Below are 56,165 nucleotides of genomic sequence, written 5' to 3' on the forward strand. Positions count from 1 at the left end.
TAGAAACGAACCACACCTCTTGAGAAAGACGTCGTAGTCGCACAGTGACAAGATTAAACGACGGTCCAACTCGATCTCACGTTCAAGGCGATGGATCGATATTACTGTACCAGGCGGTAACAATTTGTACGATAAATGGCCCTGTGATGACGTAATCTTGAGGGATTTGTCGTCCCGCCAGATCAAACGTTGACGTCCGCTCAAGGCGTATTGCACGAATATACGATTAAACAAACTGCCTAATTTGCTTTGAGAAAAATCGTTTAGGCGAATACAATGAGTCTTTGAGTGCATATCTTTGCCTACTTGAAGCCACATTTCCGCCGTATCCAATGTCCGCGTCATGGAACCTATCGTCGTCGTTACAATCGTCGTTTTCATCGCGTTGTTTCGTCGCGTTGCTTTCGCTGTCGCCGCGACTCGAGATAGGCGCACCATTTTGTAGAACCGGCCATTAGTTCGTGATGCAGATCTAGAGTTTCAAATGACACTCGTCGCGCAAATAGCTCGCATGTCAGAAAACGTACGAACGGTAATAAGACGTTCGTCGTCGCGCGGGAAAAGCGACACCGCGAGTAAACAAGTCTGATAGCGCCGAATTTGACAAGATTATCAGAGTCACGATGCGATTGTTCAGATCGACGCGAATCAGGCACTGGCGAATCTCATTGTCTTGCCTTGGAGGGTCACGTGTGTAAAACCAGTCGAGTGCAATGAATCGTGCTTCGCATCCACGTAATAATATCTTGGCGATATTCTTCAGTGCGGTGCAATCATCATGGCACAGCGCACCATTGTTACGACTCTTAAAGCGCACATTCGTTACCTCGGCTAGCCATTTTCCACCAGGGCCGAATATGAACAGACCGCTTTGTAGCACAGAGTCGTATGAGTAATACGCTACATGTTTCGCGACGCTATTCAAATTTCGACAACGGTATCGCGCGCATAATGATTCGAACATGTAGAGCCAACGATTATCTCTGTTAACCCATGGAGTCTCCACGGACGAGGACGACGAAAAAGACGACATTGCTGCGCGATTGTGTGTGTGTGTGTGTGTGTCAAATGACTGACCAACGATGGACTGATTCAGTATGCTGTCACTCGAGAGTTTCTTACTTTTATAGCCATGGAGAGGCCGGGGGGGGGGGAAGACGGGAAAAAGCATAGGAGAGACGCAAGCGTGCGAAGGATAGTTGGGGTTTCAGGATGGGAGACTCATTAAATTTTGTCGCGCGTCATTTGAGATGTCCACGGGTACATGCGAGTTCTTAACGAATATCAAAATCTGTCGATTGTACACGACATGCGACAGACAACACTACGATCAACATATGATCAACTCGCTCCACCGGGGCGGGTAAAACCATAGACATAGTATACCTAGACTACGTCCGAGGAGTGGGAGTATAGCTCACGTAGAAAAGGATATACTCTGCTTTTACTGTGCTCTCTCTCTCCCCCCTCTCTCTCCCTCTCTCTCTCGCTCTCTCTCTCTCTCTCCCTCTCTCCCTCTCCCTTTCGCTCTCCCTCTCTCTCTCTCTCTCTCTCTCTCTCTCTCTCTCTCTCTCTCTCTTGATGGACGGCTGACTGTTCGGTGAATTATTCTGATAATTGCGGGTTGCACTCGGTTATTAGAGAAGTTACATCGTCAACACCGTCTATAGTTGCATGATGATGATCATCGTCACACTTCTGATAATCAGCATAACAGGATCGGTCTTGACAGAAACGTCTCATGTTTATACCGTTCGAATACCACAATGTATACGCGTACACCACTAAACCGGTGTTTACAAACAGTACACACGAAGTCGGATTGTTTTGGCGGCAATTGAACTCCGGTCGCAAAATGCAATATTCTGATATCGATCCGTCAGGATGATCCGGCCGAGCGTTCTCGCCGTTATCGAGTTTACGTTTGCAGATAGGCAACATGGCGCGCGCTGTCTCCTCCGCCTCGACTTCGCTGATCTCGCGATCCCCTCCTATTATTCCTACTCGGTCTATTCCGCGCAAATCAGGGCACGTGTATGTATATTGCCGATTGCGACATTCGGCGTGAAGACGTTTCGGGTTCTTTATGTAGAACTTGTACGGTATCCTGATGCTGAAATATGGAAAATCATACCATGCTACAGCCGAGTTGAAACACAGATCGGTAAAGACACCGGCCGTTATACTGCGATTCAATTTCATGCACAAGTCCTCACGCGTCTCGCGCAAAAACTCGCCGTTGTACGTCCACACGACACCATGCGCGTCCAAAGCATCGTTGCGCGCGATCACTAGGTTCCGTGCGAATCTCATGTACCCGGGTGACCACTCGACGTTTCGAGAGAACGTTCGCCTCTGACCCACCGGACGCTCCGCGCTTACGTTTGTCGTTACAACGACTCTTCGATCGTCCGAAGTTAAATGGTCTACGTCGTCGAAGACCTCATTGTGCTCCATCACGCTGTGTCGCAACTCGTCCGGGTCCACGAGAAAGCCGATTTCTTGCGCGAACGCGCTTCCGTCGTTCCACGATTGCGACATGTATTGCACCAGCACACGGTCGTTCACGAGACCTTGCACGGATACATGAAGCGTCATACATGCGTTGGGCAAAGTACCGCCGTTGTTGGCCAGGTAATCGCGATCTCGACGTACGCCGATATGTACGTATTGGAACTCGTGTTTCTGCCGAGGCATCAAGTTCTCCTCGTCCACGGCGTCGCCGCAATAATACGCATAGTTGTCGTCGCTTAGCCTGCCAAGGTCATCGTCACGAATCAAGTGTTGCTTGAGCGGACAAGGGCCGCATGGATTCGGCAACCACACGATAATATGCCTATCGTCCTTCCGCTGATACTGCACAAGATCGCGAAATCTTTTGTCTACTTTGCTTGAACTGAGGACCAAATCGTCATCATTGCGTTTTTCGCCGTACAACAGCGATGGCCATTCGGTAAAGGTCGCCTCGCGGCAATACGGACCTATGCGATGCTCGTCGTATTCGTCGATCCAGCTGTCGTCGCACTCGCACGAGCTGCTCACGAACGGATCAATCAGCGACGCTCGCGAACGTTCGTCCAGTCTACCGTGCCCGTTGCAACCAACGTCTCGCGAACACGATGAAAGCGGTCCGCTCACGTTGGTCATCAGATGCGGATATTTGCACCTGCACGCAAAGTTATATGAACTGTCCATGGGGTTATCGGTCGCGCGTTGTCGCAACAATATCCAGTCTGCGTTGACGGCACGACACTCGCGTCGCGCGCGCCCCAGAGTGCTCTTTTCGTCGCCTGCAGCATCCTGGTCACTGGCCAAGTCATTCTGATCCCGCAAACTCCGAACAAGACTATCAGGCATACAATAACCCAAATGCGTCGCCGTATTCGCCGGCAACACCACATCCTTGCCGCTCGACTCATCACGCACCGTCACCGACTCCGACACGTGCGCACATATTCGCATCGAAAAGCGCGTCTCGATACATTCAAAGCACGCAATGTAGCCGTCGTCTACATTGCATTCCACCGATTGCGAAAAGTCATCGCAGTCTCGAGTGTCGATCGAGCGGTCGGATAGCGTGATGCCTCCTCGGCTAAACCGTAGTAATCGCTTCTCGGCGAACGCGTCGCGCTCGCGCCGCCATTCATCATCATTCGTGTCATTATTCGTCAGCACCGCTGTCATTATCGTGGCTGTTTGCCCGTCATTCTCATAGTCTCGTTGCCGCCGCCGTAGCTCGAGTCGGCGCGGGTTAGCTGTTAACGTGCGGATGCGCCAAACCAAAATCGCCAATGCTATCATGCACAAAGTGCCGAAAATCGCCACAACCGCGATCGTCACGGCCATGCGTCGCAATTTTCCGTCGTGCGTGCCGGATGCAGGCATTCGAGCTCGTTTGACCCCCAAGTAACTGCTATTGTTACAGCAGATAGGTATTAATTAAAAAATATTAATTAATAAATAATGTCTTTTGCATAATTAATTAGCAATTTGGGTTAGAATCCTCCTATTCTATCTACTATCTTAAACAGAAACTCGAATTTTTTATTACACTGTCTTTTTCAACTAATTAATTTGAACAACTTTTGTCTGAAAGATTTTTTTTATTTGTCTAATATTTTTTGAGATATTTGAGAGAAACTTGAAAACTTTTTCTCATATTTAACTTACGATATCTCGCTAACTATTTGTCGGAAGAAAAAGTGGTACTGGATTTTCTAGCTTTATTTAATCTCAGGAATATATTGTTACAATAGCGCCCTGATTTTTTGTTAACTTACTGACTTTTTGGAAATTTCAAAATCATCAAATTAACAAAAATCAGGGCGCTATTGCAACAATATATATTTTTGAAACTAAATAAAGCAAAAAAGTCTAGTACCACTTTTTCCTCCGACAAATAGCTAGCGAGATATCGTAAGTTTAATATGAGAAAAAGTTACCAAGTTTTCCTCAAATATCTGAAAAAATATTAGGTAAATAAAAAAATGTTTTAGACAAAAGTTGTTCAAATTAATTGGTGGAAAAATACGATGTAATAAAAAATTCAAGTTTCCATTTAAGATTTCTATGTCGATCTTGTGTGGGCTTTTCAAGATCATTCCAAGATAAAATTTATAGCATCAGTAAATAGATTCTTTGAAGCCCTATAACTTTTATCTGAAACATTTTTCTCTAAAATGTAGCGTTTACGAAAACATCGGGTGACTCGGATGGTCTCAAACACCCTTATATAAATTTTTTTATTTCTTCGATTGCACAATTTTTAGCTTATGCAAGCTTAGTAAGCAGCCTCAGCTGCTTGACACGACTCATTGGTGGGAAAAATAGCGCTCGCTATAAGTGTCTGAAACAAAAGATTACAAAACATATATATATTATTTATATCAAAACACACCGACTGTACCTATATTTTAGAAATAAATTATTGTTTTTACGAATTATTGTTTTACAAAGTTATAAACTTTTTAAAAAAATATACGATCTTTTTACATCTTAATTTTGCAATAACAATTTTTTTGTTTGACAGGTTGTTGGTTATGTAGGTACAGTCGGTTACAAACATATGCAGAAATATGTGTACACTCAGAGGCAGGTATGGTGTTCCTTGGCGATGTCGTATACGCCTATAATACAATCGAAAGCGATGACAGGCACATATGCATATGCATATTGGCGTACTGTACAGCGCGAGAGAAGCGAAGAGGGAGAAGTGGTGAGAGACGTTCCGATGTTGCATCCTTATCGCACGTCGTACGATCGAGAGAGAAAGCATTACCAGACGTGGTACGGTTAATGGTGTTCCTAATAGCTGTTTCACTCTCTCTCTCTCTCTCTCTCTCTCTCTCTCTCTTTCTCTCTCTCTCTCTTTCTCTCTCTACGCTTGAATGCAAGCAATATGAGTGAGATAGGTATAGAGACACCGCGCTGTCTCTATAGGTGTCTCGCTCGCTCTAACAGCCATATATCGCGCTTTCCTCTTTTTTCCTTAGCAGAAATGCCGTTTAAGGAGGCAATCCTGTCTATAGGCCAGAAAAATAAGCTATTTTCGCGAATTTTTTTTCCGGAAATCTAAGCAGACGATTGATTTCAAACTTGATAGAAATAATAATATACATTTTATTGATAAGAATGAATTTTTATAGCGTTATATGAATAATAATGTAGCAAATATACAAAAAAATAACGTGACGTATTTAGGCGCGCGCCGTTTCACGGTTCCTATAAAATCTCGAAATACGGTAGACTGGGACAAAAACGTAAGTAAAATAATTATTCTACGCAATTAGCTTGCCGCTAACTCGTTTGAATTAAGGAAATAAAAAACGAACTACTTTTTTAATATTTTAAGGTATTTAAAAATTATATTTCAAAAATCGTCATAAACATCGATAATTTTACGTTAAGAATATTTTATTTGCAAGAAAACGATATTTCATGAAATTTACGAAAAAACTTATTTTATGCCGTAAGATATGTCAAATTGTGCAATTCTTTTTAGACGCAACATATCTTTACTTTTGAAAAGACTGCGAGAAGGAGGGGGGAGAGATAAATGCAACATCTTCCTTAAAATGCTACTTAAAATATAGGCTCCGCTCTTGAAAATATAAAAAAATTAGGAGACATTTAATAATAATAAAAATTACAATAATAATAACGAGACGCTATATAGCATCTCCTGAAATCAGAGAAAAACTTTTTTTATATACAAAAGTCGATCGATCGACTTCAGCATCTAATTACATATTCGAAACATGTCTATCTATCGTGTGAACTAGCGAAATAAAAAAATATTAATTTTTTATATGCACCGCGCTATCTCTATAGCTGTCTTATTTGCTGTAATAGCCATGTATCGCGCTTCTCTCTTTTATAACGCCATAAAAATTCATTCTCATCAATAAAATATATATTATTTTTATCAAGTTTGAAATCGATCGTCTGCTTAGTTTCCGAAAAAAAATTCGCGAAAATAGCTTATTTTTCTGGCCTACAGACAGGATTGCCTCCTCAATCGGCATTTCTGCTAAGGAAAAAAGAGGAAAGCGCGATACATGGCTATTAGAGCGAGCGAGACACCTATAGAGACAGCGCAGTGTTTCTATAGCCGTCTCACTCATATTGCCTGCATTCAAGCGTAGAGTGAGTGAGACAGCTATTGGGGACACTATTAACCGTACCACATCTGGTAATGCTTTCTCTCTCGATCGTGCGACGTGTGATAAGGATGCAACATCGAAACGTCTCCCACCACTTCTCCCTCTTCGCTTCTCTCGCGCTGTACAGTACGCCAATATGCATATGCGTATATGCCTATCATCGCTTTCGATTGTTTTACAGGCGTATCATCGCCGAGGGACACCATACCTGCCTCTGAGTGTACGCGGAAAAACTGAGATTGACTGTCTAGTTTTTAAATTGTTTGTATCGCTAGTTCAAAAAACGTAGTTTTGAAAAAAATGCGTTTAAAGTTTCCGTTAAAGAAAAATCTAACTTTTTCAACATTTATAGCTGCTTGTAGTCAATCTGCTATGCCAGGACCAGGGTAATTAGCCTGCGCCTCCTCGAACAGCTGCTGCTGTCCAGCCTGCTCCATTCTACGAGTCGTCCGAGCCTTTTTGCTGCTGTCAAAGCTGGCTCACTTAGCGCTTGATACGCGCGGCGTCATACGAGTCAGCATATTGCTTCGCTTGTTAACCGATTACGAGTTGTAGTACATCTATTATTTTTGAAATTGCGAAGTATCTTTCGTTAAATACGCCAGGAACAATGAGTGCAAAGATTTCAATAGTTTTTTAATGCCGCAGTGTAGATGCTTTGGAGCCAAACGCCAAATCGTTGAATTAAAGCTTTCATTCGCGTTTTGCGTGTGGCCACCTAAACATCTTTGCAGTAAGTCTCTATTTGACAAATCTTAATAAATAGGCAAAAGATGCCCTGCTATGCGCGCGCCGAGCAGCTACCTGCGCCGTTCCGTCCAACGCGCGCTGCATTTATTCGACTATACTATATATATAGACGCATTTCTAAGTTAGGTTCACACCATGATTCATAATTATATTCGAACAAATATTCATTTAATTTCAATACAATTTTTTCTCAGTGTAGAAGCATGTCCCTCTTAGCACTTTTCTCTTTCTGCGTCAAGTAGACGTGCGAGGTATTCGATGACATATTTCGCCTGCTGCGAATCTGCTAACCTAAATAAACACACCGCTGACAAGAAATATGAAACAAACCGCCGAATGCGCGGCAACTCATAGGTCAAAGCAAACAATAAAGACCATTATTAGGGTCTTGAGTGAATTCTCACGTTCGGACCATTCCAATCGCCTGGTCCGCGCGTTATTATCCCGCGTTTGTTCATCCTCCCCCCTTTCCCCTCGTCATCCATACACGGGCACATAAACCTCGTCGCATTCCACAATATCTTACTCTTTTTCGAAATAATCGGTAAATAGCCAATATTTGAGCTAACCTAACCAATATATCGCTGTTTGATTCAACGGCGTGATATTTCCATTCGTAATTTCTATCGCCGTTCGGTGCGTTCCAGCGGTAGATGCAATAAAAATATCGGACATTTAGCGACGAAATAATCAAACATTGTCACGAGCTTATTTATGTTTCACAATTTTTTTGCTATTTTTTTTCGCAATCGTCGCTACATCTCTGACAATTTTGTCGCGTCTGTCATTCTCGTGTAACTCTTCCATGCTATCGCTATCGATAACAAAAAAATATTCACATTCTGTTGCATAAGAGGCACACGCCTATATATATATATATATATATATATATATATATATTGTTTATTATAATTGCGAAACAATATATATATATATATATATATATTGTTTCGCAATTTTTTGCCGCATTTTCTTCGCAGTTCTTCGCTCAATAGCCGATATTTTCGTTGCATCTGTCGTTGCAATAGCATCTTGTTGAAAAAATGAATATATTTCCGATTACATTCTAGGCTATCCACCGATGAAAGAAGCGAAGAAGCCGGGCGGGGGAGGGACGTTTCGCCCGGCGATGCATGATTCTTCCGGCAACCGTAGTGAGTATAGCACATACATCTATTTGTATTCCGTAATTTGTCAATATTTCTTCGAGATCATCAATCAAATCGACGATATTTCCGTTGCCTCTGTGAATAATTTGTAATATTTTCTATATTTGTTATAATGTATATGATGTCAAGGTAATGTCACGTTCAACCGGGTGTTTCAGACCATCCCGGGTATCGGGGACCACCCCGGATTTTTTTCGTTAACGCGGCATTTTAGAGAAAAATATTTCAGACAAAAGTTGTAGGTCTTCAAAGGATCTATTTACTGATGCTATAAATTTGACCTTGGGATAACCTGGGAAAAGCCCAGTCAAGACGAAGAAATTACAAAAACGCCCTGATTTTTTGTCAATTTGACGAAATAGAAATTTCCAAAGGTCGACAAGTTAATAAAAAAAATGATGGCACTATTGTAGCAATATATTCTTGAGACTAAATAAAGCAAGAAAGTCTAGTACCACTTTTTCTTCTGACAAATAATTAGCGAGATATCGTGAGTTAAATATTGAAAAAATTAACAAGTTATCCTCGAAATATTTCAAAAAATATGAGGTAAATAGAAAAATGTTTCAGACAAAAGTTGTTCAAATTAATTGGTGGGGAAAGATGATGTAATAAAAAATTCAAGTTTCCATTTAAGATTTTCATGTTGATCTTGTTTGGGTTTTTCAAGGTTATCCCAAGATAAAATTTATAGCATCAATAAATAGATTCTTCCCTACAACTTTTGTCTGAAACATTTTTTTCTCTAAAATGTAACGTTTACGAAAAAATCCGAGGTAACCCGGGTGGTCTGAAACATTTGGTATACAATTGCTGGGCTACGTCAGTTTCAAAGAGAGAAGGTTGGACGCACGTTATCGTTGGTGTTTCGACAAATATTATCTTCATAACTTGTGGCGGGAGAATATCGATTATTTTCCCTTTGATATATGTAATCTAAATAATTTGTTTTATGTAGAGGACGAGCATGAGAAAAAAACAATCGCTCTCTACGAACCTATTTGTACTATTTTGGAGCGCATTAAACGAAAAAAAGAAAACAGATAGACAGATTGTATCCTTGACATTTGTTATTTGCAATATGACGCGACCTGAATGATTTTAGGAAAGAGCGATTACGATAACGATGCGGAACGTCGTCTTTCGCTTTTCGCGCATGCGCGATAATGCCGCGGTAAATGCGAGAATAGCACATACGCTTCTTTATGTTCCGCAATTTTTTAACTTTGTCTTCGCCATCATCATTAAATCTCCGATATTTTTTGTCGCGTCTGTCATTCTCATAGGTCCAATGTGCCGATTGTCTGTGTGTGTGTGTGTGTGTGTGTGTGTGTGTGTGTGTGCGCGCGTGTATGTGTGTGTCCTGCTCTAGCTGAAAATAAAAATTTTATATTGAAAAAATAGGTAAGGGGAGAGAGAGAGAGAGAGAGAGAGAGAGGTTTGTCGAAATGTCCTTCGCCCCCTCCTCCCCCCTTCCCCTTACTTCTATGCTATCGTGCGATCCGATCACCGGAAACCGACCTTGCGCGGACGTAAAGAAACGGCGCTATCATGCGCGGACGCGAACTCGCACGGACGCGAATTTACACGCACACAAACATAAACGCATGTGCTCAACTGAAGACACATGTGAGTATATTCGTGTTTCGCAATTAGTAATTTTTTTCCTTGTTCAATTATCGCCGACCCAGTATCGATATTTTCGTAATGTGTCTATCGCTCTTAAGACGTCACGACGACAGCGTACATGACGGCCATGAGCAGCCCCTGCGCCTCGAGCGGATTCTCACGCTTGGGCCATTTAAAGCAACGAGTTCGCAAGGCAGGCTTGCGTTCATCGGCACATAGTTGCTCAGCGATTTGCTGCTTGATGACCGCGCTGTTGCGAACGATCGAGTCTTCGAGGGCGAACGACTCATAGGGCAACTGAGCGAAATCCTCCCCGTCGCAGGATCGTTTCAGAAGACGTTGAGGAGTGACGGGGCCGCGTCGTCGTCGGTCCTCGTTCTCACTGCCGCTACTGGAATCATCATATACGCCGTTGTCGTACAGATCTTTAGATTTTCGCGCACTATAATGATCGATCGCCCATTTACGATGATTCCGGCGAACTGCGCGCCGATCAGAGGCGTTTCGCAGAGTCTCGTTGAGCAAAGCGAATCTCGCAGTGACCAGCGCTCTTTCACAGCGCTCCAGTAGTACATGACGCACAAATGACACCAGAGTTTTGCGCAACTGATCATCTACGTCGCGCAGAGGGCTGGTAGTACGATCTTTCGGCGGAATCGCACCGTACCAACAGTACAACTCGTTAGGCCTCGCTATTTCGCATCTGAAACGCTTGCCGTTGTTTTCCAACAATATAGCGGGCAGCCACACGTGGCCGACAGCGTCATTCATTACGCACTCTCGCCATTTGATCCACCGATACGCCAGTTTGGCGAATCGTTCGTACGGAGCATTATTTTTTCGAATCGTAACTTCTAGCCGTTCGGCGCGCTCCTGCTCGACCGCATACTCGCGAAACGCTCGGTCAAATGTGTCCGTGTGCACGGCTCGCAGAGCGTCACAGCTGGAAATGACGCTGTGTAATTCCTCCGCGCTATCGGTAGCGAGCAAAAGCGCGCCGCCGCTCTCACAGTGAGACGCCACACCAGCCAGATAGTCTTTGCGCGACATGATAAATTCTAAATTACACGATGTGCGCGACGGCCATCTTCCTGCTGATTCAATCTTTCCAGCGAACGCAGCATCCGACAGATCGCACTGTCAGACCGCAAAAATTTTTCTATCTCAAGCAGCAGAATGTCGCGGCGAGCTTCCAGCTCGGAGATCACCTTGGTCCGTTCTATTTCAGCTCGATTAGCCATATCTCGAAGCCGCTCTTCCATCCGCTCGATGCCGATCTGAGCCAGGTTGGCCAGAGACTCACGCAGACCGGCTATCTCCGACTGTGCATTCTGATAGCGTGATTGAGTGGCGGTATACACCGTGCTCTCGAATCGCAGAGCTTGCTGCAACGCAGCAACGCGTTTCTCTAGTTGAAAATTGAACGCTCGATGACCACGCAACATCTTCTCCAAGCATTTCAAATCACTGTCGTAACGCAAGCGAAACGACACGCGATATGAATCTGCAAATTCGCGCACGACCGCGAGAACTGTACAGGCGTCCGCATCATATTCACACGTTACGGTGTGAGCATGGGTGCAAATTGGACGTTTTCGTACGCATTCATGACAGGGCGGCGACGTCCTACTGATCTCGTAATCGTCGTCCAATTCGTGCGTTCCCACATCGCGAATCAGAGTGTCAACGAGAGTGTCAGTGGATCCGGCGAGTCTCGGTTGCCGTCGTTCCAAAGACGACTCGTACAATTCGGGCGGGCGAAGAGGTAAAACGAGACGCAGCACGTCGTTCAAGCTGCGCGGTGTGTCAGCAAAGCGATCGCCCACGCGAATTCTTGCAAATTCGCAATCGATTCGATGGTTTCCGCCGTATTCGTCGCATTGCTGATCAAACCACTTTTCCATACGAATGCTGTCGACCAGGCGTTCGACGGCGGCGGCGTCGCCAGCGGCAGTCATGACGTTTTCATTCTCCGCGATCAATAGAACAAAATTATCGTACGACATTGAGCGTATTGTATCGTTCACGTTATTATTTTCGTGGCCACCGTGCAAACGTTTTCTTCCCGCTAACGATGACGGCATCGTGATTGAGAGAGAGAGAGAGAGAGAGAGAGAGAGAGAGAGAGAGAGAGTGAAGCAGGGACAACTTATCTCTCTTTCCGACTCTCTCTCTCTCTCTCTCTCCCCTTCTCTCTCTCTCTCTCTCTCTCTCTCTCTCTCTCTCTCTCTCTCTCTCTCTCTCTCTCCGACTTTCTCTCCCTCCCCCTTCCTCCCTCCCTCCCTCCCTCCCTCCCTCCCTCTCTCCCTCTCTCCCTCTCTCTCCCTCTCTCTCCCTCTCTCTCCCTCTCTCTCCCTCTCTCTCCCTCTCTCTCCCTCTCTCTCCCTCTCTCACCATCTCTCTCCCTCTCTCTCTCTCTCTCTCCCTCTCTCTCTCTCCCCCTTCCTCCCTCCCTCTCTCCCTCTCTCCCTCTCTCCCTCCCTCCCTCTCTCTCCCTCTCTCTCCCTCTCTCTCCCTCTCTCTCTCTCTCCGATGTAAAATTGGCACATCATTATTATTGCTTTCCCGGTAGTCTTGTTTATGTATCGATTGCACTGCGCATACCAGCAGATTATTTATTTCGTGACATACAGGATGTCCCATTTTAAAGGATCCACTCAAACATCTCAGAAAATATTAAGCAAATAAAAAATGTTTCAAATAAAAGTTGTATAATTTCAAAGAGGACATGTAACAATTATATCATTGTGTTTACAGATGGTGCTACTTTCGAGATATTCACTGATTATTATTTTTCTTAAATGGAAACCCCAATTTTTTATTGTATCATCTTTTTCTACGAACTAATTTTAACAACTTTCGTCTGAAACATTTTTCTATTTGCCTAATATTTTTAGATATTTAAGAAAAACTTGATAATTTCTTCAGCTTCACACTCCCGTATAAATAGCCGGCCCACGCTGCTATTCGCGTCTCTCTTCCACGTTTTTTTTTGTAGATGCGCTATTTTAGGGAAAAATGTTTCAGACGAAAGTTATATGGATAGTGGTTTGTTTACAGATAGTGTCACTTTCGAGCCAATTCATTAATCATTATTTTTCTTAAATAGAAACCCCAATTTTTTATTATATCATCTTTTTTCTACTAATTAATTTGAACTTTTGTGTGAGACATTTTTTTATTTGCCTAATATTTTTCGAGACATTTAAATGGATTGTTTAAAATGGGGGGCATCCTATAAAAGAAGTCCCCAAACGACGTCACACGATAAACACCGTCCTTTACAATAGACGCACACTGAGAAAAATATCCGAAATATCCGATTGTTAATTTCGTTATCCGATCAAAAATCCAATTAAATACACCGAATATTTGATCGAATAACGAAATTAACAATCGGATATTTCTGATACTTTTCTCCGTGCACTTTCCGCAGTGTCTTTATACAATTCGTTAAGAGAAACTAGGGTAATATTTCATAGCTATAGGTAGCGAGACGATTCGGCGAGACGGTCAGCGGACTATTTTATTTTATGACCTGAAGAAGGTCTCGTAATCTAGTGTATTACGCTCCGGGCAAAAACAAGACCCTTTTCTTTCTCTCTCGAAATTCTATTCTCTTAATACGGGGTATCTTAAGAATACCGAAACCTTCGGATAACTTTGTAAGATCAAATTTTCATGAAGAATTTTAAATACAAAAGTTGTAGAAAATCGAGTAACGGACTTGATGACGATGCTATAAATTTGAGGCTATAAACTTTTGCTATTACGAATTGCTATAAACTCGAGATGACTTCGGGAAAAACCCAGTCAAGATCAATATAAAAATCTTAAATGAAAACTCGAATTTTTTATTACATCATCTTTTTCCACCAATTAATTTGAACAACTTTTGTCTACTAAAACATTTTTTTATTTGCCTAATATTTTTTCGGATATTTGAGGAAAACTTGATAACTTTTTCTCATATTTAACTTACGATATCTCGCTAACTATTTGTCGGAAGAAAAAGTGGTACTAGACTTTTTTGCTCTGTTTAGTCTCAAGAATATGTTCTTACAACAGTGCCCTGACTTTTGTTATCTTTCTGACTTTTGGAAATTTCAAAGTCATCAAATTAACAAAAATCAGGGCGTTATTGTAACAATATATATTCTTGAGACTAAATAAAGCAAGAAAGTCTAGTACCACTTTTTCTTCCGACAAATAGTCAGCGAAATATCGTAAGTTAAATATGAGAAAAAGTTATCAAGTTTTCCTTCAATATCTAAAAAAATATTAGGCAAATAAAAAAATGTTTTAGACAAAAGTTGTTCAAATTAATTGATAGAAAAAAGCAGTGTAATAAAAAATATTGGTTACCATTTAAAAAACGCAAGTTGACCTGCAAATGATCTTTAAAGTCATGGCCGAGGTCAAATTCAAGATCACCATCAAGTCCGTTACTCGATTTTCTACCACATTTGTATTTAAAATTTTTCATAAAAACTTAATCCTGCAAAGTTATCCGGGGGAGGTTTCGGTATCTTTAAGACACTTTGTATAACGATGGAAACGGAGAAATCGGCACATCTAACGAACAGCCGTCGCGCCAGATCAAAGGCGATTCGGAAAACATTTAACAATAGTGCACTAAGTTCTGAAAATCTACACGTCTTTGTTCAAAGTTTATGTATGGGAAAAGTTCGCCAAATGTGTGTCCGTCGTTCTAGTTATAAAATTAGAAACTGCAGTAATAACCCGTTACTATTTTTTTCACCGGTCATAAAATTTTATCTCAACCTATGCTTTCGACATCCTAAATCTTCCGGTTGATAAATAAAACATATTGTTCACATTTATACATATCTCTCTACCTTTTATCTTATTTCACGATTATTAAATTAATATTTCCGAGCACTATGCATTTCAATAGAAAAGTAACAGATGCTGGCCGAAATCTGAAAGTATTCGTTATTCCAAAACGCTTTTGATGTATCTCTGAATACGTTTATGAATATTCTGCAGAGTACCGAGCATTATTATTATTGTGTAACGGATTGAATAATTATATAACATTAATAATGCCCGACATTCTTCACAATATCTTTGAATGTACTATTCATAAATATGGTAAACGTATTTCAAATGCACGAAAACTCGACGATTTCATGCAAAACTCATTTATATACTCATTTATTTATTTACTACTCATACAAGATTCCCATAATTGTCAAGAGAAACCACTGTAATATTCCCAGCAAACACAATATTACATGTAACGTGCATGTTAGTTGTAATTTCCTACTCAACAATATAACTGTTATATAACATATATGTTATATAACAATTATATTGTTGAGTAATTAAAACTAACATGCACGTTACATGTAATATTGTGTGTGTTGCTGGGTTGTTTAGGTTTAGGTTTAGGTACCGGTTTAGATATCGATGGCACACACTGCGTATATCAACTGATTATTTCCTAATCTAAAAAAGGGCGGCACAAATAGTGACACGGAACAATACCTCGTGAACGGTCCATCATAACAGATTCACTCTTCGCAGCATCATTCAAACCGCAACGTTCGTAACATCCACATCATCAAGCCGTGCATCATGAATCATAAAAGTTCCACTAGTGCTATCATCGCTCTGCCCGAAGTGGACAATTTGGAACCCAACAAAAACCAATGGGAGAATTATCATTGCGCCGTGGAGCATCGAATTATAGAGGACCGCCTGGACATTAGGATTTCATATGCCGCAAAATTGGATCTGTTTGCACCATTGTTAATAGAGCAAGAAATCTCCCATTGACTGACTGTCTTCATCAGCTCATCAGGGGGGTATTATCGGACGGTGAAAGACTGTCCCTTCCAAGTAGTGCACTACGTTCGGAAATCATATTATACGTCGGACATTGTGACACATATGATTAGTGTGTTTGTGCTAAACAATTTACATATATTAATAACAAAGTGCCACGGACATATATTAAAATGTGTCTCTCTTGAATAATGCGTTAACAACGAGCGTGCATCACCGACAAGACGGTGCTGCTCATTATACGAGGGTAGTAATTGTGACCACGGATCATATGTGATGAACTATTGCCCTCAACAGAGGCCCTGTGATTTGTGCATACTAGAATTGGAATCGTTTGATTTAAATTATAATTTCGTCACCGATAGCACTGAAATAGTGAATTCTCGAAGGACAACACAACAGCGGGTGCTAGAAATGTGCTGGCTCTCTCATCACGACGTCAAGGAAGTTGCTGCTGTCAAGAATGATGCCCCCGTCGAGATTGCAGTAGGGAAAGAGCCGAGCATCGACAACGACATAAATATAATTCAATGTATTATATTATTTTACACATTACAGAACATGAAAAATAGGAGGGTCGATTGCTCGCAAAGATCCATTTGCGATCCTCCGTGCGGCGCAAGGATTCAATTAAACTGGATCTTATTTTTTTGCCATGCAGCTCTCATTTACGAGCGTATAACCAGGCCGCGCCGCCGTGGACGCCCCGCCACCGCTGCCGCCGCCGCGGCCGCCGCCGCGGCCACCGCCTACGCCCCGTTACCATCGACGTCCCAGCGCCGCCGCCGCCGCGGACGCCCCTCCGTCGCGGACGCCGCCGCTGCCGCTGCTGCTACTGATGCTGCTACTCATGCTGCTACTGACGCTGCTGCTCTTGTTGCTACTAATACTGCTGCTCTTTCATGCAAGTTCTGCTAGTGAATAAAAAAAAGAAATATATCTCTGGTTATATAACATGCTCAGCAAACACGGATATATAACTGTAATATTATCTTAATAAAATGAAATGTAACATGCAATATAACATGTATTAAAAAAATTATATACCATTTTGTAATTTTCTCAATATTTACTCCTTAATTAATGAAAATATATAAGCAAATGAGTACATAGGAAGCGGTAGAATAAGCTCTGTGTAAAAAAAATGGCTTATTTCTTAGCAACGATAAGTAATAGTTGATTTTTCGGTGCGCGACCGTGTTATATACCATTATATACAACCAGTTGAGTTTATTTAATAAGATTTTGGTGACCGAATAAAAACGTCCTTCAGAGATTAACGAGCAATTTATCCATACACGCGTAAAGCCATTAAAATACTTGTAAAAACTCACCCGATTTCTCCTCTTAAATAGTACATACATTCTCTATGTCATTTATCGTGAGAGTTCCTGCGCAATATGTTACAATCGCAATATCACCGTAAATGATCAATCCATTCATTAATATCACATACAAAGGGCTTTCAGAACAGTCTCTTTTGTGAAATGTAAAACACGCAGGCGAGGAAGAACGCGAAGGCCAATGCAAGTAATACTTCATCAGTGACTTCGCATTTACCATATTTTCCTAAGAGCTTTCCCGATTGCACTATCACTTGCTCTTGATGCTCCAGCTCGTTTCTCGTGTTATCAACCTTGTCAGAGGATGTTACTGAAACAACAGCAAAATCGGTAGAATCGTAATAATTATTCTTAAACAGACAATATATAGTGAGACGATAATAATAAATAATAATTTATCTAACAAAGAGAGAAATTACATGGTGCAGAAGTAATCCTTGCGGCGGTAACCCTTTTTTCAGGTGATTCTCAAGATTTGAAGGTCATCTTTGTTTTTTTAATGGAATGCTGTTTCTGAGTTTATTTTTCGATAACAGTTATTAAAAGAAATACAATCATCTATGATAAAGAATAATTCAAAATCAGTTATGATACAAAAAAAAACATTTTAATAAATTTTATTACATTTTTAATTAAAACATTTTATTTAAAAAATAACTTAGGAAAAAATGATAAAGGATTTAGATTTTAAAGCTTAGTTTACTCAGAAAATAAAACTTTACTACTATAAGACAATTGTTTCAGTACCATATATTTTGTTAAATATTTTTCTATTCTCACATCTCATATGTTCAAGATATTCAAGATAGGACAATAGCTGCTTCATTCTGCATGATAGATATCTAATAAATTCAATATTTTTATGAAATAATCCAAAAATATAGTACGTACACAATATGTCCAATATACACTCAAACGCAAAAAACCCGGTACACTAAAAATTTGGGAAAAAATTACAAAATTTCAAATGATCATAACTTGGTAAATAATGAAGATAGAAATATGCGCAGAAATGCAAAATGAAGCTTGAAACGTCCTCTTTAAGAATATCTGAATGGCAATTATGCTCGGCCATTTTTTTCAAAATGGCGGATGATAAAGTGAGAGGATGCAAAATTGATAATCAAAGGTCCGTGTTTGCGATGGCGCATGGTGTGCATCAGGTATCGCAGCGCAATGGGACCAAATGCACATAGTATATGTAGTGAAAGTATAGAGTGTTATCTTTAAAATGCTACTTTACCGAGCTCGATGTGATCATTTTTCACTGAGTTGTTCCAAATTTTGCTAAAAATGCGGTTTTCTTGTTAAATTTGCATAATTCAGTGAATAAGTATCGCATCAAGCTCTATAACGAAGTATTTTAAAGAAAACATTCTATACTTTTAGGTACTTTTCGTCCCATTGAGCTGCGACACTTACTTTGCTCCATGCGCCGTCGCACGCTCGAACCTTTTTTTAGCAACTTTTCATGTTCCCCTTTTATCACCCGCCATTTTGAAAAAATATCGTTGCGCACAATTTCGATAGATCTTTCGAAAAGTACAGTTTCAAAGCTTTCAAACCGTTTTTGAAATTTGCTGCTAGGATATTTAGGTGTCGAGATATTCAATTTCGAATTTGCAACAAATGTCGATTCAGCGAGGCTTAAGGGGCTAAGAGGCTCTGCGGTTCGTTTGGCTCTTTCATAATTTCAATAGCTGTGTTCATGTTTCTCTATATAATAATTTACATAACCAGCACAATATATTCAATGATTTGCATTTATTATTTTGAAAGCCAGGGAAATGAAAGTAAAATTCAATTTAGGTTCTTCATTTTGCGTAATCGATATTACGTAATAAAGATGAATTGCGTTTTAAGATACCGCTGTCATTAGCTCAAATTATGGTTGTAAGTCGTCCCAATATAAACCGCATGGAATTTTACTGGTAGGAAAAGTCCTATTGTATGTAGTGTGTGTGTGTGTTTGTATACCACAAAGATAAGGACCCCGTGGTTCGTCAGCTCCACAGTATTTCAAGATTTCACACCCTCCTTGTGGTGTGTGTGTGTGTGTGTGTGTGTGTGTGTGGTGTTACAGCAGAGATAAGGACCCCGCAGTTCGTCACTCCAGTAATTAATGACTCCAAACCCTCTCTGCTGTGTGTGTAGTGTGTGTGTACTAATAATGGGTATGACTGCCTCGTGCGCGTATTTCCTCATTCATACGATCAGGCATACTCCTTATTAGTCTTTTAATTTCATCCTGCGTAATTGTATTCCATTCGTTTTCGAGAATTATTCACAGTTCTCGCAGTGACTGAGGAGCAGGTACGTGATTTCATACTTTCCTGCCGAGGTTGTCCCATAAGTGTTCGATTGGATTTAAATCTGGACTATTTGCTGGCCAATCGAGTCGATTTATGCCAACTTCATCGAAGAAATCAAGCACTCTTCTCGCAGTGTGTGGTCGAGCATTGTCTTGCATAAACAAGAACTTCTCTCCGATGAAGGGTGCGTACGGAACAACATACGGAATGAGTATGTCTTCCACGCATATCTGCGTTCATATTCTTGTCAAAAAAAGTGCAAATCTGTATGAGCATTAGCTGAAATTCCTGCTCAAATCATTACAGAGCCATTGTAGCTATACCTCTCACTTACCGTACAGACTGCAAATCGTTCTCCACCGCTACGATAAACTCGTTTTCGTCCATCTGGAGAATAGACACAAAAACGAGATTCATCGCTAAAGAGTACTTTACTCCAGTCTGCGTAAGTCCAGTCTCTATGCTCAACTGCAAAATTGAGTCGAGCTACGTGATGGTGACATTTAAGCAAAGGTACAGCTGCTGGCCTGCGCGAAAGCAGATTTCGTTCCTTTAATCTTCTCCGAACGGTGTTAACGGATACATTAATGTTGCGCACATCCCTTAAATTGTTTCTAATTTGAACAGATGTTCGATGTCTGTCTCTTAACGAATTTGAAACAATAAATCGGTCATATTAAATTGATGAAGTTTAAATTGATGAAGTTGCACGAAGCAACGCGCCTCGAAAGGAAAAGATCACGGAAAAAGAAAAGTCGCACGAGGCAGCGCTTATCGGAGTGAACACGTTCGGAAAAGGAAAATTGTTTGTCTTTGTTTATTGTCTTGGCACATACATTTAAGAAAAATCCAGTCAAGCCAGGCGTTAAAGCCCGGCGCACCGACAGAATCTCAGTCAAGCCAGAACGTAAGCCCGGCGTACTGACAAACTCGCGAAGTCCAGCGTACAAGAGATAGTGCCACTATCGGCGGTGGACCGTACGAAGGCCAAAAGCTGTACGAAGGCAATCTCTGATCGTCTCCGCGGGCACTCTTATATGCCCTGGGCAGCTCGAACTCGCGTGCGAACCGAGGGGCTCGCGCGCGCGCGACAACCTAGATCGCCGCGTCGCGGCGGCTCCGTGGACTAGGAGCGCCAGGGAATTTCGACGTTCAGGTGGCGTCCAGCGACTCGGCATCCCGCGCGCCGGGTCACCGCGAACTCAGGCGCGATCCTGAACAGCATATTCAAGCTGTGTACCATAATGGCCAATCGTACGGAGAAGGTAGAGAGCTAGGGACAGCTTCGCGAACTAAAGTGTATACCACAGTGATCATGCGTAACTGAAGGGTAAAGAATGGTAACTTTTGATAAAAATTAAATTTCCAATTCGCAAAATTGTGTAAATTATTGTATAGAGAATAATGAACGCGGCTATTGAAATTATGAAAGACCCAAACGAACCGTAGAGCCTCTTAGCCCCTTAAGCCTCGCTGAATCGACATTTGTTGCAAATTCGAAATTGAATATCTCGACACCTAAATATCCTAGCAGCAAATTTCAAAAACGGTTTGAAAGCTTTGAAACCGTACTTTTCGAAAGATCTATCGAAATTGTGCGCAACGATATTTTTTCAAAATGGCGGGTGATAAAAAGGAGAACATGAAAAGTTGCTAAAAAAAGGTTCGAGCGTGCGACGGCGCATGGAGCAAAGTAAGTGTCGCAGCTCAATGGGACGAAAAGTACCTAAAAGTATAGAATGTTTTTTTTAAAATACTTCGTTATAGAGCTTGATGCGATACCTATTCATTGAATTATGCAAATTTAACAAGAAAACCGCATTTTTAGCAAAATTTGGAACAACTCAGTGAAAAATGATCACATCGAGCTCGGTAAAGTAGCATTTTAAAGATAACACTCTATACTTTCATGTGCATTTGGTCCCATTACGCTGCGATACCTGATGCACACCATGCACCATCGCAAACACGGACCTTTGATTATCAATTTTGCATCCTCTCACTTTATCATCCGCCATTTTGAAAAAATGGCCGAGCATAATTGCCATTCAGATATTCTTAAAGAGGATGTTTCAAGCTTCATTTTGCATTTCTGCGCATATTTCTATCTTCATTATTTACCAAGTTATGATCATTTGAAATTTTGTAATTTTTTCCCAAATTTTTAGTGTACCGGGTTTTTTGCGTTTGAGTGTATATCAGCACTTCTCTGAGTTGTCTCAGCTAGATGCCTTACGATGCTGAATAATTTATCTGTGATTTGGCTAGAAGAATCTATCAAACTTTATTTGTCTCGTCGTTTACGAAGAGCATTTTGCCACTCCTCTGGCAAGAAGAGCAGATTCTCCCTAGCTAATTTATGACACAAGTGCTAACGACATTAGCCTTGCGAAAGACCACCAAGAACATATTTAATTGTTCCTTATAGCTCTCAACGATGGACAACAACTCAGTCTTCTTCTTCTCATTTGGTTCGGTTTCAGCAACAGACGCTAATCGCTCTATGGAGGATTCTAATACCGCAATTTTGGTCGTACCTTCGGTATTGAATTTGTCTAATGCTTTTAACAGCCCAGTGCATTGTTATATGTCCTTAACAGAAAATACATGGTGATTTGTTATTTGGCTTATCAAAATATAATTCCTAACATATTATTTATTATTGTAAATATGATCCTACTATTTATTATTGTAAAACATGATGTTAATTTTCTCTTCTTCTTTCCTTCTTCTTTTTTCAGAATTGATGTTAATCTAAAGTTGAGATTGAGGTTATATCTCATAGTTTATGAGATGGAATCACATATATATATATATACATATATTTACTTGTATTAAAGCGTTCACTTGAAGATGATCCTTCACAATATCCTGACATATCAGTCCCAGACATCAACACTTGATGTCAACTCTTGCGCGGAATTTGTTCGCTCAGGCTTGGCTATCTGGGTATAATGTTACCTGAAAGAATCTGCTGTGGCTAATCTCCACAATGCTGATAAAAATTGTTTATGTGTGGATCAATCATTGGTGTTCCGACTCTTTCTCTATGTAAATTTGGCTCAACGATGGATAAAATGTGGTCAAATGTTGCAGGAGGTATTCTAAATCATGCATTAATTAATTATTATATGTTACATCTTTAAGTAAGTCAACTAATATATTTTATATTACTGTTCATATTGCAATACCTAAAATGTGCCTTAAATTGCTGGTCACTAAAGTGCTGGCACTATTAGCTGAACATAATTCTGCACTCTGGGCACGTTTTTACGTCTTCTTATACACCTTGTAATTAATTCTAATTTTTCATCGCTATCGGAAGACGATGATGTTTCTAATAAACCACGCACTGTATGTGTCAAAATAGCTAACACTGTGTTTTTTATTTTGCTTCATTCTCTTTTCATATTACCGCTAAAATACTACCGACTTATGCCGTGTTCCACAATTCACCGCCAGTACTGAAAGTATATAGTTTGTGTCACGCAAACTATAACTTTTCAGTGCTGGCGGTGAAATTTGGAACACGGCATTATTAGCTCTCTGAACAAAGTTTGTAGTATTTGGTAGCGTTAGCGTTTGCAGTGCGCTCCCCGAACGCACCCTATATGTGACATGCATGCGTGATATCCAATGAGTTTCTTCGACACGCAATGCTCATTGGATATTACGCGTTGCGCCTCGCGTATCGCGTCGTTCGTCTGCCATCTGCGAGAAAGCGAGTTACACGATATTTTGTCGAAAACTAGATGGGAAAATGCTGGTACGAACGAAAACCCCCTGGACAACACAATTTTAATTTCTGCGAATTAATAAAACCAGCGGCACACGGTGCTTGTTTTCGTGCTGGATTGCTTACTGGATGAAAATACTGCGTTCTGATTTGTGCATTTTTATCCATCTTCGGAAATGTACCAATCGTGAACGCAGTATTTTCATCCAGCAAGCAATTCAGCACCGCTATGCCGCTGGCTTAGAGCTTAGGCTGCGTTCCAATATTCACTGCTAGCACTGAAAATCTATAATATACGTGACACAAACCATATATTTTCAGTACTGGCAGTGAATTTTGGAACACAGCCTTAAGCTAAGACTCCATGCATGCGGTGAGCTCCGGCAAACGGCTGCGGTGACCAATCAGGAGACAGACGCATGCCGGAGCTTGCCGCAACCGGACTTGCGCCTCCCTCCTGATTGGTCACCGCAACCGTTTGCCGCAGTTCACCGCATGCATGGAGTCTTAGCTTTACACTCCGTATATGCGGTAGAGCTCCGACAAATGCTGCGATGACCAATCAGGAAACAGGTGTGGGTCCTGCTGCGGCTCCGGCATGCGCCTATCTTCTGATTGATCACTGCAGCATTTGCCGGAGTTCTATCGCATACATGCGTTATACAGAAGTCTGTGCTCTGGCCCTAAAGTGTCGTCTACAATGGCAGAAAATAATAAGACGTAAGAGTAAGCGGTAAGAAATAGGGCCAGAGCACAGTCGATTATGACAAAAATAATTAACTGTGGTTGATCCATTTCTTAAGCGTCGTCTACAATAGCAGTAAGCAGTAAGAAGTAAGCGTGAACAGTAAGAAATGGACCAACCACAGTTGATTATTTTTGTCATAATCGACTGTGATTGGTTTATTTCTTACCGCTTACGCTTACTTCTTACTGCTTACTGCTATTGTAGACGACGCTTTAGGGCTAAAGCACAGACTTCTTACTGCTTATTGTCATTGTAGACGACGCTTAAGTTTTACACTGCTGGAGTAGTAAACTGTGTGACGTGGCAGCCGGAAAAGCGCCCGTCACAGGCCGACCTTTCGGCCCTTAGGCGAGACTCTCGGGGGGGGGGGGGTGTCGCCTTGCGCTCTCCCCCGTAATAATTAGTGTTAGTAGTCGGAGCGCGCAGGTGGAACGGTCCCGCGTCCCCGAGCTCTGTGCCCCTGGACCTCCTGCGCCGCCCATCAGGAGCGGAGGGATCGGTGGAGGAAGGAAGAGGATGACACCCCCTCGGCAAGACCGCCACCCCAGGTGAATGCACTCCTTTAATAATACTAGTATCGGTTTCGTATCGTCGTGAAAGGTTCTCGCTGTCGCTTCCGTTGTCCACAGGCCTGCAAGGATATCGCGCCGAACGGTCGGCGTTCCCGTGCTTGGCGCGTGAACGCCGGCTAAACAAAGCCAGCCTGAACACTGAGATCGGGCGAGTGTGAGCAAGAGAGAGAGAGAGTGAGCAAGAGAGTGAGACCGAGCACCCGTCCCGCGGATCGAAAAACAAAGATCCGCGGAAGGATTCCCGTATAGGGAGATTTACCGAGGAACGGGGAAAGACGGGTAGCACGAGACAACACCAACGGATAAGAAAGTCTGTCAGGGGAGAAGGAGATAAAAAGAGGAGACTCCCATTGTCTCTCTCTAATATCGCCGACCTGCTTCCATATAGTACCGGAGAGAGATCGGCTACCGAAAAAGGGAAATACAAGCGAGGGATTTAGTGAAGTTTTTGGCGTCAGCAAGAGGAGGAGACGTCAGTGGCAGCGTGTGCCAGAGCGAGCGTGAGAGGGAGACGAGAGGAGGACCACGTCGCCGGGAGGTTCCCGATTGTGTAAGACCTTCCACCTGCATTATCGTTTCGGTGTCGTGAGAGTAAAGAGTCTCGTCAAAGTTATCGGCGTAGCGGGCAATCTCGAATTCGCGAGAGCCCAAGCGGAGTGTATCGTATCGAGGGGGTCGGACCGTTCCGATTCCCGAAATAATAAAGCTAAAGATAGTCGAAACGCGCCTCGTTATTTTTGTGTTTTCCCGGTCGTTCCCGACTTCCGACGAACCCTTCCCGTCTACCGACTTAAATATCGAAGGGCTACCGGTCCCGTCGACTTCGCGTGTCTCGGCCCTTTGGTGAGGTGTCGCGTAGCGTTGGTGAACGGTGCAGCCCGCTGCACCTGGCGCCCAACCGATTTTGTGAGAGCTAGGTTGGCCGAGACGCGCGGACCGACGGCAGTTTGCCGACGGCGAGCGATAATCGCGTCGCAAATTTTTGGCGCCCAACGTGGGGCCCGATTTCGGCGAGATAATTTCCGCTATTTGGTCGAGACAAAGGAGGATAATTTAAATTAACCGAAAGTCGCGAAAACGACGACACGTCTCGGCTCGTTTTTTTTGCTCGACTCGTGTTTACGGTTTTTCGGGTTCCGGGTTGCCGACGCTAAGCACGACTTTCCGTGTTTTCGTTTTTTTTCGGTGGGATTTCGGCACGTGCGAGATCGTTTGTCGCGGTGCAAGAATTATCGATTATTTTCGCTCAGGGTTTCTTTGCTATATTTTTTTTCCCGTGATCACGCTCTGCTCGGGATATCGAGGCTGCTCTCGTTGTGGTGGTGTCCCGGTGTTTGTCTTGGTGGCTACCAAATTGTCGGGGTGATTGTTGGTGTTGGGGGACCATTTTTTTTTCTCGTGTACCGTTCTTCGTGTGCCGTAACGGCTAATAGCGCCGTTGAAGAGGCTCCCGTCAGGCTGGTCGCTTCCACACCAAAGTTTAGGCTGCGGGTTTCTCGTAACGCTTAGGATTCCCGTTCCGTTTCGTGCGCGACGAGGAGTATCGAATAATCATGCCGGAAGACTCTGACCGCGAAGCGTGGATCTACGCGCTGCCCTTGGAGCAGCTGCGAGATCAAGCGACGGCGCGCGGGATAAACGCAACGGGCAACGCGGCGACCCTCCGTGCTCGCTTGCTGCGCTACGAGCGAGCGGAGCGGGAGAGAGAGCGAGAGAGGGGGAGGGAGAGAGAGAGAGCGAGAGAGAGGGGGAAGGGAGAGGGAGGGAGGGAGAGGGAGGGAGAGAGAGGGAGGGAGGGAGAGAGATGGAGGGAGGGAGAGGGAGGGAGGGATAGGGGAGAGGGAGGGAGGGAGAGGGAGGGAGGGATAGGGGAGAGGGAGGGAGGAAGGTGGGATGGAAGGGGGGTGGAGGGAGGGATGGAGGGAGGGATGGAGGTAGGGTTGGAGGGAGGGAGAGAGGGAGGGAGGGAGAGGGTGAAAGGGGGAGAGAGAGGGTGAAAGGGGGAGAGAGAGGGAGAAAGGGGGAGAGAGAGGGAGGGATAGAGAGGGGGAGAGAGGGAGGGAGAGGGAGGGAGAGGGAGGGAGAGGGAGGGAAGGAGAGGGAGAGTGAGGGAGAAAGAGGGAGAGAGAGGGAGAGAGAGGGAGAGAGAGGGAGTTATTTATGTCTTAAAGATGCATGAATATGCAATACAAAGTATATATTTTTCCAGGAAGATATTATATAAATGAACAAAAGTGAATTCTCAGTTTTGTCATGCCTAGATAAATATAACTCAATTTGTTGCGGTTTCATTCTTCGAATTGGAATTTGTCATCGCCAACTGGAAAATAAAACCTGTAGGAGACGATGGAAGCACGCAAAGGAGACGATAGAAAGAAGTAAAATGAAGGATGGACAAGTGTCAGATAAGTAGCTAATATTCTAAACCTGTACCAATGTATATTATTTATGTCTTAAAGATGCATGAATATGAAATACAAACATATTATGCTATCTATGCTAGCATTATAATTTTAGATATTGGATCAATTCTTTTCTCCGATTAATGTTTTTGTTTCAGCTTTGGGAGATATGTTTGTTGAAATGTTCCAAAGGATTAATTCATAACAGAAATAATCCAGCCAAAGACGAAAGTGATGATTGATCCAGCCAGCAAAAGCAAATCTGATGATTGATCCGTCCAGCGAAGGCAGAATCTTTGCCAATATCTTAATACCACAACAAATCTGATTGTAAGTACTGTAAGAAAAGGCGAAACAATTATTACAGTTAAGAAAATAAATCAAGGAATCCTACAAGCCTTTGGTGTTATACGAGGGCGGTCCGATAAGTATTTAGCCTCACCGCCCGATGGCGCCACTATCGCAAGAGAAATTTACTATCGTGTAGTACATTCTCGTAGACGGCTACTGTTGAAATTTCAGCCGAATCGGACTCGTAGTTTTACTTTGACCGCGTGTGGAAGCGGGCATGTCCGCGGATTTTAGAAAAATGGAAAAAGAGCAATATCGATCGGTGATTCGATTCTTGTTTTTGGAAGGGAAATCGCGCAACGAAATCAAAGAGCGCTTGGATGCTGTGTACGGTGACTCTTCTCCTTCGATGGCGACCGTCAAAAATTGGTTTAACGAGTTTCAACGTGGTCGCACGTCGGTTTTTGATGAGCCACGCCCAGGTGCCTCGAAAACGGCTACCACGGAGGATAACATGACAAAAATCCACGATCTCGTATTGGCAGACCGCCGATTGAAGGTACGCGAGATAGCTGAGACAGTAGGCATCTCAAAAGACCGCGTGGGTCATATCCTGCATGAAATTTTGGGCATGAGAAAGCTGTCGGCGCGATGGGTGCCGCGTTTGCTCACTCCGGACAACAAGCGCAACCGTGAGACCACTTCAGAGCAGTGTTTGACGCTGTTTAAGCGCAATCCGAAGGAGTTTCTGCGTCGTTTCGTGACCGTCGACGAAACATGGATCCACTGGTACACACCAGAGACCAAGGAATAGTCGAAACAGTGGACTTCACCCGGCGAACGTGCTCCGAAGAAGGCGAAGACTGTCCTATCGGCCGGAAAGGTGATGGCCACCGTTTTCTGGGAATCACAAGGTGTGATCTACATCGACTACCTGGAGAAGGGTAAAACGGTCACAGGGCTGTACTATGCCGAATTATTGGGCCGATTCGACGCCGAATTGCAGAAAAAACGGCCCCATTTGGCGAAGAAAAAAGTGCTTTTCCACCATGACAACGCACCGGCTCACACCTCCGCCCTCGCCACAGTCAAATTGGTCGAATTGGGCTACGAACTGCTGCCCCATCCACCGTATTCTCCAGATTTGGCCCCGTGACTTCTTTTTGTTTCCAAACTTGAAAAAGTCACTCGCCAGGCAGAAATTTGAGTCGAATGAGAAGGTCATCGCCGCCACGGAGGCCTACTTTGCAGACCTCGAGAAAACGTATTTTTCAGACGGGTTAAAGAAGTTGGAGCATCGCTGGGTCAAGTGTATCTAGCTAAAAGGAGACTATGTTGAGAAATAAATCGCCACTTTTCCAAAATTTTCGTTTTTCTTTTATAGGCTAAGTACTTATCGGACCACCCTCGTACATGTTACATGTGCATGCATATTACACTTGTTATATGAGTATTTTATTTCAGATTAGGTTCGATATACGTAAAAGATATATTGCAGATACATAGATGCATATTGGGCCACATCGATCCTATTGAATTATCACTTTTGTAGGACGCAGACTGGGATGTGATTGAACAGCGAACAAGCCATCAGATTGCATCCACCAGTTAAGTGAATACATTTCTTTTTCTTCCGTTCCACTGATATATTTCTCACAAGTACTGATCTCTGAAAATCATTTTTCATAGATATGCAGTTGTCGTACAAACTGGTACATACGAAGGAAAGCTCCCATATAAGCGACTGGTTACGTCAAGTCGCTGACCGCCTGTGAAAATCAAGAAGTGTATGAAGAAGGAACCAGAAAGCTGTGTGTACGATATATTTTGATATATCGTAGATTTATAAACATATCCGCCCGATTCGTTGAAACGTTACTTAAATTAATATCTTGTTATGCTCTTTAAAAATTGTCAATTAATTTTAACGCGAGCCCGTGTAAATACGAATCTTTGATATTGCTCTATATGGTAGACTTTAATTTATAATATTCAATTTATAATTTTTAAGTGTGCATGTATACGCAAAAGCCTTTGATATTATAGAATAACGGAATAATAAAATATTAAAATAAGATTAAAATATATTTATTGATTTCTTTCTTTGTTCCCAACGAACTAACTCAACTTATTTAAAATTAATAACAAATCAACATTTTGCACATTTTTTCTATTTCACGTTAAATAGTCTTTAAAGCAATTTTTTCTCTGACTTTCGTCAATTTGATGATTTTGAGATTTCCGAAAGTCAGTAAGTTAATAAAAGTCAGGGCGCTGTTGTAACAACATATTCTTGAGAGTAAATAGAGCAAAAAAGTCTAGTACCACTTTTTCTTCCGACAAATAGGTAGCGAGATGTCGCAAATAAAATATTGAAAAAGTTGTCAAGTTTTTCTTCAAATGTGTCAAAAAATATTAGGCAAATAAAAAAATGTTTCAGACAAAAGTTGTTCAAATTAATTGGTAGAAAAAGGCGGTGTAATAAAAAATTGGGGTGTCTGTTTAAGAAAAGTATTGATCAGTGAATATTACGAAAGTGGTGCTATTGTAAACAAAATGATATAGCTATTTTACATCTCCCTTGAAATCATATAACTTTTGTTCGACACATTTTTCCTAAAACGCTTGGTTTTCGAGATATTTTACCGGTCCGAAACTTTTTCCTCACCTTGTGTATATATATATATATATATCGGGTGCCTCAGACCATCCGGGTCACCCGTGTTTTTTTAGTAAACGCGACATTTTAGAAAAAAATGTTTCAGATAAAAGTTGTAGCGCTTCAAAGAATCTATTTATCAATGCCATAAATTTGACCTCGGGATGGCTTTGGAAAGCCCAGTCAAGATCAACATCAAAATCTTAAATAGAAACTCTAATTTTTTATTACACCATCTTTTTCCACTAATTAATTTGAACAACTTTTATCTGAAATATTTTTTTATTTGCCTAATATTTTTCGAGATATTCAGGGAAAACTTGATAACTTCTTCAGCTTCACGCTCCCGTATAAGTGGCCGCCCTGTGCTCCCGTATAAATGGCTGCCCTGCGCTCCCGTATAAATGGCCGGCCTACGTTGCTATTCACAACCTCCTTCCACGTTAATAACTTTTTTCAATATTTAACTCACGATATCCCGCTAACTATTTGCCAGAAGAAAAAGTGGTACTAGACTTTCCTGCTCTATTTAGTCTCCAAAATATATTTTTATAATAGCGCCCTGACTTTTGATTAATTCGATGAATTTTGAAATTTCCAAAGGTCCATAAGTTATCCTGAAATATCTCAAAAAATATTAGGAAAATGAAAAAATGTTTTCGATAAAAGTTGTTCAAATTAATCGGCTGAAAAAGACGGTGTAATAAAAAAATTGGAGTTTCCGTTCAAGATTTTTATGTTGATTTCGACCGGGCTTTTCAAGGTCATCCTAAGGTCAAATTTATAGCATCAATAAATAGATTCTTCGAAGCCCTACAACTTTTGTCTGAAATGTTTTTCTCTAAAATGTCGCGTTTACGAAAAAATTAGGTGACTCGGCTAGTCTGAAACACCCCATATGTAACATTGTATCATCAAGCATGAAATAATAGGAAACGCGTTATTTTCGCAAAAAATCTTCAGTGCGTTAGTACAATGACGAAAATATGTCATCATGTTCAACTTGTCTTTCATGGATTCTAATGCTCTCAACAATTTTCGCATTATACGGGGCAAAACTATAATCATGATTCAACATTTCTTTCTCGTCACAATCGAGCTTGTCATATAACTCGCATGCGACATTCAAAATGTATCAATTCTGAAAATCTCCGACGCATCATAATCTAGGTCGCTTCTTGTATCCTTGTATAACTCCACTATGTCGCAGTTGCCACCGCGGCGATGATCAATATTATTTCTCCCCAAACCGACCGAAACGTGCGAAATGAAAGACATTCGTTTAAGCAACTTAGGGCATTTGAGAGTACTTTCGTGCCGGTTTCCAGATTCATGTTCGACAGGATGAAATCGCCGATTTCGATGCATATTATGTTTTCCTCGCTACATGCGAGAAATGTATCAAAAATCGCCAATATCGCGATCCTGGTCACAACAGTAACAGTTCGCGCAGCGTTTCATTAAAGTCGCCGATTGGCGCTGTGGTGGGGGTAAAATGTACTTGATTGGTTGAATTTCCCCCACCACTTTGATTTTCGACCAATGAACAAACAAAGCTTCCCCCTCTACTGTATACAATTTTTCGGTACGTACCTAGCCGTTCCAGGCGCGCGCCGGTACTATTGTACGTACCGTAGTACAGAGCAGTCAGAGGTACGATAGGACCAGGGGCTACTGCTCTGTACTCCGGTATTTTCGAAAATATATATAGAACGGGTGGTTTTTTGTACGATCTCGCGTTGCCGACCGACTCGACTCGATCGAACGAAGCGAGAGCGAACGCAATGCGACAAATCTCTTTGAGAAAAAACTAACAGCTCCATTCGGCAAGGATGACGTGCACCTCTTGCGTCGATCGTTTTCTACCCCGCATCGAAATCTTTTTGAAAAAGAACATGCATAGCTCATTTCGGTAAGACTGACGCATCTTTCGCATCGTTTGTTTTCTCCTTCCTTTACAAAAGATAATGAACAACTCGAATCGGCAAGGGTGACGTGAGTCTCTCGCATCGTTCGTCCTCTGCCGAATATTGGAACAAATTCGAAATCCTCGATTCGGCAAGGCAGAAGGGCAACTCCCGCATCGTCCGTTTTTACCCGAATCTTGAAAAAAATATGAAAAACTTGATTCGGCAAAGGAAACGGACATCTATCGATTCGTTCGTTTTCTCCCCCCTGTAGGAAAAGAACGTTCACCTCGACTCAGCAAGGCAAACGAGCATCTCTCGCCTCGTTCGATTCATCACCCCTCTTCGAAAAAAAACAGACACCTCGACTCAGCAGGGCTGACGGGCATCTCTCGCATCGTCCGCCTCATCCCCCTGCCTCGGACAAAAACGGACACCTCGATTCAACAGGGCTGACGAACATCTCTCGCCTCGTCCGTTTTTACCCGAATCTCGAAAAAAATACGAAAAACTCGATTAGGCAAAGCAAACGGGTATCTCTCGATTCGCTCGTTTTCTCCCCCCTGTAGGAAAAGAAAGTTCACCTCGACTCAGCAAGGCAAACGAGCATCTTTTACCTCGTCCATTTTTACACGAATCTCGAAAGAAAATGAAAAACTCGATTAAGCAAAGCAAACGGGCATCTCTCGATTCGCTCGTTTTCTCCCCCCTGTAGGAAAAGAACGTTCACCTCGACTCAGCAAGGCAAACGAGCATCTCTCGCCTCGTCCATTCTTACCCGAATCTCGAAAAAAATATGAAAAACACGATTAGGCAAAGCAAACGGGCATCTCTTGATTCGCTCGTTTTCTCCTCCCTGTAGGAAAACAACCATCACCTCGATTCAGCAAGGCAAACGAGCATCTCTCGCCTCGTCCGTTTTTACCCGAAACTTGAAAAAATTATGAAAAACTCGATTAGGCAAAGCAAACGGGCATCTCTCGATTCGCTTGTTTTCTTCCCCCTGTAGGAAAAGAACGTTCACCTCGACTCAGCAAGGCAAACGAGCATCTCTCGCTTCGTTCGATTCATCACCCCTCTTCGAAAAAAAAACAGACACCTCGACTCAGCAGGGCTGACGGGCATCTCTCGCATCGTCCGCCTCATCCCCCTGCCTCGGACAAAAACGGACACCTCGATTCAACAGGGCTGACGAACATCTCTCGCCTCGTCCGTTTTTACCCGAATCTCGAAAAAAATACGAAAAACTCGATTAGGCAAAGCAAACGGGCATCTCTCGATTCGCTCGTTTTCTCCCCCCTGTAGGAAAAGAACGTTCACCTCGATTCAGCAAGGCAAACGAGCATCTCTCGATTCTCTCGTTTTCTCCCCCCTGTAGGAAAAGAAAGTTCACCTCGACTCAGCAAGGCAAACGAGCATCTTTCACCTCGTCCGTTTTTACACGAATCTCGAAAGAAAATGAAAAACTCGATTAGGCAAAGCAAACGGGCATCTCTCGATTCGCTCGTCTTCTCCCCCCTGTAGGAAAAGAACGTTCACCTCGACTCAGCAAGGCAAACGAGCATCTCTCGCCTCGTCCATTCTTACCCGAATCTCGAAAAAAATATGAAAAACACGATTAGGCAAAGCAAACGGGCATCTCTTGATTCGCTCGTTTTCTCCTCCCTGTAGGAAAACAACCATCACCTCGATTCAGCAAGGCAAACGAGCATCTCTCGCCTCGTCCGTTTTTACCCGAATCTCGAAAAAAATATGAAAAACTCGATTCGGCAGGGCTGAAGGGCATCTCTCCCATCGTCCGCCTCATCCCCTTCTCCTCGGAAAAAAACGGACACCTCGATTCAACAGGGCTGACGGGCATCTCTCGCATCGTCCGTTTTTACCCGAATCTCGAAAAAAATATGAAAAACTCGATTAGGCAAAGCAAACGGGCATCTCTCGATTCGCTCGTTTTCTTCCCCCTGTAGGAAACGGACGTTCACCTCGACTCAGCAAGGCAAACGAGCATCTCTCGCCTCGTTCGTTTTTACCCGAATCTTGAAAAAAATATGGAAACCTCGATTCGGCAAGGCAGACGGGAATCTCTCGCATAGATCATTTCCCCCCCCCCCCCTGTAGGGAAAAAAGGTCTCGACTCAGCAAGGCAGACGAGCATTTCCTACCTCATCCGTTTTTTTTCTACCGAATCTTGAAAAAAATCTGAAAACCTCGATTCGGCAAGACAGACAAGCATTTCCCACCTCGTCCGTTTTCTATCCTGCATCGAAATCTTTTTGAAAAAATCATGCAGAGCTTGCTTTGTCAAAGCTGACGGGCATTTCTCGCATAGATCATTTTCTTCCACCTGTAGGAAAAAAACGGTCACCTCGACTCAGCAAGGCAAATGAGTATCTTTCGCATCGTCTGTTTCATCCTCCCTCTTCGAAGAAAAGCGGACACCTCGATTCGGCAAGGCAGACGTGCATCTCTCGCAACGTTCGTTTTCTCCCGACTCATGGAAAATATCTGAAAACCTCGATTCGGTAAGGCAGACGTGCATCTCTCGCATCGTTTTTTTCACTCCTTCATCGAAGTCTTTTTGAAGAAAAACATGCAGGGCTCGATTCGACAAGGCTGACGTGCACCTATCGCATCGTTCGCTTTCTCCTGCTAGCAGCTAAACTCTCTGAAAAAAAGATGTATAGCGACATTTGGCAAGGCTGACAGGCATCTCCCGCAATGCTGGTTTCCATCCTCCTCATCGAAATCTTTTTGAAGAAAATCATGCAGAGCCCGATTCGGCAAGACTGACGTGGGTCTTTCGCATCGTTCGTTTCATCCCACCTCTTCGAAAAAAATGGTCACCGCGACTCAGCAAGGCAGACGGGCATCTCTCGAATCGTTCGTTTTCTCCCGAATGTTGAAAAAAATCCGAAAACCTCGTTTCTACAAGACTGACGGGCATCCCTCGCGTTCATTTTCCTTGCTACATGCGCGAAATGTATCAAAAACCGCTAATATCGCGATTCAAGTTACAATAGCAATACATAGCGCAGCATTACGTTAAAGTCGCCGATTGACGCTGTGGTGGGGGGTACAATGTACTTGATTGGTTGAATTTCCCCCACCACTTTGATTTTCGACCAATGAACAAACAAAGCTTCCCCTTCTACTGTACAGCTTGTACAATTTTTCGGTACGTACCTAGCCGTTCCAGGCGCGCGCCGGTACTATTGTACGTACCGTAGTACAGAGCAGTCAGAGGTACGATAGGACCAGGGGCTACTGCTCTGTACTCCGGTATTTTCCGTAACATATATAGAACGGGTGGTTTTTTGCGCGATCTCGCGCTGCCGACCGACTCGATTCGATCGAACGAAGCGAGAGCGAACGCGATGCGACAAATCTCTTTGAAAAAAAACCAACAGCTCGATTCGGTAAGGCAGACGTGCATCTCTCGCTTCGTTTGTTTTCACTCCTTCATCAAAGTCTTTTTGAAGGAAAACATGCAGGGCTCGATTCGGCAAGGATGATGTGCACCTCTTGCGGCGATCATTTTCTATCCCGCATCGAAATCTTTTTGAAAAAATATGCAGAGCTCACTTCGGTAAGACTGTCGGACATCTCTCGCATCGTTCGCTTTCTCCCTCATTTAGAAAAGATAATGAACAACTCGAGTCGGCAAGGCTGATGGGCATCTCTCATATCGTTTGTTTTTTCTACCGAATCTTGGAAAAAATTCAAAAATCTCGATTCGGCAAGGCAGACGGGCATCGCTTGCGTCGATCGTTTTCTAACCTGCATCGAAATCTTTTTGAAAAGAAACATGCAGAGCTTGCTTTGGCAAGGCTGACGGGCATCTCTCGCATCGTTTGTTTCATCCCCTCTCTTCGAAAAAAACAGACACGTCGATTCAGCAGGGCAGACGAGCATCTCTCGTCTCGTTCGTCTTCTTCCGAATCTTGAAAAGAATATGAAAACCTCGATTCGGCAAAGCAAACGGGCATCTCTCGATTCGTTCGTTTGATCCCCCCTTCTTGCAAAAGATGCGAAAACCTCGATTCGGCAAACCGGACGTGCATCTCCCGCCTCGTCCGTTTTCTTCCGAATCTTGAAAAAAATACGAAATCCTCGAATCGGAAAGGCAGACGGGCATCTCTCGATTCGCTCGTTTTCTCCCGAATTTTGGAAAAAGACTAACACCTCGATTCGCCAAGGCAGACGTGCATTTCTCGAATCGTTCTTTTCCTCCCGACTCATGGAAAAAATCTGAAAACCTCGATTCGGCAAGGCAGACGGGCATCTCTCGCATCGTTTGTTTTCTCCCGAATTTTGGAAAAAATCAGAAAACCTTGATTCGGCAAGGCTGACGTGCATCTCTCGAATCGTTCGTTTTCTCCAGACTCTTAGAAAAGATCCGAAAGCCTCGACTCGGCAAGGCTGACGGGCATCTCATGCATCGCTCGTTCCCCCCCCCCTTTTCTTGCAAAAAAATACGAAGACCTCGATTCGGCAAGGCAGATGTGCATCTCTCGAATCGTTCCTTTTCTCCGGAATGTTGGAAAAAATTCGAAAACTTTGATTCGGCAAGGCAGACGTGCATCTCCCGAATCGTTCGTTTTCTCCCGAATCTTGCGAAGAATTCGAAAACCTCGATTTGGCAAGACTGACGTGCATCTCTAGTGTCGTTTGTTTTCTCTCGAATCTTGAAGAAAATCCGAAAACCTCGTTTCGACAAGACTGACGGGCATCCCTCGCATTGTTCGTTTTCCTCGCTACATGCGAGAAATGTATTAAAAATCGTCAAATCACAATCCTGGTCACAACAGTAACACTTCGCGCAGCGTTTCGTTAAAGTCGCCGATTGTTGCTGTGGTGGGGGTACAATGTACTTGATTGGTTGAATTTCCCCCACCACTTTGATTTTCGACCAATGAACAAGCAAAGCTTCCCCCTCTACTTTACAGCTTGTACAATTTTTCGGTACGTACTTAGCCATTCCAGGCGCGCGCCGGTACTATTGTACGTACCGTAGTACAGAGCAGTCAGAGGTACAATAAGACCAGGGGCTACTGCTCTGTACTTCGGTATTTTCGAAAATATATATAGAACGAGTGGTTTTCTGCGCGATTCTCGCGCTGCCGACCGACTCCACTCGATCGAACGAAGCGAGAGCGAACGCGGTGCGACAAGTGTATGCCGAAACCTAACCTATAATTACGGAGCAGTTCTGAAGTCACGCTTGACTAGTTGCACAACGGCAATGGTATCGGATGCGCTCTTGCACATCTTGGTGGCAATTATGTAGAATTCTCGCTTGGACTAGCACAAAAGCGCGCTGCGTTGAGTTTAGTTTATCGTGCGCATGAGAATGAAAGAGAGCAACAGCGCGCAGCGGTGACGGCGAAAACTGTCAACCGCTGAAGAAAATGACAATAATGATAATAATGATAATGATAATAATGATTGAGGTATTTGAGGAAAACTTGATAACTTTTTCTCATATTTAACTTACGATATCTCGCTAACTATTTGTCGAAAGAAAAGATGGTACTAGACTTTCTTGCTTTATTTAGTCTCAAGAATATATTATTACAATAGTGCCCTTATTTTTGTGAAAATTTGATAATTTTGAAGTGTTCAAAAGTCAGTAAGTTAACAAAAGTGGCGATAAAAAAAGGGCGATATCGTAGCAATATATTCTTGAGGCTAAATAAAGCAAGAAAGTCTAGTACCACTTTTTCTACCGACAAATAGTTAGCGAAATATCGTAAGTTGAAAAAATTATCAAGTTTTCCTTCAATATCTAGAAAAGTATTAGGCAAATGAAAAACTGTTGCAGACAAAAGTTGTTCAAATTAATTGGTAGAAAAAAAGTGTAATAAAAGATAGGGGAGTAGATAGATTAGGGGAATTCTAACCCAAATTGCTAATTAATTATGCAAAAGACATTATTTATTAATTAAAAAATTTGTTAAGTAATAAATAATGTCTTTTGCATAATTAATTAGCAATTTGGGTTAGAATCCCCCTAGTCTATCTACTTAGGGGTGATCCCATTTAAATTTTTCAAATTGACCGCCAAATAATCTTGAAAGTCATGGCCAAGATTAAATTCAAGGTCGCTATCAAGTCCATTACTCGATATTCTACAACTTTTTTATGTAGAGTTTTTCATGAAAACTTGATCTTGCAAAGTTATCCGTGGGTTCCGGTATTTTTAAGACACTCTGTATGATCCGACGATGTCGCCACGTTGTTACTTGGTTACACAGGAACGCAAACGTTCGTGTTGAGAAACCGCGCGCGCGGTAACGAGCCGCGTGAGCTGCATTGCTGGAAAATATTCGCATGATTGTCGCTCTTGAGAACGAATTCAACGCGTAAGCGAAGAAATGAACGAACGGAAAGGGGAAGATGGAAAAAATTATGAAAGATGCATCCATTTTTTATTTTCATTCCTACAGTCGCTACATGTTGATACACAACAACAACAACAACAACGATAGTGAATAACATCATTTTCATCGTATCTCTTGCATCTGTCGCTTACAATAGTAGCAAAGTCTTCCACTTTCGACATCGTCGTCGTACTAGACTTGACGACGACGACGACGTTTGGGCAGCGGCAGCGGTGCGTGCGGCAATTGTGATTCGCCCGCTTTGATATTTTCATGCAGTGCATACTGCAGTCGTCGTCCCTCGGCCTTGGTATCGATGGCTATTTCGCACGTGCCGTCCACATAGCGTCCTCGTAGATCAACGAGTTTGCTTCGCCGATGTCTTCGGGGCGCGTATGGACGTGAGATTTTTCGTCGGTCGTCGATACGGATCCACGTCGGCGAATGCTTCCGTGGGATTTCGTACAAATTCTTCCGATTTACGCGGAGCGTCTACTCCTCTATCAACGCGATGATGTCCGCGAGTCGCAAAGGTGGCTGCTTCGATGCCCCTGCGGATTTTACGAATTTGTTGAATGCTGTTTTCTGCAAACATATGGTAACCGGCATCGTTGTACGCTTTTCCGATACTCTGCATATTGAGCGCCAAGTTGAGATTGCGACCGTTGCTAACGCGTAGCATTTCAGCGTTAACAACAGCCAAGAGAAAGAGCAAAGAACGCATGTGCCTCCGCTTGTTCCCAAATTGCTGTTCGTCGAAAGTGCCTTCGCTCTCGTGATACGCGTGATAGGCCGTAAAGTTAGCTACGTACAATAGCCTGCGTGAAAGCTCGTCAGCCGCCGCCGTGGTATTGCGAGCAGCAGAGGCGGCGACCGCAATGATACCGCGATACACGAGATTTTTGTAGCTGACAAATATCAATTGAGGCAATTTGCGCAAACGAGCGAGCGTTGCCGCGATCCCACGACGATCCATTGTGAAACGAACGATGGCTCGTGACTTTCCGCGCGCAACCACTTCAAAGCCGAGGCTCGAATTCCGAAGTTGCACCAGATCACTTTCGTCGCGTTTCGGGGTGTTCACGATGCAGCATATCTCGATGGTACGTCGCTGAGAACAGCTTCTGTTCAAACCAATGTACGATGATGCCGCGGCGTTTGTTGTCGTGGTGGCACTGCCACCGTCACCGTTCTCGTTTTCGCCATGGAATCGGTCGGCCCCGGCTGCTCTAACGTGCTTAGCATTCAAACCTCGCTGTTGTACATCTTGCATAACCATAGAGACGAGACGCAGCAATAGCGCGGTACCAGAATGAGAACAAGTTGTAACGACGAGAGAGTCGTCGGCGCTCGTTAGTGACCGCCGTCGTTCGTGACACTCAAAGACATACGTGTTCATGTCTACGCGTGTCATGGTAGCACACGCAGCAACGCATCGACCGGACTGTTTGCCATAGGCGCGTTGTTTTGCTCGCACCAGTGCCTGTCCTATTCGACCGTCCAAGCATAGCATTTTGCGCGACACGAACGGTTATTTCAGAAGAAAAGAATAGTCTTCATTGTCATTCATGTTTTGAAGAACAGCATCGGGCGAACAAATCGACATTGATCTCGCTGGCGTTTCGTCGTTTTTGCGCCGCTCGCGACGATACACGTCTGCGACTGATTCGGTGCAAGAGTGAAGCTTTGCGTCTACCGCCCTGTTTCTTCCTCGTTTCGGTAGAACCGACAAACCGTAGGGTAAACTCGAGCCCGTCCGCGCTGCTGTTGTCGCTTTCTTGCCCGGATGCCGACGTCGTGGTAGCAGTAGCTGCAGCAGCGTTCAAAATGCTGGAATTTCTAGATTCGTTCGAATTGGAGCTAATGGAGCTACATCGTGTACGATTTTTTCTACGGAACACGCAAGATATGTTTGTTTTAAACGGAAAGCAACATCGAGCACAACGTATTGTGGAGTTGAACAACGTGAACGAGCGCAGGTTGAATCGTTTAACATTTTTCCCAGAATCAATTCGTGCTAATTCATCGTGAATGTCATCGTTGTCGTAAGCGTCATCGTGAGAGTCACTGTCACTGTTCAAAGCACTGTTCGTCGTCATCCCATAATTATCGACATTGTCGACCGTTATGTCATCTGGTGGCTCCTCGTCGTTCTTGGTCTCGATGTTCGGTAGAGGCAGTAATGCCGGCGGCGGTAACTCCAAGGTAGCAGCCGCCACCGCTGCTGCAGAAATTGCCGATACTTCGGACGATGAAACGTCACCGTCGTCGTCACCGCTATCGCCGTCGCCGCCGCCGCCGCCGCCGGCACTGTTATCCGACAATGACCACAAAGACTTGTTCGACGAAATTGCTTGGCTGGATTCCATAATTGACACAGCGAGAGAGCTTATAGTAAAATTATTGGGCGTATCGCCGCGGGTTTTGATGGAAATCCGCAAGATACTTGGCCGCGTCGGAAGCGATCCAGATGTCACGATATTGTATGAAACGCTGACGTATAGTCGCCAGTGGCGCATTTCGACAACCCCATACGAGAAGCCGCGCGTTGTCAGCGTCATGTTCGGCATGATCAGTTATCCGTTGCATTGCTCGCTCGATCGATTGGTGTTCAATGTATTGTCAAGTCAATCGCTAACTGTTCTCTACGAAACATACAAATCGTTCATGACGCACTGTAATTGCGATCGAATCGCTACAGTCGTGGATATTATCGAGAAGCTACGCGCGAACGTCATACTGCGCAACGAGAATGCGCATGAGCTGTTGCGAGCCCTGGCATTGAACATCGCTCGACACGTACGAGTCGCTTCGCGCGATTGCCTACACAGTCGTCTCATGTCTGAATGCGGAAAAGTTACGACGCAGCGGCCAAGTCTTGGGCAACGACATAACAAATTTGTACGACCGTTTAGCCGATGCTATAACGGAGGCTCAGGCAGCTTTATCTGATGGAAACTCTGGGACCGGCACCACCGTCATCATCGCGGCCAAATGCAGTCGCAGGAACACGGACAAACAGCTAGAGACGGAGTAGCAGTCACCGATGCCTGGCAATAAACGTACCGTTCGACAACGCAGTGGTGGTCGTAGTGATACAGCCAGGCAAAGCACTGTCGCGAAACGCAACACCTAATCTACCCTACCCACTCGTTGAATACTCGAAGAGCCGGTTCATCGTCGTATTCGTCGCGACAAAGCCATTCCAGATCTTTGACCTCTATGCGATATCGTTCACTGGATCGAGGCACACGTTCGAAATGATTCGGCTCAATCTGTCGCGCGTAATATTCTACATAATCACCGTAAAGAACTGGGCGCGCGACCAGATCTTCGATGTCGTCTCTGATCGCTATGGAACACGGACTCTGACGAACAAAGCGAATATTGATGCTGCTGCCATACGATTTCATTGCGCTTGGAAGGAACTCTATCTTTACGCGAGTCGGCAAGCGTATGCGTACTGCTTCTGTGGACGATTCGATTCGAATGGCAACGGTCGAATCGTCGACCATTGAGACATAGACCCATCCACCGATAAGACGTGCGAGAGAAAACGCATCCTTGGGTACTCGATCGTCCAGAGAGAGCAAGTCCGCGCGACGAACTGCGAGCAGCGATCCGTCACCGGTGAAACGCGAGTGATACGTCGCGGGATCAGGAATGGATACAGCTGGAGCAACCTCTACGATTCCACGATCGTCGACAACGCGCAGAAATCGAACCAAATTCAAATTGAAATCGTACATAGGATGAACTTTTCCACTAATATCCGGCCCTACGAATCGTCCGTACCATTGCCGTCTGGTGCTGCTACGACGACTACGGGAGTCAGCAGCACCACTGTCACCATTGTCATTCGCCGCTGTTGAAACTAGCGGAGAAGCGCCGTCGACAATCTCGCTTGAAAATACAGCTCTGTGCAATCGCTCTGCAGATATTACAAGACGATCTGTTTCGCACTGGGAAAGCCTATGTTTGTGTAAAAGGCTCAGCATCCATGCGAAGACAGCGATGATGAAAATCGCAACGAGCAAGAGGGGCGAGAATATCGAGGGAAACAATTCGCAGATCCGTCTCATGCACACTTCGGATTATTCGCTTTATTATAAATAAACTGCACACTTGTATGAAAAAAAATCTTGTATTTATTGATTACATTCTTGTATTTATTGATATATAATACATACACACACACACACATTCAAATATTTTAGCACAATATTTTCTACTGCGTACGTTTGGACAGATTGAGAATTTTGTCGTTCTTGCCAGCTGTGGCAGACAATCGTACGCGTTTTCGCGGTGAAAACGTGATTTTCACACATTCGCTCGGCGGATACAGATATAGATAGACGTGCAAATTAGGGATATTATTGCCGCGACAATAAATGCTGCACGCACGCCTTTGCACTGATGGCCGCATGCGCAGCGCGTATAATCTTGGACTGCATCGCACAGGTCTACAAAGAACCGATGGTTTCCGCAAATCCATTATATCCGTAGCTGTACACATTATCGTCGCAGAAGGCGAGTAAATATTCAACTTTGGTGGTAGCGAACTTGTCGAGACCAGATTCGGGCAAACATTCTCTTTCGTCGTCGTTGTCATCGTCGTCGTCGTCGTCGTCGTTGTCATCGTCGTCGACGATGACGTTGTCGTAATATACATTTCCGATTCATAGGGCTGCTACTGCTGCGATGATCGGCTCGGCATGCTGATGTGGCATTGGTGCAGATGCAACAGTGGCGGCGACAACAATGACTCACAAATGTTATCGATGTCGACTTCCTCGCTCATTGTACCATTGTCCTCGTACATGATACTCATCATGACCCATTGTGAACGGAGAAAATCCTTTACGTATTCGCTATCCCACGAGGACTCCAAATATTGAATTATGTCTTCGAGGCTTTGTCGCATATTGACGAGCGGTTGCTGGACTGTTCCGGCGCTTAGGCGATACATACGTATATACGAGGGTGGTCCGATAAGTACTTAGCCTACAAAAGAAAAACGAAAATTTTGGAAAAGTGGCGATTTATTTCTCAACATAGTCTCCTTTTAGCTCGATACACTTGACCCAGCGATGCTCCAACTTCTTTAACCCGTCTGAAAAATACGTTTTCTCGAGGTCTGCAAAGTAGGTCTCCGTGGCGGCGATGACCTTCTCATTCGACTCAAATTTCTGCCCGGCGAGTGACTTTTTCAAGTTTGGAAACAAAAAGAAGTCGCACAGGGCCAAATCTGAAGAATACGGTGGATGGGGCAGCAGTTCGTAGCCCAATTCGACCAATTTGACCGTGGCGAGGGCGGAGGTGTAAGCCGGTGCGTTGTCATGGTGGAAGAGCACTTTTTCTTCGCCAAATGGGGCCGTTTTTTCTGCAATTCGGCGTCGAATCGGCCCAATAATTCGGCATAGTACAGCCCTGTGACCGTTTTGCCCTTCTCCAGGTAGTCGATGTAGATCACACCTTGTGAATCCCAGAAAACGGTGGCCATCACCTTTCCGGCCGATAGTCTTCGCCTTCTTCGGAGCACGTTCGCCGGGTGAAGTCCACTGTTTCGACTGTTCCTTGGTCTCTGGTGTGTACCAGTGGATCCATGCTTCGTCGACGGTCACGAAACGACGCAGAAACTCCTTCGGATTGCGCTTAAACAGCGTCAAACACTGCTCTGAAGTGGTCTCACGGTTGCGCTTGTTGTCCGGAGTGAGCAAACGCGGCACCCATCGCGCCGACAGCTTTCTCATGCCCAAAATTTCATGCAGGATATGACCCACGCGGTCTTTTGAGATGCCTACTGTCTCAGCTATCTCGCGTACCTTCAATCGGCGGTCTGCCAATACGAGATCGTGGATTTTTGTCATGTTATCCTCCGTGGTAGCCGTTTTCGAGGCACCTGGGCGTGGCTCATCAAAAATCGACGTGCGACCACGTTGAAACTTGTTAAACCAATTTTTGACGGTCGCCATCGAAGGAGAAGAGTCACCGTACACAGCATCCAAGCGCTCTTTGATTTCGCTGCGCGATTTCCCTTCCAAAAACAAGAATCGAATCACCGATCGATTTGCTCTTTTTCCATTTTTCTAAAATCCGCGGACACGCCCGCTTTCACACGCGGTCAAAACAAAACTACGAGTCCGATTCGGCTGAAATTTCGACAGTAGCCGTCTACGAGAATGTACTACACGATAGTAAATTTCTCTTGCGATAGTGGCGCCATCGGGCGGTGAGGCTAAGTACTTATCGGACCGCCCTCGTATATATATACTATTACTACCTGCGTGACCCTTTCTGCGCGATTCTTCCCATGCTCGTGTGTCATAAAACCTAACCTAACCTAACCGAAAACGCTGACGCGTTTGTGTATATGTTACTCGTTATCCATGACTTCTTTGTGGAACCGAACCTGATGATCGGGCACGCAATGTGGCAAACGTACATCGTAAACTGTTGCCGTCTTCAGCACCATACGTTTTGTATCGGGCGGACATGTGCAGTCGCGATAGGTAGGTTCGCGCATTATCGCGTTCATATCCCACACTCCAGCTTCGCAAAACTTGTGTCGTTCGCGAAAATGCTGATACAACTGTACGCATTGCCAAATGGCAGCACCGAGACTGGAGAAGCCGACGAGCATCGCGTATTCACCATTTATCGTGTCGCACTCGTGCTCGTTGTCGTCTCTGCTGCCGCTGCCATCATTTCCATTATCCCTCCTGTCGCTATCGTCCGTGGCGTTCAATCGCACCGATTCGCACGTTCTGCGAGAGGCGTCGCAATGATGATTCACGCCACTGTACGCACGACACAGTGCGGCGCAATCACTGTCGAATACGCATAATCGGCGAACGGAGGAACAATGGACAGACTCGGCCCCCATGAATCGACGTATTCCAGGACGCACTATGGAGCGCAGGAGAGAGGCATTGTCGCGATTTCGTCGTAATGATTTTGTGCTACTTGTTGACATTGGGGAGTACACTCGTTGTCTATAAAACACGACACACCATACAACTAAAAATGCGATGAAAATAATTACAACAGCGACTTGCATCGGCATCGTCTCGCACACGCGTGCGCACGAATGTAGCAAGATGCGCGGAACGCGAAGAAAAACTTATTTGATCGCGGCGTTAACGTCGTTTTTTTATGTCGTTCGAACGGAGTGCGCGATGATTAGAACGATGAATTTATCAATGATGCACCGCGCGAGATTAACTCAAACGCAACGAACTTGTGCGTTATTACGCAATTGCTCGATTGTCCGCAACTCGCGCGTTTCGCCGTCGAAGAGAAGAATTCGTTTCGTACTACAGCGGTCGCGCTTCGTATCGTGCTCGAACGGCTGGCCACAGCCGGCACGCTGTTGACTCGTTGATCTCGTGTAATAAAACGTCGTCGTCGTCGTCGTCGTCGTTATCAAAGTTGTCTTCTTTCGACAATAGAACAGATTCGACAATAGAATAGATTCGATAATAGAATAGATTCAACGAGACGAAGAATTGATTACTACATTGTTGATCGAACGACAACGAGTAGGACCATTTGATACTGGCACGGATATCAGCTGCACCTATAGCGCAAACATCGTCGAAATAGTAACGCAAAGAACGAAAATTACGTTCGATCCAACGACGAGAGCCATTGTTGTCGTAGTTGCAGTTGACGCTCCGCCTCCGTCAACGTCGCCTCCGGACTTCGTCGAGCACGAGAGATCGCGTGCATAAATACGTAGGCAGTCTGAAAAGTTCTCGACCTGACACATTCATGGCATTAGAAACTGTCAAATTATAATTGTATTGGAAAGTGGCATCCCTGATATAAACCTATGTAGAATTTTATTCGATCCGTCAAATCATTCGAGTAGTAGCACCAGTTGAAAAAGCTTTGTGCAAGATGGGTGCCGCATTTGTTAGCAATTGACCAAAAAAAACCCATTCGAATGCGTATTTCTCAAGCGTGTTTGTCGCCGTTTTGAAAGCAAAATAAAATGGATTTCAAGCATCGTTTCATAACTATTGATGAAACTTGGATCCACCACTAAACATCAGAGCGAAAAGAATTTCCCGGAATCACACCACTTTAATGATGGTATTGAATTATTGGAAAAGAAACGTTGGAATAAATGTATTGAAATTTCAGGAGATTATATTGAAAAAATAAAACATTTCACGGCAAAAAAATTTCTTTCATAGTTAGGCCGAGAACTTTTCAGACTGCCCTCGTATTTGCGACGACGTATGTCCGATGAGCTCGATCGACGTCGCTCCTCTCCTCGTATGGTCTCTTCCGGCTTCCGGCATACTGGGATATGTACTGGGAGAATGTAGAATATTTGACTTTTTATTGAATCTATTTATTTCTATACACTTTCTATACAATTTTTGAGTTATTTTCTGTTCGATAAAACAAGCAACAATGCGCCATCGTGCACCATTCGTAACAATGCGGCGCTTGGATCGCATTTTTCGTTTGTGTAAAGAGGTGCGTACGGATTTTTAGCGAATTCCGTCCCTTGCTGTCGTCGTCGTTGCGCGATCCATCGCACGTAAGCTTGGCCGAGCGTACGATCGAATTCACTTGCATTCATCGCGTACTCGCGAGCCACCGTTTCGGTCGACGCGACTCGCTTTTGCCCTTCGACCAATTGTAAAAAATACGTAGCAAAGCGTCGAACCACCTTGTAATAATTTATTTCATCCGCTCGCGGATCGAAGTCTCGAGCGAGCACAAAACGAGTGCGAAGATAGTCTTGTTCGGTCGCAACATTCTGTCTCGTCAGAGCGAATACGCACCGAACGCGTTCACCGATATTGTAACCGTATTTTTTGAGTGTATCTTGAATAAATGTGGCCTCTGCGTTCGATACGGTGTGCGGATTCAGTGCCAAGTTGAACGAAAAAGACTCGATACCGTGAAGGGTCACATATTCGTGCAACGCGTCATACATAGCCTCAAAGAACCGTACCGGATGGGCGACGATCAATCGATGCGCTTTCAATATGTTCGGTTCGTAGGACTCGAGCGCCAACCACGTGGCCGTAACGTTCAGTTCCAGCGAACGCACGATATGTTTGACGAACGGCTGGGCGTTTTTTTCGAAGCCCTTTGTTATCGCATGAAAACTGGTAGCGTTGTTACCGCTCATCCATTTCCAGTATTTCTTTTTGCCCATGATGGAACATGCTTCGACGGCGAAATCATCCAGATCTACGGAAATATATGTTCGACCGTAACGACGAAAGGTGTCGTTTATTAGCGCGACGAGCCATCGTTCGCAGCACGATTGCTCCAGTTTGGACAAGGGACGCTTTTCACCGTTTTCGCGATCCGTTAGTTCTAGGTACACGATGAATCCATCCGTGTCACGATAAACTACCTGACACGATACGACACAACGCGCAATTGATCGTATCGCTTCGCTGTCCCGAATATAATCAACGCGTAATACCTCATCTACCGATATGCTCTTTAGCTCTTTTCTTTAACCCGCAGCTATACTACTGTCCTGTTGCTCGTCATCGTCGTCGTCGTCCTCAATATTACCAGCTAGGACGCTCAGAATCCCAGCAGCAACAGCGGACGATTTGTTCTCCGTCGTCAAGAGTATAAGGAATGCTCGTTCACACAGCCACGACGTCTCGTGAAACGTCTTCCGCGAAAGCAGTGTAATGGCCGCAGCGACCGAGGGCGAATAGACCGCGCTTCTAGCGTAATTCAAGTATCCGTACAAACTATTAGCTACTACTTTGTACATTTTTTCCATACAGGTCGCCACTCTTCGTCGAACCGGATCCAAATCGGAACTGAATTTCAGTTGCGCCTTGTAAACTTTTCGTTGCGCCAGATAATAACGCCACAGACCACATATCACTGGCTCAGAATCGCCGCTGCCGTGCTCAGAATTGTTGCTGTTAACTTGATACACCAGCATAACGCGTCTTTCATTTGGATTTACACTTGTATCGAGCAGCTCGCGCGAACCGCGAAACTCTGCTCCTTCGTACCAACCGTTTTCAGTATCGCGCAACACTGCGGCCGCGAGACTGTCTCTTCCGCATATGCGGACTTCTTTTCGCCGCGCGTTCGAATCAATGGGCTCGTAATCGAAACATCACAGTATTCCCGCGGCTATGAGTTCATCGAGAACGACATCATCGCTGTTGACCAAATAGCGCACTTGGTTCACCGTCAAAACACGAGCGGTCTCCATTGATAACTTGTACTCGCAGCCGATGGAGGGATAGAACAAAGCGAAATCCACTCCTATGGGGCGACGATAGTGCCCGGCGAGCGCGGAATTTATTCCTCCGATGTACACGCGGCTCCCGATCTGCATGAGGTCCAATTCGTCCGTTACGGAGTAATCGCCGTGCCAACGCTGACGCAGTATGCACGGTCCGTTATTGCGGTCTGCGACTTCATTTTCATCGATGTCGCCATCGAATTTGCGAGTCGTCGTCACCTGTGGCACAGTGTACGGCCACATAGTATTGGTTCGCAGAGGTAGCATAAGTTTGAAATCGCGCAACGCTCGTATGGCAAACGCATTTGGCAGTAGACGACTGTTTCCCGCGTGCGATGCATCTATTAGACCGACGTTGAAATGTCGAGCGTACATTACCGTCATGTAGAAAAAATTTAGATTTTGCTGCAAATGATACACCGCGGCGCAGTCCTGCGTATTGTACAGGGCCACACGTAGCATATTGACACCGTCAGAATCGAGACGTCCAAAGGCTTGGTCGCGATCAAATCGTTCTTCTCCATTCTTGTTATAGTACAATTTTCGAATGGCTACCGAGTCAAAGCTCATCTTCAGTTGGCGCGAACGTTCATTGGACGCGCGTTCTGCCGCATCGGACGCACCAAAGAAGCGCGCTACATGCGCCAAAGCGATCGAGCCCACTTGAGCTTGGTGTCTGGATTTTACATGCATCATGAGATCGAAGCTAACTTGAGTTTTGCAGAAACGCGGTTCGCTGTGCAAATGTAGCATGCGTACTGCATGCTCGTGCAGTCCGTAAAAGATCAATCTGCACCAGAGAAAGATGTAATCGTACTCCCACGTATTGTAACCCACGAGAATGCACGCTAGACGTGAAGCATCCGTTGGATCGTCCAAGTTGTACAAATCAGCCAGAAATTCGTTGTGTGACAACATTTCTACCACATTGTACAGTAGATCAAGTTCGCTTCGAAACAACATGACGTTTCCGTACGTGTCGGCTGATTTGAGACTCTCGCACAATCTAGTCTCTTCTCTGTGCACCTCGTCATTGTCGTCGAGCGGTGCGTAAACCATGAACAAGTAACCGTATTCTTTGTTGTCCTTTTGTCGATCAGGGTCCTCTTGGCCACGGTGAACTGTGAGCGCGAGTGATGATAGGCGTTCGTCGCGCTCCACGCCGCGAGGAACTGTACTTTCCATGCGAGCCACTGTTTCTAAGTCGAAACTGATAATTAGCAGCGTGGCGATCGGATCCTTGGGCAATCCGTTGAATTCCAATTTGCGATCGGTGAGGCGACATAGTTTCTGTCCAGTTCGTTCGTTCACATGGCACCAGTTGCACATTTCGAACGTAGAGTCAACGTTTATGTCTTGTTGTTCGTAGCAGCTGTCATCAGTCCCACCGCCGCTCTTCAAGCGGGTGCGCGACATAGTCATCACGGCCCCTTGTTGATGCAACATCAGAGCGAAATTTATGTTACGTCGTAATTCTGCGATGGCTCCGTTTTATATACCTACGAACAATGTCGGTGTCCATGGTATATCCACCGGTGAACGCGTGCACAGTCGCCTCACGCTACTGTTGCACGAGACTTCTGCGTATTCGAGGGCGTCGATTCGTAAGATATTTTCATCGCTGTTGCGCGAGTTGTCAGCGGGAAAGTATACGTTCAGAGGATACAAAATTCTAGCCATGTCGTTGTGTTTCCGCGCAACGGCGGTGTCTTCGCAGCGGCGACGGCGGAGGCGGCGATGAGGGATGCGTACGCGCGCATATGTATCTACTGTAATCTTCGCTATATATTGCTGATAGCATTGCTGCCGATGAGCGACGATTGCGAGGTGTGTGTTTGTGTGTGTGTGTGTGTGTGTGTGCGTGCGGTCACTCGCTCGTGGCGCTCGACGTCTAACGCTATTCCCTCTCTTTTTGGCAAAACGTGACCGCGACACACGCGCGTGGTCAATTAAGATTAACAAACAATACGATGATGATAGCACTTGTAACGATCATTCACTCGGCCGCAACGAATCTGTGGCCACCATGGACTGCTGCGGCAACAGCTATAACAATTGCATCAATGTTTCGCTTTTTGAGTCATTGACATTTGAGTCATTGATGCTTCGCTATCGTTCGACCGTTCTTCGCGACTGTTCCTTTTTGTCGTTGTCGTCGTCGTCGTCGCTGTCGTCGTCGTATGGTAGTGCTACTGCGCATGTTCATCGTTGGCGTTAGCTAAGATTTCGTCGACATCTTGCCCTCGGGTACAATGTTGCACAGTGTGCCGATATGCGGCAACATACAGAGCATTGTTTTCATACTTGCACTGAGCAGAATATGAGAAGCAAAGAATAAATATAGAGCCAAAAGTAACATGCCTGCTCGTTGGCACCACAAGGTCCAATTGAATCGACTTGAATCTTTGTGCGAAAGTTGCGAAGTGAGGGCTGTTGTTGTCGTCGGGAGCAGAGGCATCGTGCCGCGCAGACGAATCGCTTAGACCGCTGCCGCGCTGTCACCATCATGTACAATTTTCGAGCGATCCGTTGGATGCGTGTGCAACAGCGAGGCGTCCATGTCGCGCAGAGAAGCTAAAATACGCGCGTTGCGGTCCAAGATTTCGTTTCTGCGACGAATAGCTTTGGCTACATTGTCACCCGGCTCGCGCAAAATGCCAGCTATGCGCTCCGGTTGAGAAGTAGTAGTACGACGATGATCCGAAAAAGACGACGACGAAACCGGTGACGAGTTGTTATTGTTATTGTTGTTGTTGTTATCGTTCCCGTCGCCGTTTCTACCGTACTTATTCAATCGCGATAGAAACGAAGCATCCGAATCGACGCGTTCGTACACGCGCCCGAACCTATCTTTACGCAACGACGTGGACATGACGAAGGAACGATTGTCTTCGTCTTCGTTTTCGTGAATCTCACGCACCACCTGCGGTTGTGGTAGCAGCGGCGGCGGCGGCGGCGGCGACGGACCGGCGGCGGCGGCGGCGGTGGCGGCGGACCGGCGGCGGCGGCGACTTCGTAACCTCGCGCACGCTCTGCCATTTCGTCGCTACCGTCGGCTCGACGTTCTATCGTAATCGCGTTCGGTGCTGTTGTTGTTGTTGCTGTTGCTGTTGCTGTTGCTTCGTTGCAACAGTGAGACGCACTCTTGTCTTCGTCGCTGAAATCGTCATCGCGCCAGTCCTCTAATTCACAACGATCACGATCATAAAACTCGTACAAATCGCACAAATATGCGTTCATGGCGTGTCGCATCGTGTCCGCAACACGATCGCACATTTTGCGCATGCTGTCGAGTGGAAACACTACGATACTTCCGTCGCATGATAACAGATGTTCCAGGCGACTAGCCTGAATGGTGACGAAAATCGTGATTATCGGATATCCAATGTTTCGTTTCAACGCGAAAATGTGTCATTGGGGTCGATATAGACGCATGGTATCGGCATCGTTCTGCCAAGATCAATGTGTCGTACATTGCAATCGCGCGTGCGTGTGACCCCAGCAACACCTACGACCACTAAACATCCGGGCGCATTGGTTTCGTCAAGATACGACGCGAACCAACGGGCGAATGAAATGTACGACCCGCGAATCAATGATTCATCGAGCAAATACGCGATACATGTGTCGTAACGCGAGCTGATTCGGGCCTCGATTGTACGCGAGGAACGCAAAAATATGTTGTTACGATGACGACGAGCAACGCGACTTCGCATCGAACGATCTTTGTGAGATTGAGCAGCAGCAGCAGCAGCAGCAACGGAGGTGGCGGTGGTAATGTTCGATGCACCACTATCGTCTGCGTCGTTCTCGTCGTCGCCGTTATCGTATTCTTCCTCAATCTCTTGTCCGTCCTCCTCCTCATCCTCCAGTTTGTCGCACGGAAACGAAAGTTCTTTTTTGTTCATGATCACTTCTTAGAGACAAATGCTTTCTAAGATTCCTCATGTAAAACAAGACAACCCGAGTCGAGTTCGAGGAGATGAACGACAAATTGAGCGAGACGTAGCTGTTTGTAGAACACGGCGACGAGTATTAGCCGCATTGTTTCTATTGCACTCCGAAGTTCCTGCTGCTGCTGCTGCTGCTGCTGCTGTTATCGTTGTACAAGGTAGCGAAGAATGGAAAAATGGTGCAATTGATCGCCTGACCGAATCGTTCGTATCGCACGCGAGTATGAATTATTGTGGCGGCACAGTAACGACATATTCTACATCTGACTACGAAACGCGTCGAGCTTTGTGTGTTCCACTCGGTCGTATGGCTTCTATGGGCGACACATACAACATCGAAACAATTCACAAGATACCGTAGCGTCTTGTACGTCTGGACGTAATGAATTATGGCGTAAGTTGTACATGGAATATGGTTCGCCACGTGTACCTTGGACTATACACCGGTACACCACGAGCCTTTGAAATACACGCTGGTATGTCGGAGGAAGAACGTGACCTTGTATTTACCACAGCTCACTACTTTGGGCGAGGACGAGTGGAAGGCTATATGAAGCTGTGCGAAGAATGCGCCGATGGAGTCATCGAGGACGCGCGGGAAAAAGCTCGAACGTTTTATTTCCCGTTCAACAATTGCGATACTATCGTACCGTTTCTGATGCAAACACCGCTATTATGGATCAGCGCTCTTGGAGCGATCGTTGGTTTTGTCCTAACTTTGCAATCGTTTAATTTTTTTATCTTTTCGTTCTTCGTGCCGAGTATAGCCTTACTATTCATGCTACTTTACAACCGTTTGGTGCACGATGAGGCTGAGCGTGTCAAGTCTCTGCTCTACACTTGTCAACACGCTCGACATTTCTCCAACCGTTAGGTTAGGTTAGGTTAGGTATCCACTAGCTTGAATTGTACATTTGAAAATAATAAAAAAATTAAATGAATATCGTATGTCACAGTGTTCCCACCTACGTATAGGACAGGCGTGCGACGAAAATATCAGCGCAAAAAATCGCTGATTACGAAGAAATAGGCAAAAAATTGCGAAATACAAAGAAGTCCGGGGTGTTTCATTTTAAGTGATATGGTCGATTATTTCGCGAATCGATGATTTTATTGAAAAATTTTTCCAACGAAAGTCGCATGGCTTAAAGGGGGACACATGATGAAAACGTGGACTTGACCTTGAATGACCTTGTCAAAATCAGGTCAATGTCAGTAATGTTTTTTTTAACGGAAACCTCTATTTTTTATTATATATTGTTGTAGTTTATCTCGAGAGCTTTCCAAATCATTATAACAGAGTTACGTTCCATTGAGTACTTTCCGAGTTATGAGGCTTGAAAGTTAAGGCAGGATCGATCACTGATCCTACAGTAAACTAAGGCAAAACCGATCACTGATCCGGCCAACTAAAGCAAGACATATCAACGGCTAAAGACATTCAAATTGATCTTCAGGATTACCCCCCCCCGTACTGTAGGCAGTCCCAGCATATACTTTTCGCATCGCGTTCGCTCTCGCTTCGTTCGATCGAGTCGAGCCGATCGGCAGCGCGAGATCGCGCAGAAAACCACCCGTCCTATATATATTTTCGAAAATATCGGAGTACAGAGCAGTAGCCCCTGGTCCTATTGTATCTCTGACTGCTCTGTACTACGGTACGTACAATAGTACCGGCGCGCGCCTGGAACAGCTAGGTATGTGCTGGTAAATTGTACAAGCTGTACAGTAGAGGGGGAAGCTTTGCTTGTTCATTGGTCGAAAATTAAAGTGGTGGGCAAAATTCAACCAATCAAGTACATTGTACCCCCACCACGGCGTCAATCGGCGACTTTAACGTAATGCTGCGCTACGTGTTGTTGTTGTGACTTGGATCGCGATATTGGCGGTTTTTGATACATTTCGCGCATGTGCGAAGAGAACGAACGATGCGAGAGATGCCCGTCTGCTTTACCGAATCGAGCTATTCGGTTTTTTCTATGTGATTTCGCTGAAGGGTGGTAGAAAACGAACGAAGCGAAAGGAGCACGTCAGCCTTGCCGAATCGAGCTTTGCATGTTTCTCCAAAAAGATTTCGATGGGGAGGAGAAAACGAACGATACGAGAGATGCCCGTCAGTCTTGCCGAATCAAGCTATTCGTTTTTTTTCAAGATATTTCGTTGAGGGGGGAGAAAACGAAAGATGCGAGAGATGCACATCAACCTTGCTGAATCGAGGTTTTCGTATTTTTCCCAAGAGGGCGGAGAAAACAAACGATGCGAGAGATGCCCGACAGCTTTGCCGGATCAAACTATTCGTTTTCTCGAAGAGGGGAGCATAAAACGAATGATGCTAGAGATGTACATCAGCCTTGCCGAATCGAGGTTTTCGAATTTTGTCCAACATTTGGGAGAAATCGAACGATGCGAGAGATGTACGTCAGCCTTGCCGAATCGAGCTCTGCATGTTTCTCTTCAAAAAGATTTCGATGAGGAGGAGAAAACGAACGACGCAAGAGATGCCTGTCAGTCTTGCCGAATCGTGCTATTCGTTTTTTTTTCAAGATATTTCGTTGAGGGGGGAAAAAATAAACGATGCGAAAGGTGCACATCAACCTTGTCGAATTGAACTCTGCATGCTTTTCTCCAAGAAGATTTCGATGAGAGGGAGAAAACGAACGATGCGAGAGATGTCCGTCAACCTTGCCGAGTGTCGCTATACATTTTTTTCAGAGCGATTCGCTGTTGGGAGGAACAAACGAACAAAGCCGAGCGTGACTTCAGAATTATTCCCCCCCCCCGTAATATAGGTTAGGTTCAGGCATACACTTGTCGCATCGCGTTCGCTCTCGCTTCGTTCGATCGAGTCGAACCGGTCGGCAGCGCAAGATCGCGCAGCAAACCACCCGTTCTATATATTTGCACTGTTCTATAGTTTGCACCCGATGAAGGTGATGCTCTCTGTTTGGTGGGATTGCAAGGGCATAATCTATTTCGAGCTTCTCCCCGCTGGCGAAACAATTGATTCGGACAAGTACTGTCGCCAATTAACCAATCTGAATCGAGAAATAAAAGAGAAACGTCCGATTTTGTCAAATCGCAAGGGAGTCGTCTTTCATCACGACAACGCCAGACCACACGTTTCGAAAAAGACGCTGCGCAAACTGAAGAGCCTGAAATGGGATGTCTTAACGCATCCACCGTATTCTCCTGATATCGCACCATCTGACTATCACTTGTTCCGGTCATTGCAAAATTATTTAAATGGAAAAAACTTTGACTCTTTGGAGGCCTTAAAAAACGGCGTCTCTTCGTTCTTCGAATCTAAACCGCGCAGTTTTTATGATCGAGGCATCCGTATGCTGCCAGAACGTTGGGAAAAGATTATAGAAAACGATGGAGAATATATCATTGATTGAATAAAGATTTTGTTTGCCTAATCACTGTGTGACTTTTACTCACAAACTCCGCACGAACTTTTGCACTCACCCAATATATATTCGAAAATACCGGAGTACAGAGCAGTAGCCCCACCTAGCTGTTCCAGGCGCGCGCCGGTACTATTGTACGTACCGTAGTACAGAGCAGTCAGAGGTTACAAAGGGACCAG

At 44.5% G+C, this 56,165-nt stretch overlaps 1 protein-coding gene and 1 pseudogene across 3 annotated transcripts; one reads left to right on the forward strand and one right to left on the reverse strand.

Annotated features, from left to right (window-relative positions):
• Positions 1–3,556: 3,556 nt before the first annotated feature.
• LOC112590510 (uncharacterized) lies at positions 3,557–17,032 on the forward strand. Of its 3 annotated transcripts, none has more exons than XR_003114272.1 (3): positions 3,557–3,932; positions 8,483–8,566; positions 16,683–17,032. XR_003114272.1 is itself a non-coding variant. In XM_025307242.1 (3 exons), exons 1-3 carry the CDS (start codon positions 7,302–7,304, stop codon positions 16,937–16,939), a joined length of 435 nt encoding a protein of 144 aa, XP_025163027.1. In that variant the 5' UTR covers positions 7,226–7,301; the 3' UTR covers positions 16,940–17,032. The 3 variants fall into 3 exon arrangements, 2 of the variants coding, with proteins under 2 accessions (XP_025163027.1, XP_025163026.1); XM_025307242.1 differs by lacking the exon at positions 3,557–3,932 and adding an exon at positions 7,226–7,395; XM_025307241.1 differs by lacking the exons at positions 3,557–3,932; positions 8,483–8,566 and adding an exon at positions 15,699–16,553.
• Positions 17,033–17,298: 266 nt separating this feature from the next.
• LOC112590509 (uncharacterized) lies at positions 17,299–22,568 on the reverse strand (annotated as a pseudogene).
• Between the last annotated feature and the right edge of the window lie 33,597 nt (positions 22,569–56,165).

The sequence above is a fragment of the Harpegnathos saltator genome, unplaced genomic scaffold (genome assembly GCF_003227715.2).
Source record: "Harpegnathos saltator strain DR-91 unplaced genomic scaffold, Hsal_v8.6 scaffold842, whole genome shotgun sequence".
NCBI classification, from domain to species: Eukaryota; Metazoa; Arthropoda; class Insecta; order Hymenoptera; family Formicidae; genus Harpegnathos; species Harpegnathos saltator.

What these genes read in the sequence shown, in the direction of transcription:
- LOC112590510 (XM_025307241.1), top strand. Translation starts at nt 16,298, where the DNA reads ATGAACTATTGCCCTCAACAGAGGCCCTGTGATTTGTGCATACTAGAA. An exon ending in CGACATAAATATAATTCAAT is followed by an intron (nt 16,554 to 16,682) that starts GTATTATATTAT and finishes TTTGCCATGCAG; the next exon opens with CTCTCATTTACGAGCGTATA.